We start from the raw sequence: 68,201 nt of genomic DNA on the forward strand, positions 1-68,201 counted from the left end.
CGGTAGACATCGATTGGATCAGTTTCAAACTACATCTGAGGAAGGCCATCGATCTCAATTAATCTGTTTGGGTAGCGAAGTAAGTCATATAAAAGCCATACATTTCCTAGTCCGAAATGCGTCTAAAATTCATCCAAAAACCGACAAAATCCTCTCACATTCCAAACTTTCCAGCTATTCTATTCAAATTTTTGAAAAAATATTCCACCCACCCACTCGATATCGATTGCATGCTGTTTGCCATAGAGTTCATATTTAGTATTGAATATACACATAACATTGAACATCGATATTCATATATTTGTATGGTATATGATGAATATGACACAACAATACACGAGATTATGAGAATAGTTTTTCAGATCAATTTGATTTTTGTAAAAAGTTCTCTTTTTTTTCTGGTCGTATCCTAACGAATTTCGACCACATAAATCAATTTTCTATTGGAAAAATATTTCGTATTATGTTTTTTTTGTTCATTTTTGAATGGCATGACCGCATGGTTCGTACTTCTCCTCCTCTTTTGTCTTTTCTGCTTTTCATAATTCTCTTATTTTCATTTATCGCAAAGGCACACAAGTTTTTTGGTTTTAAGAAATGAGAGGAATGCTGTTGACAGAAAACAGAAAATGAATAATTGAAAACTTTTTTTTTCTGTCGGTTCTTTTTTTCGAAAACTAGTAATGGAAGTAATGTGAAGGAGTTTTGGTGTTTGGACGCATTTCCTGCAGGATTGATGAGCTTGTTTAGTCAACAGGTGATTATGATTCAGTTTGAATGACATTTAAGAATTGCCCAAAGATTTAGTCATAATGAGTGTATGGTAGGACCCTACCTGAGTCATTAGTAAACGAGATAGGAGCAGCCACATGAACGCCATAAGGCAATGAACTGACTACCATTAATAATTTAGTTTAAAATCTCATATTCAGAATCTAAACTTCTATTAAACTCATTATGATATGCAAGATTATCATAAGATTATTATCACATTAGGAAGTCACAATTGACTCAATTGACTTAGACAACCGGACAGAATTCAGAAAATTTACAAAAATTTCAACACTTTCAGTACAAAACATTTTTTACAGGGAAATAAAACATTAAATAACCCCCAGAAATCAAACGAATAAATAAATCAAATTGAGTTGAAAATAATTTGACTCTTTTTTTTTAAGGGAAAAAAGCGATGAAATGTCAACTTTTTTATGTGTGTAGGACAAACTTCAACAAATAAAAGTTCTATCGATTTACAAAATTAAATTTTACTATTTTTTGGTAATATTTGTAACTGACCTACGGCACTAATAGTGTTTGTAATCCTTTTGTGATAGAGTTTCAAAGGGCTGAAATAGAAAATAACATTGAATTTTGATAGTATTGAAATTAATTATAAATTGTTAGAATTAAATATTTTTAATGATTTGTTCAATAATTCATAAATAGTTTTTAATTTATCAATTCAAAAATTCATTCGAATCTTTTTATAGAAACTCAATTACATTTAAATAAATTCAAAATTCATCTTAATTTCAATCAATTTTCAATTTTCTTTCTCATTTCAGAAAAAGCAAATAAATTTCCAAATAACCTCAAAATCTCTTATTTAACCTCAATTTATTACCAACCTATTCATCCTTACTTACAATTTACTGGTAAAAACAACAAACTCATTAACGTATGGAGCAAAAAAGAATCCATCCTCATTATTTTTCATCAAAAAAGAAAAAGTAAAATTCTGCGATTAATTATCATATGAGAAAAACATGAATACTTATTTGCACATGTTTTCTACGCCACCATTAAATTCAAATTATCTAGAAAAATCCTATTTATTGAGGAGTGAATTACTGCGAATTTACAAGCAAGGAAGCACATCTAACAAGGGTGTGCAGTGAATATAATGGTCTTAAAAATTGAATTTTGTTAATTAATAGACTTTAAATTTTAAAATTTGAAATTTTGAATTCTCAACTTTTTAACGAATGAATTCAAAGTTTAACTTTTTATGAATGAACTAAGAACTTCTAAAAATTCAAAATTTTCAAAATTTAATTTTTCAAACTCAAAATTATCGAAATTTAATTTTTAAAATTTTTAAAACTTGATATTTAAAATTTATAATTTTAATTTTTAGCATTTTCAAATGTTTTGACAATTTTTGAATTTGTAAACTTTTCATTTAATAACTTTTGAAACAACTGAAAGTCAATGTCAAAATCTTTTAAATTTAAAGTTTCAAAAATTTCAACCTTTTTGAAATTTAATTCTTAACCTGAATTTCATTAAGATTTGCGATATTTGTGTAAAGTTGTAAATTCCACATTTTTATATTATACAAAGTTGTAACTTTCCCTGTCAAATTCTTAATAATGGTATGCATGCAGCCCCCATTTCATGCTAGTCTGAAATTCATTCTTGTTCACTAATAAATTTAATTTGCAAAGCACGAAGATTAAGGTTCATCTTCTCAATAAACATTTCGCTTCTTTCTCACAATAAACAGGAATTGAGAATATTTTATTAATTCTGTTCCTGCTCATGTTGCTTATTCACTGTAATCTATTTATGGGATCGTGAATAAAGTGCCTCATATTTAATTCAATTTTACCTAATTTCATTCAGCAACATGATAATCTTTACATACGATCTTCATGGCTTGGGAAAAAAGGGTGTTTGATGCTACACACGAGGAAATATAGAGAAGGATGGATGTTGAAGTATATAAAATAAAAATGTATTCTACAATTTAACCTTTTTTTTCTTGCTGCTGATATTGCTTTCTCCAGAGAGGTCTCACTTTATTTATTTTTACCTTCCGTCCCTCCTTTTCGTTCCACTCGAATTTAAAAAGGAGAAAAAAAAAGAATTTCTAAAGACGAGTTATTTTCAGTGTCGAGGGAATTTTTCATTCCATTTTCTGCTTACTTTTTTAGCGTCAATTTTGAGTAGTTTGATTTGACAGATGCTGGCTGTGGTTGATGGGTCAGTGTTAGTCAGAGGAGAATAATTTGATCAAATGGGGTCACTTCAAAGGACTTTGTGCTGGAGTATGGTAAATTGCTTGCTTACTGCATGAGTGCTCCAAAGCAGAGCTATAGCCGCGGCAGGAGGTCTTCCATCAGACTTCGTTGCTGCTCAAAGTGGCATTTTGTTGCTAATCTTGTTTTAATTCTCAAGAAGCATTTTAATTTGTGGATTATAATCAAGAGTAGTAATAGAAACTTGGTAATAGAAAGAAGGTAGAAAAGGAATTGTAAGATGACCAAGGGCTATGCTTATTGAAAAGTCCGCCATATTTAAACCGATTTAAGCATCCAAACAGAGTAACGACTGATCGAATCGAATGTTTGATCGATTAAGCGACTTGAGCTACATTTTTGGGTTACTTAAGATTTTGTTCAACATCCAAAAATACCCAAAAAACATGCGTTCTCATGCATACAAATCCCAAAACCTTTCCCAACCAATTTAAACTTTCTTTCCTCTTTTTTTTTAAAGAGACCAAAATCAAATGATATTTTTTTCTTCGTACTCTATTGAATTTGAAAGTAGATAAGAATGAAAAAAAGGAAAAAAAATCTAAGAAAAAGAAATTTTAAAGTAAGAAAGTTAAAAGCTTTTTTTTTTTTCTTTTTTTTCTTGTTTGTTAAAAATCGATGAATCGGAAATATGTTTTTTATTTTATTTCATATCAGAGGCGTTATTGCGGTCAAGATGAGTGAGACATAAGGATTGGAGAGAAAGGAAACAGATGAGATAGAGTTGTGAATCAATAAAAATGCTGAATTTATGTATTTTTTGATGAAAATTTTGGAATTGAGGAGAGGATTTGAAGTTTATTGGAAGATTTGGACGAGAAATTGAATTGAATTGAATTGAAAGAAATTTAGAATTTTTCAGAGAAAACTAAAGTCAAAATTAAGACAAATCTTACCGCATTTTAAAGATTTTTTCAGAATTTAAAACGAGAATTTTCAAAAATAAATCAAATTTCAAATTTTTAAAAGCCGTTAAAATTTAAATTTTCTTAAAACTTTAATGTTCTATCTGAAAATATCAAAATATTCAAGATTTAAATTTATTTTAAATCTTAAATCTTGAAAACAATCGATTTTTCCATCAAAATAATTTTAATCCATTAATCATGAATCCATCACTCCAAAAAATCTCATATTTTATTAAAAATCAAGACTTTCATTGCCCTTAGACAAAGAAAATTTGTTAACATGAAAAATATCTTCCTTAATATGCCTGAAGCACCCTCAAAAGACACTTTAATCCTTTAATCCAGTCAAACATCTCATAAAAAATATTCTCTTTCCTTCCTTACTGAAGGATTTTCTTTCAATTTTTACATAAATGCATTCGATTCTCATTTTTCGAGCAGTTCAATTTTTCGGCCAGTTTTCATCTCTCGTAGAAATTCGTGAAAAATTTCCAAAATAAAATTTTCTCATTCTCATTTTCTCTCAAATTTTCTCGCATTTTCTTCTCGTCCAATAAAAATCGTCTATTTCTTCTTAAGAAATGTGAAAGACGTGGGAACAAAAAAAATGTTGAAGATGAGCGAGAAAAAAATGATAACAAATGATAATGAGGAGTAAGAAGAAGTCGGAATGGAAAATTAGAAACATTTTTGTGGATTTGAATTGGATTTTTTTAATGAATCGCTTGAAGTTTTGAAGAAATGAAATTGAATTTATGAAGTTGAGGTGATTTTCGGGGAGGTTAATAACTTAGATTTATGCTATTGTTGATTTTTAGACCAGTAAGAATTTTAGGAACGAATGTGATACTTTTAAAGAATTTTTTGAAATTTTGAATTTTTAAAATTGATTTTTTTTGATTTTGAAAAGATTTTTTTTTGAAGAATTTGAATTGAAAAACTGCAAAAAAAGAGTCGATTGCAATTTAAGCTTCTTTATAGACATGTTTACTACAAAAGTGTTTTAAATATTGAAAATTGCAAGAAAACAAGGATTAGACACTATCGTAAAAATCACAAAAATCTTGATTTTTCCTTTTTTACAAATCAAAAATTAAAAAATTGTGATTTTTTTAAATTTTCATGTTGAAAAAATTTGGAAAAAACGTAAAAGTTATGATTTTTACAATTCTTGATCCTTGCTTATGAAAAACTCAGTCAATTTAAATGATTGGAAACCATAATTTGCAATCAAAAATTCAAATTTTAATCACTTAATTACTCAAACATAATTCCAAACAATTAAAATACCACAAAATCTACAAAAATATCCAAAATATTCCACGTTAAATCACCAAAAAAACTATTTTTCATTAACAAGGTTCAACAAAAAAATATTTCATTCACAATCAATCGCGGCAGTGAAAATTCCTCTACATTGGATGAAAAAGAAAAAGTTATCGCAACCAACCCGAGAGAAAAATGAGCAAACGAGTCAAAGAGAGAGACGAAAAAAAGTGAAAGAGCATAAAAGGCACTCTCGCATAAACGAAAATTGCATTAAAATACATGCGGTCTATACAGAGGAGCGGACAAGAAATGAAGGAAAGAAGAAAAACTAGAGATAGTAAAATGTGCTTTGTCGTTAAAGAGGGAAAATATAAAATTGTTCAGAAGCACACAACACGATAGAAAACAAACATAAAAGGATAACGTTTGTGAACTCAGTCGCTATCGGCATTTAGTCGCGTATGCATTGAAATATTTTACGCTCGGTGTGTGACTCGGATTTGTGAGATCATTATTGGAGTGAACATATTAAGGAGTGATGGAAATTAAATAGAATAATTAGTGAAATAAATTAATTAAAAATTTATGGAAATTAAAAAACTTAAAAATCAAGGTGGAAAAATTTATAAAAAAATTTAATTTTCCATTTCAATAATTTGGTAGAAAAGCTCAAAAAAGACTAAACAAATTTTCTATGTGTGTAACTACAAAAATACTTTATATGATGAGTGTTTGCTCAAATGAAAAATATTTGACTGACCTTAATTTATTTACTATTCATATCTACATACTCTAGAAAGACTTTTTTAAGCAAAATTTCTGTTGTTGATGCTTGAAATTCAAGAGTAAAATGGGATTTAATTCTGCTTTGTTTTAATTTGTTTGATTATGTTGAATATTTTATGGGCTTTTGAAATCTTTTGTTGGGTAAATTCAATTTTGAATTTTTTACAATTTTTTGCAGTTTGAATTGCAATTTTTTGATATGAATTTTGTTGTAAGCCTGAGGAATTGAAAGGATTTTTCTGATAAATTTTGAGAATTTTTATAAAAATTAATGAGTCAATGCATAAAGAATATTTAGATACCTAATTTGTAGAAAAATCAGAGTTCAAAGTCAACTCAAATTTTGTATGGAAAAATTGAAACTCAAATTGAACAATTACAAATGATTTATAGTTGATTCATGGGGATTTCCGAAGAGATTTCATTGATGATTATTGGAAAATACGTCGTTTTGATTTATAAAGTGTTGTAAATTTTAATTGAGTTTTTATTTGAAATTTTGAAAGCTTTTACAAATAAATTAATAGTGGAAAAACCAAGTTTTTGTAATAAATCTACTAAATTTAGTGAACATTTCCTATAACTTCATTCAATCATGAATTAATTCCATTTAATTTTTATATATAAAATCAAAATAAATCCTAATAAATTACTTTCAACTTTGTGGGTTTGAAAATTAAAATCTTATTGAATTTTTGATTCAATTTCATTGGCAATATCAGAAAAATTGCAATTTTTGAAAATCAATCCACAAAAAATTTTAAAGCTTAAAAAAAATGATTTTTTGAAGATTTACAGATCGAAATTGCTAAAAGCATTTCCTAAAGGATATATTCCTAAACCAATTCTTGAAGCAAGTTGAGAGTTTAAATTCTAAAAATCCAAAAACCTTCACTGGAGTCCTGCCAACACTGCTCTCAACCTTTAACAAGAATCATGATAAAAAATAAATAATTAACATTAAAAATTCAAAAACATCAACAAATTCATTCTCTTTAAATCTCATTAAAATATTCTTTATTCTCAAAAAATTTCAATTAATAACTCGAAATATTTCAAAATTCTCCGAAAATAAATCATCCAACGTCATTTATCAAAAATTATAATAATCAGCTTAGTGCAACATTTAATTATTATCAAGAATTGCAATCTAATTATGCCAACAGTTGTGAATTATTTCTATTGATTCTGGCTCAAAATTGATTTATTTTTAATGAGTTCATGAACGTTTAATTAAAATTGTTTCTATAAATATTTTTCAGTCTGTGTTTTGCGAAAAAGTGACAGTTTTCGTGTAGAATTAAAAATTGATTTTTGAATGAATTTTGAAAGGTTTTTGTTGAAGTTTTGATTGTTTTTTTAAAGGTTTCTCTTTTGAATTTTTTGAATTTTTTCAATTTGATTTCTAAGATTTTTTAAAAAAAATTTATAGATTTTTGTTAAAACTTTTTAAATTGTTTAATTTTGATTTTTAAAAATTTTTTAAACAAATTTTGGAGATTTTTATCAAAACTTTTTTTAAATTCATAAATTTTATGTTTTAAAAAAAGGTTTAAATTTTGAAAATTGAAACATTTTTTGACAAACATAAGTGTTAATTTAGTGCTTGTGCTGATTTTCTTGTGTTTCTATAAATCTGATTTGGCTAAAAAGTTCATTTTTGAAATAAGAAAATAGAGCAACTTCAACGATTTCCCACAAAACAATTCAATAAATGTTCCACCAAACTTTCAACTTTTCATACAAAGAATCCTAAAAATTCCACAAAAACTTCTAATTTTATGTTCCTTTATTGTAAAAAAATTCCACATCCATAGCCTCAAACATTAATAACTAATATCATAAAATTGAGAAAAAAATTTACAAACACAAAAATCCTAGGAATAGAAAAAAAAGTCATTCATATAATAGAAAACCAATCCGAGTTGAAGTCTATTGATTTCCATTCAATTTTTTACTACTAGCAACCATATATCAAATGAGAATGATGATGTCTATTGGCCTCAAACCGTACTTTTTTTATTTTACATTTCAATATAATTTTTCCCAGTAGTTTCTATTTACTCTCCTCATGTTCAGTCAAATAAAAGGCAGCAATTGATATGGAAACAGAAGGAAAAAAAAGTGATGTTAGAGAGATTGCATCGCTTGGATTGAAAAGAATGGCTTGAAAAATAGCTTACAACATGTTTCATATTTTCTAACTAGATTTTTTAATTAAACAGATTTTATAAAGTGATTCAGTCGTGCATGAACATTTTTTTTTACATAGTTATGGATTAGTGAAATGATTTTTTTGTGGGTTTTATTAGAGGATTTTTGATGTTTTTGAAAAGTTTTTTGATTGTTTGGTGATTTTTTTGTGATTTTTGAATAATTTGAATGATTTTTTAGTAGAAAAGTTTGAAGTTTTGAATTTTGATGCCATTCATTTGTTTTTTAAAGGGAATTTTGAAGTTATATGAAGTTTATATTCAACTCTATGAAAGCAAGTGTGTAACCAGATTTTTTTTTTAGGAAGTGGATTTTTTGAAATGAAATTCAAAAAATTAGAGAGTTTTGGGATTTTGTCTTCAAGAACTTGAGTAAGTTGAAGAATCTCAGGCAAATCTTGAAATATATTTTAAAATTTTAAATCAGGACCTTCAACTCTTTCTAAGAAACAAAGGACATGATCAGTTAAATGAGTACACTCATGAGAATACTCAATGAGCAGACTTATTGCTAAGTATACTCATTTTTGTATACATAAATAGAAACTTTCAAGATCTTGGGATAATAATTAGGGATAATAATTACTCACATTTGAATACTTAGGTACGCTCATTTTTGTATACTAAAGCATACTTAAAGTTGAAACAATGAATGTTCTCATGAACACACAGGAGTACACTTAAGTACACTCATACAAAAATGAGCATCCTCATTGCCTGATAGAGCTCACATCTTTGTGGGAATTATTCTTGAATGAATTCTATTTTTGTAAGATTTAACTTAAATTGACAGAAAATTTGGTCTTTTTTTGAGCTTTTTTATGACAATCGAAGAATTATTACTAATAAATTGAATTAATTAGATGAACAGTAGGATTGTATGTCACTGAATATTCTTAAAACAGCACGAAATGTGCTTATAATCTCAACTTGCAATAACTCATCAAAATAATTCCATAATTTAAGGAGAAAAAAATATTTAGTGCATGAAAAAAAGCATAATTCCACCATATTAAATTCCTGCAAATGATATTTAAAATACAACAGAAACAATTGTGAAAATTTTAAAACAAGGAAAAAAAAACTCACGGATGGTGTAAAAATATTCTCAGTAAATCTACAATAAACAACAGCACAAAAGAGCATAGTGAGATAAAAAAAGGAATTTTCACAATAAGCATTATTCAAAAGCATAGTGAGACAATATAAATAATAAAAAGCAGCATCATTTCATGAGGAAAAAATGGGACTTTTAACATATGCATGTGCATTGTTTGCGCTGCAGCTAATTCAATTACCAGGTGAGAATATTTTACTATAGAAAAATATTTATTTTTTAACAGTCTAATTTATGGTTTTTGTGTGTGTGTTTTACACTAATTTTCTCGTATATTTTAATCGCTATGGTCAGGGTTTATTGTTGGGTTTTTCTGGAAGTCGAGTTGAATTTAGAGTTTTTGCTGCTGAATGTTTTTGAATTATTCTGATATTATTGACACGAATTCTTACTGTTATGACCAAGTAAGGGTGTCTAACAGGGATGGGCAACCTGTGGGCCGCAGCACACTAGTTTTATATGAGACAGTTTTAAATTCTTACTGTCATGTTGAAGAAATTGGGAATTTTGGAGTCGAAATGCACAAGAAGGTTCGTATTGCATCCATATGGCTGCCAAAAACAAGCGGCTTTCATTTGGTGCTCTTAAAAGAGGTTAAGCGGAGCCTTAAAAGCTCCGTGACGAGGTTTTTTCATTTGTGTCGCTCGAGTGCTGCTCTTTTCATATTCCTGACATTTTAAATCAACAAAATCCTCCAAAAAACCTCCAACAACCCAATATACCTCATCCGAATCCCAAGCATAACTCAAATATCATCCCCAAAAGTACACGACCAGACATAAAGTCTCAGTAAATGTATAAAAAAACACAAACTTTTAATCCTTCATGAATTTCATTTTATTTAACGTAAAAGCGAGAGTATAGCAAGTGGCTTTGTGGAATTATAAAGACAGTACATGGGGAAATAAAGTACTTTTTATACTGTGCTACATTGTTAACTTAAAGCAAAATGCAATTTTGGCACAAGAAAATTTTACAGTATAAACTCATTGCAGCAATAAAATAAAAATTTGAGTTGAATTCTTTCATAAAATATAATAAATAATTTATGATTCATAAATGGAGCTTTGAAGCAGCTCCTAGTGCTGTTTGTTTGTGTATTTATAAATACAATACTCAACGCTCAAGTGACACAATGAAGGAGGAACAAAAACATACAAAAAAGTTGTCTTTGTGGGTGGATTTTTTTTTAAAATTCAGAAACAGAATTTTGACAGGAAAAAGAAACAAAGAGACAGCTTTGTAGGACATAATAATTATAATTATAGGTTAGTGTTATGAAATTAAGTCCTTTGTTCTTTATAGTTATGAAATTTTTAAGAGAATTAATAGAAAAGTTGTGTAAAGGTTTTTGAGTGGATAACTATTGTCAAGTGTGTTAGTCTAAACACGTGCATCAGTAGGTCAGGATTTATTTGAAATTGTCCTTTAATTTGATTCAAAATCGATCGTGTGGTGCTGGATTTAAACCGAATTCAGCACCAATTCAGAGTCATGTCAGCTTGTATTTGAATTAATCGATTAACTAACTTTTTTTTTTCGGGGCTAGACGAAACTTAAAATCAAATAAACAGTTTGAGTATTTTCCAGAGCTCAAATCGACTTGAGTCGACTTTTTAATATGAAATTCTAGTCGACATTGAGGTCACTAGGCGCCGCTATGTTGCTTTGTAGACAGCAATAAATGAAGATGCCCTGACAGCAAAATGAAGTCTGTCCGGGATGAAATTCCAGGATGAATTTCCAGGATGAATTTCCTAAATAATATTTAAAGTCATTAGACTTAAAGCATTCTTAATGCTCTACTTGATTGTAAAGTGGATACAAGCACTAATTGCCAGAAATTCTCAATGTTGAGCCAACGACTCGAGACTCAGTCACACAGAGGCTCAAAAACTTCTGTTAAAAATACGAAAAAATTCAAAACATCAAATTTTAAGGATCAACAAACTTCTTCTCCTCAACCACCATCGATAAACAATGAACATAATAAAAATATTCTATTAGCATAATTCCTTTCAAAACCATTACGAGCACTTGAAGCTCATTTCTTTCTCTCCTCATCATTGAATGAAACATTAGGTCATTAAGCACGAAATATTAATCGCTCTAAGTATATATACAGTATTCAACAGAGGAAACAATGAGCTGACACGCAAAACGACATTTAAATTTTTTAACGCTTTCAACAATGCACAACATTAAGTTTTATTCATATCCGCTATATTACTCTACTCCGTCATACAAATTCTTACTTTCTTTCCACTCCGACTATATTTACTAAATTATGAATGAAACAAATTGCGAACAAATTTTTTTAAAGGTGTGAAACATGAGTGCAAAATTACCTATGTTTAAGTGCCTACATAAAACACGTGGAGGTTGTTCATTTTTTTTTAGGATTTTCACATCGACGTCTAAATGCTGCTGAAAAATGAAGAAATTTCGATGCCTCGTGTTCTTTTTTTGGTATTCACGATTCTGTTTTTTTATTTTTACGATTTTTTGATTGCAAGTGAATGAGCTTTGCGAGAAGAGTAGGAACGGTAATGGAATGATGATGCATGGTTGAGAAAATTTAAAAATAAATCTTCTTAAAAATCTGATTTTTATGTGAAATGTTGTTTTTTATGGATGGTAAAATATTGTTGCAAGTTGATGCAAGGATTTGGTACTTTTTGGGGGAAATTGGGCTGGATGTTTCTGGGGATTATGATAGTTTTGTCGATAATTCCAATCTTATGATCTGTTTGTTGAGTAATTTGAGTTTGTTGGTTTTGATTTAGCTTGTAAAACCTTAATAAGCGCTAACAGACAGTGAGAATCCTCACTTACTAATGAGCATGTTCCCTGTCTGTTCGAGAATATTAAGGACAAAAAATTCTAGTTACAATAGATTCTTACAAAAATCATAATTGAAATTTAATTTGAAAAATTCAAAACCTAATTAAAACCAAAAGGAAATTAATTTCCATCAATCCAGACTCAATTGCAATCCCATACCCATATCCATAATCTCATCTATAATAACAATTACTCAAGCATATCCCAATCTCATCATAATTTAATTTCTACTTAAAAGATTGCAGCAATCAAAAGTCTTCAATAAATTTTTTGATCATCTTATTCTCATTCCCAACATCCAATAGCATAAATGAAAGAGTAATCAATCAAGCAATAAGCATCAACAATATCCGTTTCAAACAAACATTTATAACTGCGAATTGTTGGAGGGGAAAAGATGAAGCTTTAGATAAATCAATTGAAGCATTAAAAGAAGATCCTGTTTGTGCAGTTTTACTGATGCTCTTCTAGAATTTCACTCGCTTGCATCCATTCGTTCCTATAGATAGATCTATTGTGAAAATCAATTGAACATAAAAGAATGAATGGAAAGAAAAGGAATGAATGAAATCAGTGTTTCTACTTGGCTTCTACTGTGTTTTTTTTCCTTTTATACTCTGCAAATAATCCAATATTGTTTTCGTCTCTCGTTCTTTTCTGCATTTTTGTGCTCGTGTGATTTTTTGTGCAATTGGCTTGCTGTCGATTTGTTTGCTGGCTGTCTGAAAGTTTTGGGGGAGAATTTAATCAGAAGTTTAGTTTGGTTTGAAAGTTTTATCGGTGATTTTTGGCTTAAATTGAGAGTTTAGGATTGAATGTTTGGTTGGAAATCCCGAGATGCTCATAATAACTGAGTTATTTACATTTTGATTCATGCATGTTTTGTAACGTTCATTCAAGATTTGAATAAAATTGGTTTTTCACAGTTGAAGACCCTTTGCTAACAAAACTTCAGTCTGTTTTTGAATTTTGAAGAATAAACATCATTTTGAATAAATAAATCAATTTGGAAGTCTATTGCAGTTTGTTTTAACTAAACTGCAATTACAAAATTGCAATAGTAAGCGCTAAGCTAGTCTTTGAATTCAAAATTGCCATAATCTTGCTTATTTAACTTTTTAACATCCGAAAGTTTTTATTCTCACATTAACAGGCAATTATGTCTAAGAATTGATGTCAGAGAATATGTTTTTCATGAACTCGCTTCCGTGGACTTAAGCTAAAGTAACTTTTATAGCCAAATTCCATACTTTAATATCTTCTACATTTCCGAAAAACATATTTTCTGTTGAAATTCACAATGAAATATCTGCAATAAAACTTCCAATAAATCCCTAATATTTCCATTCTACATCTGATTACTTCAAAGAACTCCTTACTTCTCTTGATTGCGAAACTAATAAAGAATCCGTTTGTTGTGTTTTTCATTTGAAATTTATAGCTTTATGTGAATTTTATTATTGTTTTTTCTCTTTCCTTAGCTTTCCTTTGGCAGGCATGAAGTGCATGTTATATCCTATGTGCAATTGTTTGTTTCTTTTCGAAATTAGAAAACAAAAATTTCATCATTGAACTCTTATAACCAGTTTTGGCTCATAATCTGTTATTGCTCTCGTCTGTTTTCACATTTCTATAATGCGGGACGCAGCTGCACTGCATAAAATTTGAAGAGCTATCAACATTTTTTTTTCTGGCGAAAAAATTGTTATTGAAAAATCCAATTTTCGTAAAAGAGTTTTCTGGTGCAGTAATGGATGTGCATGAATATTTTCTTCACAGAAAAAGTTTCATTTTAATGAAGTTCTTTGGATGGAAAGAAAGTTTTTTCATTTTTATGGCTGCACTAATGAGTTGTGGGTTAGTTGATCTCGTAAGGACCTTTAAGATGCTATGAAAATTAGAATTATAGCATAATTGTGTGTTAATTCTTATGATTATGAAGGTAAAAGTTTTTTTGGGGATGGTTGTGTGATGAAGGTTTTGATGTAGAGAAGGTGGAATTTAGGTGGAAAAATTTGGAATTGGAAAATTTGAAAGGAAAAATCTAAATTTAGGACTTTTCACACTTTTAAGTCTAGAGATTGAAATAGAATTAAATTTTGTATTAGGTCAGAAAGGCACAAGTTGTAAAAGCTGGAAAATAATGTCCAGTGAACAGCATGACTCTAGCAAGGTGATGTATTTTGCCGTATACTTAAGGTACAAGGACAGTATGACATTTGCCCATTAGGAATAAGTTTATTAATTGACTAACTTCCTTAAATGTCCAATATTTTCCATCTTCAATCAGCAATACCTTCCTTCCCAAAATTAATTCCAGTCCAGTCCAGCATAAAATTACAAAAAACTGTCCATACACACATTCCATTGTGATTTATATAAAGCAAACGTGACAATGTCTAGTTGCACTTAAAATATTACTCATATTCCTTCATCCATAATCAATTTGCTTTATATTATTCATATATGTTAACACTCTAAATTTATGACACATTCTTCATCAGAGTTGCATAAGCCATTCTTTTTTATAGCGCGCTTACCAATTTTTCATCTCAACCAATTTTAAATGAATTTTTCAACATCATACATACGGTGAAAAAAACTGTTCTCACTCCTCATCTCCGTATCTTCATTGTCTGGTTACTTGAAGCGTTAAATAAGCACATAAGCATTATCCAACAATCTCAGACAGTGTATCTCATTTCCAATATCATCTCGATGCTATTATTCTTAGATTCCAATTTTTTTTTATATAAAGAAAAATATACTATGAAGATGGATAGATATAGAAAGATATAGCTACACATGGTGAATGAGTGGATAAGATATAGAAAGAGTTTCATTCTGTTCGAGCAACTAATTGACCCGAATTCTTATAGATCCACTCCCTAGTAACAATAACCTCAACATTCAAGAGCTTTTTCATTTTCTTTTATTCTCTTTTTGGTTTTTAAAGGCTTTGTTTTATGGTCTAGGGGTGGATATAGAGTTGTTGTGTAGATATTGGTTAGAATTCTGATAGAAAATGTAAGAGTTTCCTTGGTTAGGGTTCGCTTTAGGCATTTCCTCGCATAGGGCATGCTCGAATAGCTAACAAAGCGGTTAATCGATCCAAAATCCGACACAAGACCAGCGCAACTCAATCATGGTGCTTAATTTAAGTCAAATAACTCAAAGTCAGACTTACTCCAGCCTAAAGTCGGGTTGTTGATTGATTAAGCGACTTGTGCTGCTCAGAAATGCTAATTTGGCTACTTGGCTATATTAAGGAATCTACTGTGTTTCTAGACACCTTTAGAGGCGCATCCATTGCAGTATGAACTCTAGTGGATGTACCTTAGTGAAATATTGAAATTGAGACTCCGAAAACCCTGCAAATTCTAAAGCAGTCACAATAAATCGACCATTTTTAGCACACTCAACCTCCAATAAAGTTTTCATCCCTAGCAGCCACCAATAAAATCGCAATCTTTAATGCTGAAATACTCAATCGATTTTAAATCGATTTCTTGCTTTACATATACCGAAAAATATGTACATGACCAGCATGACCACATAAGCCACAAGCTGAAAAAAAAATATATATTGTCGGTCAAATTATGAGTGTGAGAGAGGAATGTGTGAAAAGGGAAATTACTTTTTGGGGAAATTGTGAAATGGATGCGTATGTATAGGTTATTAATTTTCAATATTTTACACTACATCAAGCTGTGATGTCCACATTTCATTCATGAATGTTAAATGTTTCATGTTTATATAAAGAGCTTTAATATTTACTTAAAAGTATCTACATCAGCATCATGACGATGATTATTTTTATAACCTAAAAATTTAAATATTGGATACCCTCAAACTCTTCTCTATGTAAATAGTCCATAAAAAAAATATACATTCAATATTAAAAAGCACATCACAATGAATCGATTAATTTATGTGCATATAAATTTTATAGATTTCAATATGATCATAAATATTCATCATAAATGTCTGTTATCCTTATATTGACATGAAATTGAGATGAACAGGAAAACGAGTGGCAAAAATGGGAAATCAATTGAGTAAAGTGACGGAAGCTATCGTCAATATTATAAGGGATTTTCTTTTATTTTTGTTTCATGCACTGAATTTATAATTGAGATGCAGGAATGATAATTGTGTGCTATGGATGCTGGATGCGTTGTGGGATGAGATGGTCAATTTTCAAATTACTAAGGAGCTCAATAAGTTACCCTAACAGGCAATGAGATCGATTTTAGATGCCAAATTGGTCTTTCTATACCATTAAAGCATGCTATTTGCCTGTAAGTGTCAACTTTTGTTTGAATCCTTAACTAAAATCAATATTCAGCATGCTCATCATATTATCAAAATAAATCAATACTTCCAACTAAATTTTCCAATCTAATTTGACCTTTCAAGGCCAGACATCATTAACAAACAGCCAATTTGCCCCTATTGAACTTACACAACCCATTTAACTCTATTAATCCTCAATAAAATTCAATTCAATGCTGCAATTAAAGTTTTAAACAGTTTTTTATTTAAATATTAATCCAGATACATAATTAAGGAAATATATTCATGAGTTTATAGCTCCGATTCAATAAAAATCTCATATTAATGAGATGTGTTCACGTAAAATTTAATTATTGCTCATTTCTGGCTGATGACATTTGGTGTCGTCTTACTCGGGCACTGGAATTAAAGGAAATGAAAGTTTGGGTTATAGTCATCATCGATCAGTTCCTAATTCTAGATCCCATCCAACCCCAGTCCCACTTCCACCCATCCAACCCACCAAAACCAATCCAACTTACGCATTCTGTCTCGCTTCCTTAGCCGCCATACTAGCTTTATATGCCTCCTTCTTTGTATTAGTATAATCAACCTTTGCAGCCTTCAATTCCCTAATTAACTTCTCTACTCGATTCTTTGCTGCTTCAAGCAATTGAGTCTTTTCATTTAACTCTTGTTGTGAGCCTTGTGCTGCCTGTTCTGCATATCCAACTGTCGATTGTGCAACTTGAATCAATTCAGAGAGCATTTTCAAGAGTGCTTGCGCTTGCTGATAAGCTCGTAGAGCTGAAATATAAATAATTATTGGGATTGTTGATTTCTTTTGAAAGTTATTGAGGTGGAAGTAGGTGGATGGGGATTTAAGGATGGATTTTAAATTTTAAGGCACTGCTGATTCTGTTTTATTAAGTTGCAATGCAAAATATTCTCAAAAATACACTACGTGGCCTACCAGAATTAGCATTTGACTCCGATTGTTGAATACTCGAGCTTAAGTCCTGAACAACAATTTCAGCTTCCCTCAACTCTCTTTCCAGTTCCTCGAGAATCATTTTCTTAGCAGACAGAGCAGCTTGAGCAGCTTTTGCAGCTTGAATAGCTTTTTCAGCTAATTGAAACTTTGCTTGTTTCGAAGCTTCTTTTCCAGCCATTTCCTGTGCCTCTTCTGCAGCTTTAGCTTCTTGTGCGGCCTTTAATGCAATATTTGATGTCTTCCTGCTTGAATTCATATCCGAATACTCATTTTTCCGCTGTTGTTGGTCATTGCCATTTTCCTGTCGATTACAATTATTTGAATCATCGCAGTTCATGTCTTGTGAGTAGTAAGGATCATTAATGCTTCTCGAAAACTTCTGTGATGAATATTTGACTTCATTCTCCACTTCCTTTTTCTTCTCCTCACAGTCTGTCAATTCATTTACTTTTTCATAAGCAAATGGACGTTCAATTGGTGAATATTGACGAACTCGATTGCTGTTGAGTGTTAGCTTTGGAAATGTTGAACTTGCGGATGCTGTTGACGCAATAAATGCGATAAAAATTATAAAATATATTTTTGAGTTCATTTTTGCGATGAAAATTCTGCTTTGATGAGATTTTCAATGATTACTGAGATGTGGAAAGTTGATTTGTATATTTTGGGAATGTTTTATGAAATTGAAGATTGTGTCACAAAACATCCAACCGGAAAACTTCATAACAGCACCCAAATACAGCATTAAGAAGCTTAATCATGATTACAATACCTTTTTGCAGACGTTCAGCACTTTAAACCAGATTATCCATATTTTACTTCACAAATAATCCTTATATTATGTATAAAATTGTCTCATCCACATAAAAATACTCAAATCCCCTTGTTACTTCCATTTTATTCTGCATATGTCCCAGAACAGCACTTCAATCGCTTTAATACTTATCAAATTGCATCTATCTACCCAAAAAACATTCAAAAAGTCAAAACCTCTTAAAAATTTCCATAAAAATGTTTAATAACCAGTCAATGACAACTGAACATGCACTCGAATTACATCTCAGTATTTTTGATGTTTTTACGATGAATTTGATCAATAATAAATAATTTTTTTTTGGTTCAGTTATCGATATGGAAATAAAAATTCATGAATAAAAGAGATAACAATTTTTTAGACACATGTGCAGCTGATAGAAGAACATTCACAGCACGTATTGACAATTTAGATGGGGCAAAAAGGAGGCAAATTTTAATTGTGCCATTTTATTTTTCAATATATCGACGACACAGGCTGAACGTTGACGATGGAATGGAAAAAAAATCATTTTATTATTCAGCCAATTTTCAATTTTATTATTTTAAATATTTTAAGCATTTAAATCATCAATTTTAAAATAATAACAAAAATAATACATAAATAAATTCCATAAGCCCATCCACACATAATATTTTCACATGCAGGAACGAGAAAGCTTTCCCTAGCATTAAAAAGCTATTTATTGTTATGAATTTTATACAGACAAATTTTTAGTGTTTCGCTTGTGTTATGCTTGTGTAATCTCCGCTGTTTTGGGGACGTTTTTTTGTGTGTGGATTGCCAAGGTGTGATTGTTTGGGATTTTAATAAGTGGTTTGACACTTTGTCTGTCTTATATCCTTAGCGTGGGGTAGATGTTAATGATGTTTTGTGGAAGTCAGCTTAACTGAGTAGGTTTAATTGTTTTTGAGACGATTTTCAGGCAATTTCGTTAGATCTTCATTGATTTGTGCATGGAAAAGAGCTTCAATTCGACTAGGATTTTTTTATGGAAATTTCGACTAAAGTCGACTCTACTCCATATTAAATTTGAGTCAACTTTGTACTCTAGAATGAAATATTGAATTGTTGTCAGATTTTAGTCGATTCTAATTGAATCGCAGACGTCCAAGTGACATAAATGAAAAATATTCCAACATTAAACCATTGCTCTTGATGTAGACTAGAAGAAGTCGTGGTTGAGCTTCTCTTATTTGAGTCGCTAGGGACGACTTCATAGTCTTTCGACTTCATAGTCTTTCGACTTTGTAGCTATGAATTCTGACAATCGTTTCCTATCAGAAAATGAGAATGCAGAGTATTTTTCTAGTCTAACGAATTTTTGTGCATTCGGGAATTCTCACTTAGATGAGCGCGCTTATGAGTCAATATACTTGACCATACTTACCTGTTCAAGACATATTCATTTCTTATTGTCGTTTTGCTTCTAACGCTTCAAAGCGATTTCGCTGATAAAAATGTCGCTGTTCATCCTTCGAAGACTCTAAGTTGTTGAAAATTCATGCTTCAGTTGCATCATCGCTCATCTAGTTCGTGAGAACAACAAATCGTAGATTCTGGTGCATTTTCGTCTTCAACGGACTCTAATCTTCATTCTTGTTTGTGAATTCATGATTTAATTGGTATACCCTACTGGACATATCATAGACCTCATGATTCGAAAGCAGAAATTGGATGGATCTTAAAGTCATCTCTCCGAGATGTGCGTTATGACTTAACAAATCCAAAACAAATTTCAAACCTGTCTTTTATAATATAAAGCAATTTTTTCTCTTCCGCAATAATCCAAAAATACAAAAAAAATTAATATTTTAATTATTTTCACCTGAAAAGAATATTGTTTGGCTTCAACGATTTTCGCTGAATAAAATTTATTTTCCTTTATTTTTCCTGTCTCTTCATCTATTTATGTTCACATCCATATATTCACTCAGACATATTTTCATTATTAATTGGAAATTAATTTTCATAATCCACGGATGAGAGAGAGAGAGTGAGTGAGAGACATGTATAATATTATAAATATGCATGTGCATTGCAATTTGCTCATGTTGGATCGACCGGTGAGAGAGTCTCCGGGATCAATAATATTAAATTTTATATTCAAAATTTATAGCGTTGATGTGACATTATGTCAGCACTATTAAGCCGGAAGTTACAATAATGAGAAAATTTTTTGGTGCGATTTTTATTGCAATTATTTTTGGATATGCTAAATTGCTTAAAATTCGTCAATTTTAATGATTTTACAGAATTTTCTAACAAAAAGTCGACACATTAAAGCCATAAACACAAGGAAATTGCATTTAATGACCGAACAATGTGGAAATTTCCATGTATTTTGTTTTATTCATGCCAAGGTTCTACGTTATTCATTGTATTTATCAAAGAAATTAAATATCGAGGGCAATATTGAGTGAAAGGCAAGAAATTCATCTAACAAAGGTGTGTCAAACTAACAAGAATTGAGGAAAATGCCAACACACTGAAACAACAATGGGATACTAAAAATAATGATGATTCCTTAGGATGAAAGTGGGTAGAATTTTGGGATCTGGATATAATTTAGTTGAGGTTGGAATGTTAAGGGAATGTGCTTTGATAGCTCAGAAAGGAAGGTTTGCATCATCAAAGATGGTTCTAAATTTGAATTTCAAGGTTCAAATCCCACTGAATGGGATTTTGAGAATTTTTGATATTCCTGCTTCTAAAGAGCAGCAGTTTGATAGAGGTTATTAAGAATTAAACACCAAAAACGGTCAAAATGAGGTTCGTTCGAAATTGCATGTCTCCAGCCGTGGATGAACTATAAGGTACAGTCTAAAACTGTAGATCTGTGAATCCAAAATGCAGGAAATGCAGCCCTGCTCATCTAAAATGCACAAAATGCAGGCTGTCTTCAATTTTCTAGTATTTTGCCAATACTATTATAGCTGAAAATCCTGAACAGATCTGTCATCGACAGATATTCATACATCGTAAATAATTAAGATTAAAATTAAGTTTTATTTTTAACGTATTTTTGAGATTCAAATTTTAACGATTTTACAAAATTTAAATTGAGTTTCTGATTTTGTGTGTGTGAAAATGTTGAAAATTATTTAATTAATTTATTTAGTGGATTTAAGCTTGATTAAGCAAATGACATAATAGTATAAATGTAATGTTAAGCATTAGGAATCTATAGTGAACCGAAAATTAATGAGAACATTTATAGTTTTAGTGAATTTGATAATTTAAAAGTTTGTTTACAAAAAGTTTGGCGCAAATGCAAAGATCATAATTATACCTGGTATGAATTACATTTAAATTGTTAAAGGAAGTTGTAAATTGATTTGTGTATGTTATAGTAATCAAATAATCCGAAAGTAGTCGAAAAGCCACATCCAGTGAATTAATTTGAGGATTTACATATCAGTATTCTTGATCAATTGTAATCTAAGAGTTTAGTTTATGTCACAATAGTTCTCGACGGCTATACTGTTTGTAAGTGACAATTTGTTTATAATTAAGACCAAATTTATATTTTATATTTTCCATAGGAAATTTTATTCCCTTCAACATTATTGTCAATAAATGTACTGTTGTAATTAAGTCTGAGTCGCAGTTTTATTGGGGAATTAAAATACAGCTCAAGCCGCCGTGACAAGATCCCTAATTAGGCTTGTAAATCTACAAATTCACAAAAATTCTCAAATAAATTCAAATTGCACCTCCAATAATCCTGACAAAATAATCACAAAAACATGTCTAGGAAAAAAAACTTTTTTATTGTAATTTTTATTGCCGTTTTCTCGCTGATGTTGCGTTGGTTTAACGAAGAAAAGTTTGTGGCGACGCTTTACAGCATTAAGGTGTGGTACTGGACGCCGCTTATGTTCTCGAAGGGGAGATAGGATGAATGGAACGAGACAGTGAATTGAAATTGCATACACATTAACACATTTTTTGGGGTCGTTTTGTGGATTGATAATTGAGGCGAGTGATGTGCGTGGGGTTTTATTTTAGGAAATTTTGTTGGATGTGTGGATGGTTCAATGTACTTAGTTTGTAGAGTTTTTCAAAATATTGCTTAAGTGACTTGAAGAAAGCTCATTGTCTAATTGACTAGCTTCAAATTTGGTAATTATGAACTGAATCTGCAAGCTGTTTAATTTGGTGAATAATTCATGAGATTTGTGATTAAGGAGAATAATAATTAGCAAATTAGCAATTTATCCTAGTTTGTGAGCTGACAAGATAATCATAATGACAGCATTAATACTGAATTATACTGCAGAGGCTATACAGGCTTTGAGGTCGAATTACTCATAATTTCAGACTTTAAAGTCCATTTTAAATTGAAAAATCCATAAAAAATCTTTAAATTTTGAGATTCAATGTCACAGTGCCAACAGCAACCACTTTAAATCCACCCATTCAAAATAACCTCTCGCATGAATAGTTAGTTACTCATTTGGGAAAAAAGAACAACCCAAACAGCTGAAAATGTTTTAATTTTCTGTAATTTCTATTAAATTAACTCATCGACATGACAAACTGGGGCAATAATTTATGACACAAGTGACTGTATATTTTTTTTTTTTGGAAATTTAATCCTTTTTATTTACAATTTAATTATTTTTTTTGTCTTTTTTGTCTATTCGGGGAAATGACAAATTTTATTCCCGAGTGATTTTTGAAAATTGAAAAGGATTGTCAGCAGTGAGATTGTTAATTGACATGGAAATTTGATGATTTTATGGTTGTGGGGTGTTAGACTTTGGATGTTTGTAGGAACTGGGGATGCCAAAATTGATTGTTAAGGGGAGTCTTTGGACTGGATTGGTGGGTCTTGGTGTTGTAATGCTGAAAATCATCTTTTCAAGTCAAAAATCTTGGTGGTCAAAGAGCAAAATGGCCTAGATGAGCTTGTTGATGAGTTTACTTAGTTAATTTCACCGTTTAAATGGCTCGAGACGTTCTCTTGGTGGTATTGCACTCTCTAGGTGACTCTTTAGAAGTGGCAATGGACCCTCATGTGCCTCAGCCAAGGAATTAAGGATTAAATAGGCAATGCAACCTTGCTCATAGCCATGCTCTTTGAAAACTTAAAAAACCATTCAAAAATTACCAAAAAATAACAAAAATTCATCAGTGATGCTGCAAGTAGGTCAACATCCTTGCACCACCACTGCATAAACTTCCAAAATAATTCTTAAAAATATCAAAAAAATCTTTTTTTATTCAAAAAAATGAACACAAAAAAAACGTATTTTTCATAAATTTTACACAATCAAATGAATTACAAAAGCATTCAGACAGGGAAGAAAGACGTAAATTTATGCTGCAATAATTTTTACAAGATAAACGATGAGGAAAATTTTCACATAAAGTAAGGAAGAGAAGAAAAAAATTGACAAGCCATAAATTGCACATATGTGAATGTGTCAAATAAAAAACTATCATGAGGTATTTTTTATTTCATCTTCCTTCCTCCACTTTTTTGAACTTCCAATTTTTTGAAGTCGGAGCAGTAACGAGAGTGTAAAAAAAACTTATTTAATATAACTGAGTGCTTCTTCAACATCCAAGCGGCTGCCAAGATAAATTGGTGAGCGTTGATGTATGCCAGTTGGTACAATATCGAGTATTTCCAGATCTTTACCAGCACTTGCTTTACCGCCAGCTTTCTCAACGATAAATGCCATTGGATTACATTCATAAAGTAAACGAAGTTTTCCATTTTTCGCTGTTGTGGTTGCTGGATAGATGAAAATGCCGCCATATTTTATGGTTCGATGAACATCTGCAACCATTGAACCGACATAACGTGCTCCGTACGGCTTTCCCTTTGCTGGATCTTTTTTCGATTGCACATATTCTTGCGTTGCACTATCCCATTGCGAGAAATATCCTTCATTTATTGAATAAATATTACCACGTTCTGGTATTCTCATATTCATATCGGTAAGGACAAATTCACCAATACTTGGATCATATGTGAAGCCATTAACACCACCTGTCTGTAATGCGAGTACGAACATTGTTGCTGATCCATATAGTGTATAGCCAGCAGCAACAAGCTTTCTACCTGGTTGCAATGCATCATTTACATTTGGCTCATCATCAGTGACTTTCTTATAGATTGCAAAAATTGATCCAATCGATACGAGACAATCGATATTTGATGAACCGTCCAATGGATCAAAGCATACAATGTATTTGCCACGTTTATCATGATCAATCTCAATGACTGTTTCATTCTCTTCTGATACAAGAAGGCATGTGGTGTATGATGATTGAATCATGTTAATGAACATGTCATTTGAGAGAACATCGAGCTTCTTCACAACTTCACCTTGAACATTTGTGTCACCTGCAATACCATACCTAGAAGTGGGAATATAACAAGTTGTAATTATTTTAATTAATAATGACATTTTACATGTGTAATGTTGGAGTCGATTTAATGGATTGAAATGAGATAATGAGGTTTTGTATGGATGGCTATGAGGTTTTGTGATTGTTGGAGGCTGTATGCGTATTGCTTGACATTATGTTAATGGTATTGCTATTAAGTATCAAGTAGTTATAGTTTTATGTCTGCAAATGCGACTTCTGATAATTTCTCTATAGATTATGACTGGAATTGAATCTATATCACTCAAAAAATCATATCCACAAGTCCATCGACCATGAAAATTCAACTCTACTTTCCCACAACAATTTTGACATCCATTAACCTCCAAAAAACTAACATAAATAAACTAGAACTTATTCCAGCCCAAAATAGATTACATAATTCACCATATTGACCCCATAAAATCGTACGACGTTCTATAAAAAATAGGTGTGTTCATGATATTAACAAAAATCTACAAGATAATAATGAGTTAAGGGTATGTGTATCTTATCAAACAAACAATACTGTTTAATATGTATAAGCAAAAATGTTCGGAACTAAAAATAAATGCAATATCATCAAGACTTTTTTTGTTTTTTGTGTAATTTTGATAAGGTTGAACATTATTGAATGGATTAAAGGCTTGTTTGGTCTATTTGTGGACGATCTATATAATTCATTTAATATATGCATGGATGATATAGGGAATTGCTGTTGGGAAGGAGAGTATTGTGGTTGAAGGAATTGTGTTGGTAATTGACCAGTGATAGCTGGTGATGGAGATAGCATAGGGTACTAGCTATGAATCACTCTAAAAAGTAAGTTTCAATAAATGCACCTGAACCTTTGATCCCTAGTCTATTTAATCTCATTTGTGGGTCAATCCTCATTATTTTGTTCTCAAATTACTTGACAACAGCTGTTTTTGAGTGGACAAAAACCCGTCAAAACTAGTCATGAACTTGACTATACTTAATTATAACATATTTTTGTCTACTTATGTTCTTTGCAATTTTGCCATAACCACAGGAAATTAGCGGCATCCACCCGGCTTAAATATACAGCTCAATTCAAAAAATAAGTCAAAAACATCATAAAATTTTGACGTAAATGATTGTTAGCATAACAACACAGATAATAACAGTATCAGTAAACAATTCTACTGATAACAAGGAACACGTTTTGGAGTGAAAATAAGAACCGATGAACAACAATAAAAAACATCACATACTCAACAACAAAAACAGCTTGACTGAGGGGTCAATACACAATGACGAAATTATGAATAAAATTCTAACGACGCCTTCATGTGTACGTGGAGTATGCATGAATATGGTTAGGAAATGAAATTGATTTTTTTTGTCTTCTACTCACAAGCGAGCAATACCAGCTTTTCGGACTGCAGAACCAATGGCCTTGACAGCTGTTTGAACTGTTTGAAGAAGTTGGGTTAATTCACCTGTTGCATTCTGTGTAGTTGCGGACATTCCATTTAATTTTGATAACGCAGCATCATGAAAATTCAGAAATTTTGTGTATGACAATTATTGTGATTGGAAAATAATTTTTGTGACTACTCACTTTATGCTTCTTTTGTGCCTGTATGATGAATCTTGTCAGTGTCATACAGTTGGAATCGAAGGCTTCTCCTCTCTGCGACATATCTTCTCCTGTTGGTACGAATTTTTTGAAAAAATTTATATTTTAAGAAGTTTGAATTGACTTTTTTGAGTTAGTTTGAAGCAATGAATTGTTAGAAATGCTAGAAAATAAAACAAAATTTTTGAAGGAACGACCAAAAAATAATTTGGTAGTACAAACGACATTGAGGTGTATTTATTAATAATTAATTCAGTTTTAAAGTAAATTCAACGATAAGCCAAAAGTATATTTGCATCTACCTCAATTTTGTACTCGAATTATGTAATTTTTCATCTGAATTAATTACGAATTCTTCAATATAACCGTCATAAGTTGAAAAACATAACAAGAATAGTGTGTATTGTGAGATAAGAAATGAAAAATATTTACATGAAAGTCGAAAAATAGAAATTAAGTGACATAAAGAAGATACTTTGACAGAAGTATGAAAATAGGAATTAAATTTTGAATTAGGTTACAAAGAGGGACTCAAAGAGCGATATTGGAGAGTGCTATCGACTAGCATTTAAGGGCAGTTGCTATAATCTTATAGACCTGTTAATTGAATGTTAATACATCATTTATTTATTTAGATCAATTGATTGTAGGGTCATATGTACAGACCGACCAAATAATAAATTTGATATTGATTTGACTACGAAATTTTTGCACGGAAAGGAAAAAGCAAGGAATAAGGTTTGTTAAAATTTGCAGATTGATTATCAAAAACAAATTAACTAAGCTTAATATACAGCATCAAACATCTATGAAGTTACTCAGACTTCCCACACACAAATTAAACCGTAATTATTTGTTTCTACATAATAATAATATAATATAATCCTTTATTTACTTCAGTACATAGGTCGGAACAAAAAAGAGTCTAACTTGATATCAACCTCGTCGGTTTTAAATCAAATACATTAATGGAAAGTGATTCGTAATATGACATGATGTTTGCTTTGAGCAATTGAAATGTGGTCAAAAAAAAGTTTACAAAAAGACCAATTAGAAAAAAAAAAAGAATAAAAAATGTTATTTATATAAAAAACAGGTTAAATAAATTAAGGACGAGGTTTCGGCAGCTTGTGTTTTGCTCGAAAACTCAGTGAATCGTAGCTGTATTGGCCAAGTGATGATATTAACTCATTTGAATGGTGTGCAACTTTAGAATAAAAATTGTTGGTTAAGCGTGATATTCTACATAATAAGCGCATTCAAGTTATGCCAAAAAATAAATCCGCAAATATTCTTTTTGCCATTTTCTGGTTCTAAAGTTCTCTGTAACAGTTTTGATTTTATTAAATTAGGCACAAGGTCAAACAAGTTTTTTTGTTTGTAGAAAAGATCTGATGATTATCATATGATCATGTTCTGTAGTATTGGCGAATTGTTAGCGTAAAATTCAAGTTTGGTCTTTCGACAGTTTAATGTTCGTTGTGTTTTTTAAAAATTAACCCGAGTGACTCCTGTTCATAAGGGAGCCAATAATAGGCGGCTTCCATTTGGTGCTAATGATAAAGGTTTAGCGGAGCCCTGAAAGCTCATTGACGGAGCCTTCTTCATTTGTGTCGCTTGGGTAAGATTGATAAAGAATACAAGAACGAATAAAACTAAAGTTAGAATGCCGAAGCTCCATGATAGCCAAAATTTGTCTCAAATTAATTGCCAATACTACTCAAAATATAGCAAATCTTGAAATAAATTAAAACTAGTTCAAAACTAAATCAAAAACTAAGCGACAGAAGTCAATAGTCTGAATCTTTAAAGTTGGAAACCACAAATTGTTTGTAAATTTGTATAAATAGAATTTTTAAGTTCTATGAAGAAAGGAATCTATGACTGCACTTTTCGTTTGATTTCTGGATTGCTCCTCTTCCCAGTATAATGTGATTTAGAAGCTACTATTTAGCATCTCAATAAAACTCTGTGAAAAAGTTATATATACCGGCATTATAAATGTTAAAATTGTTAGTGTTATCAGCTGTTTTGACAGTTTTATTCAGCTGTTTAGACAATGAGATCCAAGTGACATCTCACTTAACCTTTCCTCCCTTAGTTCATAGTGAGATCTAGACCACTGTCATCCTTTTTTAGTCACCCATAATGTCCAAAATATTCAATAATCAACACGAGTCCAAAAATTCAATTAAGTAAATTGATATCAACAATAACTGAGGATAAGATCAATAGCTCTTCAAAATTCATCATTTGATAAGCCCTGAAGTGCACTAGTAATGATACAGACAAAATTTATCACACTTGACATTCAAAAAATAGCAAAAGTCAACAACAGTAAAAAAGAAAAATAAAAATATTTTCAGCAACAAAGATGTTTGCATACATTACGATAAAGTGTGTGGTTTTTCTTTAAATGTGTGTGAGATAGAATAAAGTGTAACAGCATAGACACATGCACGTGTAAGCTATTAATAGATATCAATACACACAGAATTAAATAACAATCCAATTTTATATATTTTTTACCATCTTTTTCCGATTGCATTTTTGACTTTATTTTCAGTACGAAAATAAATGAAATTTAAAATTCTTTAATTAATAAATTTTGAATATGAAAAAATAAATTTAATTAATCACTGCTAACCTTTAAAATTTAATCAGCTAGACACCACACAAAATAATTAACCGCAACTGCTCCTCACGAGAATTAAATTTCGACTGTGAACTTGATTATAAAATTTAGAGACACACAGCAATATTTGGAAGTAAAACTTGTTTTTGTTATGCCATCCACAATCATATTTGTGTGTGAATAAATACTATTATCAGCTTTTTTAAAATTCATGTGGATGTGCCGGGTGGAAGTGTGCGTGCAGTCTGTGTTTTTGTTTTCTTTTTCTCTTGCGTTTCGTTTTTTTTTGACTCGATGAATATGAATGAAGATTTAAACTCTGATTGTCGCTGAGAGCTGAATTTATGCTTTTCTGTTTTGAGAGACTACATGATTTTTTGAGAGTATGTTTGGGTATTTTACATGCATGATGTAGAGAAAGTCAAAATCTTACAGTTTGTTTGACATTCAAGAGTCATTGATGATTAAGGTTCGCTTTTTGAATTCTTGAGATTTTTTTATCAATTGTTGCTACATGAATGTGTTTGTAAAGCAAAGAATGCAATGTTTGTGATGCATTATTTTAGAGCTGGAGGTTTAAACAGATAAGAATTATGATTTTTGTAGACTTATCTTTGGAGTGGCACAGCAAAGTCTTTAAAGGCAATTTTAACTGTTCCAAAATTCAGCAAAAGACCGATTTGATTCTAGCATGGCAACAAGTCAGTGTCACGTCGGCCTGGGCCGGATATCAGTTTAATTTAAACCCTCCATCTCAAATCACAATTCAGGAAGTTCATAAATCCTAAAATGTGAATTTACAATCCATAATTATCATTCATTTCCGTTCACAAACCACATAAGTTGATTTTCGACCAAATTAGAATCAATGACATTATAATTGATATCAGTTCCGACAAGAATTTTTTTTTGTTAGATGTGTAAGACAATAAGAAAAAAAGCTAATTTTACAGAGTCGAGAGTTTATGGAAGGAAATAATATAAAGTTATTTATGGTAGCTAATTTTAGTGCCAATTTTCATCGCGAAATGAAATTGAAATTGGTGGATAAAGCACAGCACAAAGAGAGTGAGAGAGGAAGCACACCATACAGAAAATGTAGAATGTGCATGAACAATAAATCCTTCAATGCATTGTAAAATTTCATTAGATTTATGGCTTAATTGCTTCCTGTTCAAACAAAGAGAGTGAAAAAGCTCTATTATATGCTATACTTCGACCGTACTGTCTATCTGTAATGTTAAGTACTTTATTCACTCACCTCCAAAAAAGCGTGAAATCTCAACAACCCGACAGACTACTTTGATGATTATAATATTCTTTTTTTTCCTTCACCCAAGCTACTTCCACTAAAAATGTAAATTTTTCTTCCTCTTCCTTTCTGTTTTTTTTCGTGTGGCTCTACGTGAATCAAATGAGGATAAATTTTAATTGAAGCAGATTAGATGGTCTCTTGAGCATAAATTTCATGCTTTTGCATTTTAATTAAACTTTTCATTTCAACATTAAAATATCATCAAACTGAGGAGAAAATGTGAAAAAAAATTGAGAATGGAAATTAATTTTGTTTTAAATAGTTCTAATTTGTGTGAGATTTTGATTTGGGGGTTTTGAAGATTTTTGGTTGATGTGTTAAGTGACCAAATATAACAAATTGGTTAACTGATACAAACTCCGGCGACAGGGCAGATCATTCATCAATTAACCGATAAATTGGCATATTTTTGTTAGTTCTGAGAATCAGAGAATCTTAATGACCTAGTAACATGGATACTTTACAGAGTTAACCTCCAAATTATCGACAAGTGGTTGTCTGTATTAGAGTCAATGTCAAACGGTTATGAATTTTAGGACCGCAATTCGATTAAATTGTACCTGTAGGTTCAATTTCAAGCAGTCAGGTACAAGAAGCTGACTATTTACTCTAAAATATAATTTACATTTTATTTAATTTTCCACAAAATTTTAATCAAATATTTTATTTTTTCTCATTACAGGTTTTCTTGGTGTAAGTTGGGATTCATGGTGGACTTATGATGGAATTTCAGGTAAGCAGATATATTAAGTATTAGTGATTCAGATGATTTTTGAATTTTATGCTAGATTATACTTCGTAATCCTTTATAAGCAACTCAATTATCCAAAAAAGAGGAAGGAATTCCCAAATTTGACAAAAATTCGCGATGAAAACTGAACAAAAATCCTTAAAAATTGCGTGCAGACCAAAAACGCTGACCAGCATTCTTGTTAGAATTATAAGGAACTTCAGTCCTTCGCATCTAAAGTGTAGGAAACTCAGACCTGCAGTTCTGGTCCGAACCATATTTAATTGCTAATTAAATATCACTAGTAATGCAAAGTCTACACACCTGACTCAGATTTTCACTTTCAACCTCCCCAATTCTCAAAACAAATTGTCATTCCAATAAACTTCCTCCTTTAGTCTTTAAAACTTTCTCTTGAAATTGATTTTCATCTCCCTTTAAGCGAGACATCCAGTAACCATGAAAACATGCCACAGCCATGAGAACGATCGATGAATAGCGAAAATTTCAAAAATGCCTTAAATCATTTGATTAGTTCCGAGTTATTTAACATTTCATCTTCAATAATAAATCAAAATGAATATAACCGAAGTATAAATTCCAATCTATAGACACACACAATGAGTATTTAGTTTCGTTTTTATTGTTGTCTTGCCATTGTTCCATTTCGCACACAGGAAATATTATTATTTTTTTGTTTCAGATACTGTGTTGAGGACTAGATACTGAATGAAGTGAATTGAGTTTGGTGAGGATTGTTTGGAGTTTGAGTAGATTTGAGCGCATTTTTGAATTCAAATTCTTTCAAATTCTTTTAAATTCTTTCAAAATATTTCAAATTCTTTCAAATTCTTTTATATTCTTTCAAATTCTTTCAAATTCTTTCAAATTCTTTCAAATTCTTTCAAATTCTTTCAAATTCTTTCAAATTCTTTCAAATTCTTTCAAATTCTTTCAAATTCTTTCAAATTCTTTCAAATTCTTTCAAATTCTTTCAAATTCTTTCAAATTCTTTCAAATTCTTTCAAATTCTTTCAAATTCTTTCAAATTCTTTCAAATTCTTTCAAATTCTTTCAAATTCTTTCAAATTCTTTCAAATTCTTTCAAATTCTTTCAAATTCTTTCAAATTCTTTCAAATTCTTTCAAATTCTTTCAAATTCTTTCAAATTCTTTCAAATTCTTTCAAATTCTTTCAAATTCTTTCAAATTCTTTCAAATTCTTTCAAATTCTTTCAAATTCTTTCAAATTCTTTCAAATTCTTTCAAATTCTTTCAAATTCTTTCAAATTCTTTCAAATTCTTTCAAATTCTTTCAAATTCTTTCAAATTCTTTCAAATTCTTTCAAATTCTTTCAAATTCTTTCAAATTCTTTCAAATTCTTTCAAATTCTTTCAAATTCTTTCAAATTCTTTCAAATTCTTTCAAATTCTTTCAAATTCTTTCAAATTCTTTCAAATTCTTTCAAATTCTTTCAAATTCTTTCAAATTCTTTCAAATTCTTTCAAATTCTTTCAAATTCTTTCAAATACTTTCAAATTCTTTCAAATTCTTTCAAATTCTTTCAAATTCAAATTCTTTCAAATTCTTTCAAATTCTTTCAAATTCTTTCAAATTCTTTCAAATTCTTCCAAATTCTTTCAAATTCTTTCAAATTTTGACCTACAGACAAAGCAGAACCAGCCCAAAATACTAGTATAATCCAGAGTCAACAAACTTTTATTTCATTTTCACTCGTAAATTCATTCTAGATTTCGCATACACAAAAAAAGAATAATAATTTAGTGAAGCGTTGAGGAAATTGACACGACATGAACAATAATGGAAAATGTATCATGCAATTCCAATGAATAAATTCCCATTTTTACCATTCGCATTCGCAGATATTATTTGTTTATGTTGATGTTAAATGAAATAAAAACTGTAATAAAATAATATGTTATAGTAATTGAGTATTGGATTAATTGGTCTTGGGGAGAAGTAGTGGAAATGGATAGGAAATTTAATGGACAAATTGTTTATGGATTTCTGGGAATGAGGAGATTTAAATTGAGTTTTTCAAATATTTTCAAGCTTCACAAAGTTGGAAAAGTCAGTCTGGATCCTGCTTACCATGAAATTAAAGCTAAACTTAGTCTAAATTGCCACTCTCAAGTCTACAGCCTTAAAAACCAAATTCACAATCCACAATCAATAACAATGAATTTATCAATTTCTAAACAATACTCACAAGCCAGACAATCAATCCAAAATCAATAAAAAGCATCAAATTAGATCAAATCATGGTCAAACTCCTTCCAATGTCCATCACAAGCTGCACAGAAAAATCTCATGAAAATTCAATCAGATCATGAATAATAATTCAATATTTATTATGACAAAAGTCCTTTATTCTCAAGGAAAATCAAAATTTATGTCTTATTTCACTTACTTCCAAAACTTACCGCAAAATTTATATACAATCGAATATTTCATCACTTGGTTATTGCATTAAAAGGAGAGATATTTTATGGTATTGAATGGTAAAAAAGTACTTGTATTATTAAAAAGGCAAGAAGAATAGAAAGAAATTCATGCACTAAAAGCAGACGAAGACGAAAAAAAAGGCACTGAAATATTTATTGTTATCATTATTCTATTTTCCAATCTTTTTCTTCTTTTTTTTTTGGAGATATTGTTGAATTTCTTCAACACTCGTGCTTCGTTCTGTTTTTGTATTTTCATTTGATTCAATATTGGGACTGAATTAGCTTGGATGGGGATTGCTGTGAGTTGAATTATGTTTCTGAATGCTTTTTAGGATTGGTTCCTGGATCGTTTGCTGTCTTATTCTGATACTTACCTGTACTGCACAAGTTTGTCAAGGTAGACAAATGTTGGCCGGCTGGCATATTGATGATTTTTGTGGCAATTAACATAAAAATTGCCACTTGGACATTTGGACGCCTTGTGACAACCAATTGGCTTACATCTAGTGATAACGTAGCTTGGCTACTCAGGAACTAGATTAGGGTTAAGATAATGCCAAATATGCCATTTGTGTCTAATTTGAGTTATTGAACCCATTTTCCCTCTTTTCAAAATCCAAAAAATATTAAGGAGCTTAAGGTCTTTTTTCTCAAACCTAACCTAAAAATCAAGTCTAACCTTTAAATTGCCTTCATATATTCCCTCTCATTCCCACTCAAACTTCTCCCCATCCCTAAAATCTCGATTCATTCCTTCTTCTCGTTCATTGTTGATAGAAAGATTATTTTACGGACATAGGAAAATATTCCTTAAATTATAATGCAAATGTAAGAAACCTTTCCTTTCGATGTGCAACCGACCGGAAAGATTCCAAAATACACACACATTCATGCATGTCGACACTTAGAATAATTTGTGTGTGTGTCAAAAAATAAATAGAAAATTGTATTAAAAATTTTTTTTTTTTCATTCTATTAAAATTCATGTTGGAACTTCCATCGGATCCTGAATATTTTTTTAAAGAAAACGATAAATAAATAAAGTTTAAAAATGGAAGCAAAACTGATGCTGTGAATCAGTTTAGTAAAATTTATTATTTTTCTTGGATGTTAAAGCACCTCCAACCATGCACAGTTCCACATTGAATCTTTCCTTCTTCTGTTGAATTGAGAAGTAAAATATGAGCAATTTAGGGATGAGAAAACTAATCGATTTAATGTTATTTATTTGAGAATAAAGTTTCTGTGTGTAGGAGGTTGGGGAAGTAAGAAAATGTGAATTTAAACGTGAGAAATTTACACAATTTATGGCTTGGAATCTGAAATTAACAATTTTTTAATTCAAGTGAATTGGTATTCTATTAAGAAAGGGTTTATACAGCTTGTCGGTTACTCTATTAGCACTTTTAGTAAAATAGTAGTTCTAACGGTCATTTGAGATTTAAATAATAAATATTAACATAGTTGCAAACCCCTTTGTAAACAAAAGTTCAGTCTGACATTGAATTTCGAAGAATAAACAAAACTTTAGCTGCAAAACACTTCAAAGACTTCATTATGTCAAGTATTATGAAAGGTTTGAACTTACTAAAGATTCATAATCATGGCCATGACATTAAGAAAACACAGAAAGCATTCAATTTAGTTATTTTAGGATGCGTCTGCTTTTTGTTGCTCTTTAAAAAATATTTCAGTTTCTAGACCATTATTTTGTTGCAAGTTATTTATAGCATCTCTGAATATTCACGGTTCAATATTGAATTTTTCTGACCGAATTTATGGCCAATCTGATAAAATTCAGAGTATTGTCCTTTAACAGCACGTGCCATCAAGGACTGAGAGCATTTTGGTCAAATCCATTGTGTTGTCTCGACAAAAAAACTCTTTGTGTAGGCATCAAAATATTTTTTGAACGCAAAATGTTGATTTATAGAGTTTGGTACTGAAATACTTTAATTTGATCACATATTGGGATGTCAGGAATTTCATTCAGAGTGGGTTTGACTGATGAATATTATGGCTAAATTTAATATACAAATTACTTTGACATTTGACCCTTTTAGTCGTAATCAATGAGTTGCTACTCAAAAGAAAGCTTATGAATGAATGTTGCCTAATTTTTGGTATTTTTTATAGAAAATTCTGAGAAGTTTTTGTAGATTTTGAATGTTGTAAGTCATTTTTAGAGAATATCACGTCAGTAGCTTATTGTTTGGGATACTTGTTGGTATTATCCAACTATTTGTACTCAAAATGCTATCAATGTCCAGATGCAAATGCAACCCCTCTTGCATTGAGACGATTAACTTCACAAAGCACTTCACCCTTTAAAGGAAATATCAACAAAAATCTAGCAAATCTTTAAAAATCAAACAACATCCCTTAATCTTCAACCATTCCAGCCATCCCACCATCAACATTAATCCACAAAACCAGTAACGAATTCCATTAGAAACCACAAACTCCCTCCAAAAAAGTCTATTCCATCTTAAAGAAAACATAAAGCTCAAATAGACTCAAAGCTGATTTTCCCTCACATAATATCTAATGCACTGTAAAAATTACAACATAACCATTATCATTGTCATGATGATCAAATGAGGCGAATGGCAATTGAAGTTTACACGCACAAAAATGGCACAATAAATAATCCAGCACGCGCATCTAGCAAGTAAAAAAATAAAAATCATAATAAAATTTATTTTTATAGACAAAATATTAAGGCACTTCCAATGGAATCACGAAAATCGAATGATTTTGAGATTGAAATTGGTTTGGCACTTGTTGCATAAAGAAATAAGGAAAAAAGGCAAGCTATTGGGTGCCAGGAATGTTATTTATATACATGCTTACTTATTGTATGGATGCCTTTTTTACTGTATGGTGGGTAAACCCACATCATCATCATCATCATCCACATATTTCATATTATTATTTTTATTGTGGTTTACTGTGTCTATGTAAAGGGAAGGAAGATGCTGTGTGGTGTGTTTTGATGTGCAAAGAAGTCAAAAGTGTCTGAAAAATTTCAAGGATTTTTTTGCTGTCGACTCTGTTTTGAGATTCTTTAAAGTTATGGATAAATTGAGGTTTTTAGGATTTAAGGCGATTTTTTGACTGCCGGGTGAGACTAACGAGGCAGCGAAGAAGTAGCAAGTGGCATAGTGGTCAGAGCGTCCTCCAATTGACCAGAGATCAATCCCCGTTGAGTTTGGGTGCTGTTCCGCTGTTCTAGCCACATCAACTCGATTTCTGCAAGTTGCGCTTCATAAATTCTGGTTAGGTACATTGTATTGATATATCTTGGGTCATGCAACTGTGCAGAGTTGTGAATCGTCTTGTGACTCTAACGGACATTGTCATGATACGTTGCTCGGGAATTTCTCCCATTATTCCTTTTATTGCTACCATATGAATAAGTATCCACTCAACCCTTAAAAAACTTCAATCACACTAACTAAATTACCACCCATTCCAAGCTTTACAATCAACCATAATAGCATAATACACAGACATCATGAAATCATGACATTATTGAGTTAAAATGTGGGGTTGCAAAAAAAAGAAAGTGAATGAATGAGAATGTCATTTAAAATGAAAAATTGAAACATATCTCCTTATAGAATATCTCTAACATATAACATTACATTACGCTTATTATGTTGTCAAACATGAACTTGAGATGAACTTCAAACTTCTCATCCCCAAATGTACACATTTTTTTCTCCTTCTTATTGCCTTATTTTCTCCTTTCCTTTCGTTTAGTTATTTTTATGTGTCGACAGTTGATTTATGCTTCATTCCTGTGCAATGAGATAGAAAATGTACATTTAGTTTAGAAATTCATGCTTTCAGGGGATTTTTTATGCTTCTTTTTTTTGGGTAAAGTTTGTGTGTTTTGTGGCTTTTTGGTGATGAAAATTGATAATTTAAAGGCATTGTTCGGTTGAAAAATTAAAGTGGTGAATTAATTTTGGAATTTTGAGGGTTTATCAAGGGTCACAATTGTCGATTTAGATTTATTGGACACCTCTATATTGCTGTATTAACAGTAAGACGTTCAGCTCAAGTTCATCTACATTGACATGTGACGGCTGATTTCGATTCAATTGGCCAAAAATTTTCTTTGCTGCATTAAGTCGTTTGAAGGCAAATCTTGTATTTTGATAGAAAAAGTCGATGAGGATCGAGTTAGTAAAACTTTGTCGACAAAATGCTATTTTGTAAGCATGCCAGAATAATTTGAAGTGATAAGGCCAAGCTGCTTGAGCTACCAAACGGTATACTTCCTTATTATAGGGATAAACTCGATGAATAAGGTTGGCATACCTCAGTGGTATCTCTGAGCATAAATATATCTCGCTTTAATGGTCTCTTACTTCGATGGCCGTACAGATCAACGGTGATCCATGGCCTTCCTCAGATGTCGCCTGAACCAGATAAGAATACGATGAATATGATCATGTAGTGTATACAAAGCCACAGATAGCAGGCCAAGAAATGTAATTGCTGATGGGCATAACTTGCCTATAACTCAAAAATATAAATGTTCAGCACAATAATAAGCATCAACCAGCAGCTCTCATTAAAGCATCACTAAATAATCCACTTCTTATTCGCCCTTGACGCTTTCAAACTTTTACTACAAAGCTAATTTTATCAATCAGTTCATTTATATCCTTCCATTTTTAACTCCCACAACATCCCTCAACAGCAATGCCAAAAGAAAGAGAAATCCATTGAATATAAAAGATTTTTTTTTTTAAATATACACAGTAGATATTTTCATCTCATTCATCACAAATTGAAAGGATTGATTTTCATTCCTTTTATTTCATTCTCTATTCTCAGAAGTTCAATTTCAATCATTCATGATATTTATTTATGTATGCTCGTATAAGAGACAATATGTAAGCGATACAGACATGGAGACATTCAATTTTGCGGGGTAAAGTTTGCAACATTTTCTCGCCTTTATTTCTATTTTTTCTGCTTTTTTCCTCTCCATGCCATCCGGTTCGAACCCAAACTTCTCTCCATCCACAACCACAATGCTTTCTTCCTTCACCTCAATTTGACAATGATTCATTTGGCTTTTATCGTAAGGAAGAAAATATTCTCTCAATTTTATTCCACTACTATTGGTGCTGATTTATGTATTGGTAGATGTTGTGTATTATACGAGGACGATGAATTGAATAAATAAAAAGAGATTCAAATGGCAACATGTTGTATATGCGAAAATGAACATGCTATAGATGACAATGACAATTCAATTCATAATAAAGAGAGAGAAAGGAAGATAATATGGATAGATAGGTAGACTGTATAGTGAGTTGTGCTGAGTTTTTTGGACAGAAGACTTTAAGTTTGGTCATTTTGGGGTGTAGCAGATGGTGTAGGATGTGAAAATGTGTCAATATAGTCAACTTTGGACAATAAGATGAAGTAGCTTTTGGGATGCAGTCATTAAGTTTTTGGGATTGAATAATTAAGGTATTGATGGAGTTTGAATAAGTCAGTAGGTCTTGGCCTCAACTATAACTGCCAAATAGCTGGTAAAAGCATCAAGCATCAACAGAAAACTGCGCTTCTGTCCAGATCCACTCTCATTACTCTCATCACATCCGACAAAAATTGAATCATCTCCATCCACTAAACACTATCATTGTCCATGTCTCAATCTATTTTACTCACTGATGAAAGTGAAAAGTATGTGTTTATTTTACTGATTTCCATTATGTCGAATGATAGATTGATGTCGATATATCAGTGTTTGAATTGGAATCTGATGTTCATCATTGTATCTCTGTTTATGTTCTTCAATTTTTTTACATTCTTTTCATTTTCAATTGCAATTGAATGTTCCGTGCAGTTCATGTATCAATTGCAATATCCAATTTGAAAACTGAAAAAGCAATTTGTGTCATTCAACCTTTTGCAAGTTATAGAAGATTATTTTTTGGATGGGAAATGGTCATAGGTTGAGATTTATTGATCGATTATTATTTGGCAATTATTGTGTCTATATGGACATAAGTAAACTGTTTTGGATGAGATGATGTAAATTTTGGGGTATTTATGGATGGATTGATTGGTCTATAATTAAAATTTTTATTGAATTTTGGGTATTGTTCTGAAATTAAGCATTTGAGTTCTATAATAACATTCTTACCAACTACTGAAGACATGACGATTTAATGATCTAAATACACGATAATATGCTGTAGACCAATCTCTCCAGAACATTAAAGCGTGATAAATCAATGTTCATCAAAAGAAAATACTTCAGACATCTGAAAAATGCATTGACATGAACCGCAAAATCAGCAAAAAATTGATTTAGCTCTCGATCAATACAGAATGATTAAGAATATACATTGTCACATGCATGTTAAGAGCGATGCACTTTCAACTGATATCAATCAGATGTTGTTCTTGATAATGAATGATTTTGTAGTTTGAAAATTGAAGAATTAAGAGGGAAATTGATGCATTGTATCACATTTTGTCATCTAGATATTAATTTATTGTTGTGAATTGCTGGAGTTGAAAGGTTTTGTCTTGATGAATGGATTTGAGTTGTTTTATGATTGTGAATCATAGGTTGAAGTTGACACGAATTTTAAATGGAGTTGAGTTGACTAGAGTCGGTGTTGGTACACAACAGAGCTCAAAGTCTACTCGCATTTTGTCGAAATATTCGATCCTAGTCTACTGGACTGGATGTAAAATTTGAGTAGACTCCAAGCTCCGCGGTGAACCAACAGAAAGTTTGATGAAGGAATTGCTCCAAAATTGTCAAAATTAAGGATTGCGGAATGATCATTGAGGTATCAACGCTGTTAAATGAGCGAATTGACCAAAGGAATGTGATTTAGGCTAGAAATTGGACTAATTATCAATTCTAGATCAAGATCCTTGCCTAGAGTTTGTATCTAAATTTGTAATGAATTTGTAAATGAGCTTTAGTTCCAATACTACCGTAACTCAAGCCAAAAGTATAAGAACCCAATTTTAAAGTCATCTTAAAGCAAAACAAGCTCATATTTCTTAGTCAAAAACCTCATTTTACAGTCAAAAAAATTAAAACAAAGCTGAAATAAATTTTATTAAGACATAATTTCCAATCATCAAACAACTCACTAGAAACCTTTAAAAATTATCTTTAAAAATATTCTTCAACTACTCCGAAATGGCTTAATAAAAACTGTATCACATCTTGAATGTCAAAATGTTCAAACATAAAAAAATACACGCCATTCAGAATATCAACTAAAATATTTCGTTTTATCTCCTTTAATGTTGAATTTCGAGAGTAGAATGGGAAATATATCGCTTGTATCTATAAAGAACATAAAAGAAATTATCTTTCTATCTATGTAGCTCCACACAAAAAAATAAATAAATAAAGAAAATGTGTGTTAAGAAACTTTTTTTTCCTTTCATTCCTGCGAAGAACAAAAAAAAAAATGAAATTGAAGGAATTCATGAACATCGTTCGGTGGAGCCATAAAAAATTGTCAGGTGGTTTGCGTTTTAACTTCTACGTTTGGCATTTTTTTTTTCTTTCTTTCGTGATAGTAAATCGAAGATGAAAGAAGGAATGTTAAAGAACATAAAAAAGTGCTTTAAAAGGGAGAGAAATTGGTTGTACATGAAATTATGAGGAGGTCGAGTGTCCTTGAGGATGATTTTGTCAGGAATTCAATTTTAAAGAGCTGAAATTTGATGCAGAAGATCAGAAACTGTAAACAAAACACCAAATCAACCAAATAAGAGCAATTCACTCTGTCAGTGACTTAACACATCTCCCTTCTATGTATGCACTTAGTGAATGACCTCAAAACGTCAATTTGATTAGCCCAGATACTAAATCTCCAAGATTCCTCATCATTCCCTAACAAAATCACCATAAGAATCGAAGTAAAACATGAAACATTATGTGCAATAAAAGAAAATTGACAAAAGAACAGAAGAAACTTTAAGAAAAATGGAATAAATTTTTTGAGGAGTATTAAGTGCCAAAAGTCGTAAAAAAAATTTCATCCACAACGATACAAAAAATGAAATTCTTATGCTGCTCTTTTTAATCTTTTCACTTACTTTAAATGGAATTCTTGTAGCATCTTCTGTTGATTAGCAGTTCCTTTAAAAAACTTTTTATATCTCACCATCATCATTTACATCCATTGAAAATCTGCTTTAGAAGGACGTCAAGTTGTTTGGATTGAATGAAATTAGGAAGAAGAAAAAATTTTCATTCATGCGGCTTGTGTAATTGCGTTAGAATTAAGTGTCTAATAGACATGACATTCATGACTACCCTTTTTTGAGCCATTTCATTCAACCACCGGAAAGAATGTAATTGCTGTGCTTTGAATGGATGAGCTTTAATTTACGTTGAACATGAACATTTTTGTGCGTGTCGTGGAGGTGAATTATCATCTGGTGCTGTATATTGTTGTTGTTGTTTGTGATGAAGAGTTTTTTGATGAGATTTAGATTTTTTGAGGTGCTTTTGTGGCTGTTAAGGGAGTTTTGATGATGGGATTCTAAGAATTGATGGTTTGAATGTGTTTGTGTGCTTAGTATTATATAAGAGTGTTTTTCAAAGCTGCAGCTTTAAGTATTAAGCTACATGAGTCACACAATCCAATATTCTGACCAAATTCTTGATTTAGAAAGAATAAGCCTTGCTTTACCTCAAACAAATCGAAGTTATTGATAGTTTCTTGATATTTTGAATATCACATTACATTTCCCCAGCAACAGCATCAACAGCGAATCCAAAAGCATACTTTCAAGGATCACAAATCATAAAATTCTTTAATATCCCTCAAACTACTGCCAATCTTCCATCAATCCTCCTCAAAATTCACCATAAGCAATAAACAAATTAGTCTCACATAAAATTCCATCCATCTATGCCTTTATGTCTATAATGTGTCTAGCAGACATCCAAAAACATAATCTAGCATATTTTCAATTAACGTCAATCTAAATTAAGTCAGACATAATAAAAACGAATTTTATTCCTCATTTTCAGGTCCAGCATTTTGGGGCTTAATCAATCCCGAATGGTCATTGTGCAATAAAGGTCGACGACAATCACCTGTAAATTTAGAGCCTCAACGATTACTGTTTGATCCAAATTTGAGGCCTTTGCATATTGATAAGCATAGAGTAAGTTAATGGATATGACATGAAAATGTTTGGATGTAACAAGATTTTAATTGTGAATATGCAAATTGCTACAAAATGTTTTGAGTCTGTATTGCTGTATGCTGTTGTGAATGCAGATTTAATGGCAGATATTCAATGCAGTTTGTTGACATTGCAGATAATTGAGTCAAGGGATGGAAACTTGGAATTTTTGAGATTTCATTAGAAAATTCAAATTTTCTAAATTGAGGAAAATTCAGGAAAATTCAGGAAAATTGAAGAGAATTCCATAAAATCACATCCAAGTGTCCATCCCTTGACATCATATGCATATCAAAATATTTCACACTAAAATTACATTTACCTCAATATTCCTCCTATTCAATGTATTTTTCTATCCATTTACAGATTAGTGGAACAATAGCAAATACAGGACATAGTGTAATATTTACAGTTGACAATGATACAATATATAATTCATATGGGAACATCAATAGTATGAGCAGTAGTAGCCTAAACAACATGCAAATTAGTAATCAGATACCTGTCAATTTGACCGGCGGTCCACTATCGTATCGTTATCGATTTCATGAAATTCACATACATTATGGACTACATGATCAATTTGGCAGTGAGCATAGTGTGGAGGGTTATACATTTCCAGCTGAGGTGAGAGTTATTTTTATGCTGAATTATCGTCATTTGATGCGACTGGTGGGATTTGATTTGTTGGGAAAATTTGAGACTTTTTGTGGCTATATCCAAAAAAATTCAATTGAATTTAGGAAGTTCCTATAGTCTATTGATACAATATCCGATATTACATCCAATTTTCTACAATAAATTAAAAATTTAAATCCTCTTTCAATTTAAAGTTCTTGTTAAAAATATTCCAATAATCCTCAACAAATTTATACTAAACTGCTCAATAAAAATTCTTTATTCATCCCTTCCTGTAATAAAATTTCAATTTTAATCAAATGAAAATATTTTTAATCAAGATGAGCTTAGTAAAAACTTGTTCTTTGCATCTATAAAAAACATGCACATTAAAATAAACAAGCCCGAGCAGCACAATGAGGGGAATTGCATTTTTCTGCTGTAAAACTGTGACGCAACCAGCCATCATGCTGCCAACGATGTCTATGGAATAGATGGTTCCCTTCCAAACACGCTGTGCTGCTCGGGATGAGAATAATTTCTCCCAACAACTTTAAGCTTCGAAAAACTGCAAAGAAAAAAATTTATTTTATGCAACAAACAGCAAAAAGAAGCTGTTTACTTAAAGTTAATAATTTTGTCGTGAATATAAGCTGTAGTTATGACTAAAGGCACCATGGGAGTTGAGGAAATATTGTGTACGAACAAATAGCAAAGCAAAAAAGCATAAATTTTCATTTCTTCCTCATTTTCTCACTCCCTTTCCTCATTTAAGACTATTTGCTTCCTTTTCGAGACTTTCTCATTCCATCAGCCAAGAATATGAGTTCGTTATGTCCAGTTGCTTTTCTTATTTGTAAGTAAAAGTATAAGGATAGTAATTCATCGTCATGATCATAATAATAAGTAAATGAAAAGAGGGAAACTATACTTTTTTTGTGTTTGGAGATTGAGGAAAGGTTTGTGACTTGTTCTTGGGGTTTGTGACTTAAGGATGATTTAAGGAAGTTGCCTAAGTGTTTTTAATGATTAAGTCAACTTCATGAGATATTTAAGTGAGGTTTTGGATCACAATTGATCTAGAAGGAAAGCAAAGTATGAAAGAAAGTTAAAGTCAGCTTCAAGCTTAGTGTGGCTGATATTCTGATTTGGTATAGGCTTGCAGATCATCTGTGACTACAGACATTGATTGATTTTATCAAATTTTCTAAAAATCCCCACAAAAATGTTTGTCCAAGTGACTTAGTATGCTGCCTTTCTCTTACGAATCTTTTTGAGTTTGATACAGCGTCTTGCAGACTGTGTGGCTGCGTAAGAGAACTGTTAGCAAGCCATAGCATCTATTGAATTGGGATCAAGCAGATTTGATTCATATTGGATGCGTAGGAATCCACTAAGTCGGTACTCACTGTCCTTGCGTCATAATTTAGGAATTATTGCAGCTTGTGTAATTTGAAGATAACAAGAGGATTCAACATTCACCTGATAGTAATCCATCCGACAAACTTCCAAAATCCATCCTAATTCCATCCCTTGACACCTAAAAGTATAAACCAAAACACAAAGAATAAGAAGAAATAAGGAAGATAAATAAATAAACTGGTATTTATAGTTGTGTGAAAATTTATTAAAAGCTCGAAAAGCATAAGCAGAAGCAGCAAAGTAGCAAACAATATTGTTGCTATTACTATTATTATCCCTATCCTTTTTTTTAACTTCTTACATTGTAAGCGAGAAGAAGAGAAATTCACGCTTATTGTTTGTGTGCCATTTACTTGCTATCATTTTCTTCGTGCTTATTCATTTCATTATTCACATTGTTATTATTATAACTATTTTCATATTTTCGCTTTCTTTTATTCAGCTTAGTTTTTTTTTGTAAAGATGATAGGAATTTATTAGTGGAAACGAGAATAAAAGGTTCCTTATTTTCTAATGCTATCTTTTTATTTTCTTACAAATTTCTTTTTTGTGACATAATGCGGGATAGTTCATGTACATTATTATGCGAGGGTATCTGGACTAGATTAAATCTGGCTTTGGTATTAATTGACGACTTTTTAAAGCTAAGCTTCAAAGCGATGAGCTTTAAAGTTTTTAGTTTGACTTATAAAATTGATGATTCGTTATGATGCGGCGACTTTTTTTAAGGTTTGGCTTCAAATTGTGAACTATCGACGCCTAGCTTCAAAGCAATGTTTTTTTAGACTTAGATTTAAAGCAACGATTCTATCAAAATTTCAAAATTAAAAGTCTTTAAAATTCAGTTTTAAAGTAATGACTCTTTTAAAGCTTGAATATAAAGCAACGACTTTTTAAAACTCAGCTTAAAGTTAAGCTTCAAAGTAACGAGTTCTTAGAATCAAAGCTTTGAAATTAAGACATAAACGACGAGAATTTCAAAGCTGAGATTCTAAAAAATCGATGATTTGTAATTTAACTTGAAGCTGAGGATTAAAAAGTCGTTGCTTTAAAAGAATTTTAACTTATTAAAGCTAAACTCTAAAGTTGGATCTCTTCTTAAAGCCAGGCTTTGAAGCAACAACTTCAAATGCTTAATATCAGATTAATAAACATCAAAGCTCTTAAATCATTACTCTTTCCAACAAAATCAATGAATCATCGCTTAATCTAACCTAATTATTCTCCAATTTAATTGATTCAGTTTATTTACCTGCCACAATCAAATTAATTTACTCTTTAAATAAGCCAAATTGATAATTCATCGACTGATTCAAAATTCATGACATGTTCGAAATTAGAAGTTCAAACACCGTACTTAAACTCTAACATTCACCGTAAGCTCAATCAATACAATAAAGTTGGTCCAAATAAATTTTTTGTTCTGAATTTCATTAGCAGAAGGGATTTTAGCTTCATCAAATATTGATATCAAACAATTTAACCTTGATTAAGAGAAAATTAAGAGAACATTCAACTTAAAGTCCATAAAATAACCACAACTAAAATCAATAAAGTTTTGCCTTTCTTCGGTTTATTTAACCTCATTGAATTATTGCATTGCATCACGACATCGAGATAATCGTAAAACCATTCTCATATACTGCAGTTTGAGGGGAGTAAAGGTTAAAAAATATATATTTTCATTACCAAAAAGAGTGTTGGACGTAGAAAAAAACAAGGAGAATGAAAGGGTCATGAAATGGCTTTAAAAAATTACTTTCAGGAAAATGAATAAACAGTAATGAAGCAAATAAGTTAGAAATGCAAGTTGTTGTGGATATTGAGAAGATTTTGCATGCTCTTTTGTTGTTTTTGACAATTCTTGGGTATGCTTTAAATCGACGACTATTTTGGGACTTCTAGCATCAAAGCGTTACTTTGTTATAAGATCTTGATTTAAAACGATGACTTTTTGTAAGTTTATGCTTCAAATCGACGACTTTTTATAAGGTTAAGCCTCAAATAGACAACAATTTAGAAAGTAAAGCTTCAAAGCGATGATTTTTAAAGGTTAAGCTTTAAAGCAATGATTTATTTTTGGAAGTGAAGCTTCAAAATGTCAATTATTTGATTATTCAAGCTTCAAAGTGCCGACTTTTACCAAATTAAAGCTTCAAACCAAATCAACGACTAGACAGTCAGTCAAACTGAAAACAACCCCAACTCAACTCCATTCAATGCTAAATGTTGTAGTCAAGCAGATATAGCAAAAGTGTTGATTATTTAAGTAAATAAAGTAAAGTAGAGAAGAAAAAAAAAGTTTACTTAAAGTTTTTGCCAGGATGAAAAAACATAAAGACAAGATTTATTGGTATTTACTGTTTATCTAGGAACTATGTTAGTTCAATGCTTAGTTAAAGGCATTAAACACGGGTCGAGACAGAGATTCCAAAAAGGAGAAAATTTGTTGCAAACATAACAAAAAAAAAGATTTTAAATTGCATAGAATGAAAATCGATGTTGCCGAACTGAATTTTTGTTGGGTTTGAGTTCCATTCCACAGACATAGAAAAAAGGAGGAAATTGCTTATTTCAGCAAATAATAATTACAAAAGTCAATATTTATTCTAAGCTTTTATCTTTTTTGATCTTTAAACTGGAAAAAGGAAGCTTCTTATGTTGGTTATTCGCATTTAGTTCCATGTGTTGTAGGTGGTTGAAAATTATGAAAACTATTTTGAGATAAAATTATCTTTTGTACTATTTTGGGATGTAATTTTAAAAGCAATTACTTGAATATTTTTTTAGATTTATTACAGCATTCAGTGGAGAAGTTTGGAGATGGGTTAACTTATTTATGTTCACTTTCTGTTTTTATTCTTATTTATTGGAGATTTTTTGTGCATAGGAAAAAGTTTTGTCTAGCTAAAGTTTATAGTTTCTGTGGAAAGAATGTAGACAAAAGTGTGTGGGTGAATATATAGGAAATGTTTATTGAATTGAGAGATTTAACATTGGTTTTACCTGTACTTACTTATTTTTAGTTGAAGAATGCTTGTGGTTTGGGAATTTTGGATGTTAGAAATACTTTGTGTGCTGAACAAAGCATGAGATCAACGAAGATTTTGTATGGCAAAATCGATTTGATTTTGTTTAAGTTTTAGAGTTGAGTTTGAGTTCTGTTGTTGAGTATGGCCTTATATGGATAGTTTTACAGTGTTAGAATCGGGATTTTTCATCTTTACCTCCTATTTGGATTCAATTTAAGATGAAAACTGCATAATACAAGGTCGTGCAGTTTAGTTTCCTCAAGATCTACCAAAAAGTCATCTAATTTTGAATTTAGGACCGAAAGGGAAGATGAAGTGAGTTGGTAGGTGGTGATTTCCACCTACAGCAACTAAACAGCCCCAAATCTACCCTTGATTACTTCAAAAACATCCACAATTTATTAAAAATTCCTAAAATTTTGATTCAATTTTCCATATAATCCGTCCATTCACTTCTTTTTTCCAAAAAAGAACTTATCCCATAAAATATTTTTCAATTCTATTCTTCTCCAAAAAAAAAAAAATCATAAAGCCATTTATTTTATTTCCATTGCATAAAGCATACAAAAAAAAAGTAGTCTTCATAAATCCAAATGATGATTTGCAAATATTGTAAAAAGAATAAAGATGAGAAAAATATTCATGACTACAAATTTTTGTGCAATAAATCTTTTTGAAAAAAGTTGTTAGTCATCTTTTCATAAGTTTTTAGCATTGGGGATGGGATGAATGTTTTGTGGATGGGCTGTTTGTCTGTGGATTATCATGGAGGATGAGCTGTTGTGTGATTTATATTGAATTTTGGGTAATTTTGGATGAAATTATAATGAAATTTGGAAGTAATATACCTGAGCGTTACAATTGAAGAAAGCATAACCGCATAGAGCATGTGAAGGCCAAATTGTTGCCATTTATAGACTGTCTCCATTTGCTGTTAATAAAAGAGATTTAGAAAAAGCATTAAAACCTCCGTGGCAAAGCTTTCTTTACTTATGTCGCTCGGATTAAGAATGCTTGGCCATCCAAGTGCCATAGTGGCTATAGTAGCTAATATTGATTGCGCACAGGTAATATTCACAAAATTTTGAATCAATTGTGTTTGCTTGCCATACAGTCTTCACATTTACTTCTCTAAATTCCCTTAAAATCTGATCCAGTCAACCACAATCTGCGTCTCAAACTCCAAAACCTCTACAGCACATCTCAAACCAACAATTTTCTTTTATAAACTACAAATATTCTTTTATCAACAAGTCGTAGTTTCAACTTTCTTCATGGAGACTTTTTCTTGACTATTCTCAAAAAACTAACGAGAATCCAACAAGATTATTTTTATTTCATTCTTTCTATATAAGCATCTACTTCCACTGATTGCTTTCCTATGAAAATGAAATAAAAAAGAAGAAGAAGTTAAGGGAAGAATCAAGATGAGCGTTAAAGTGTCTCAACTTTCTTTTTCGAGTTTAATGAACCGTCTCTGTTTGCTTCAGTGCTGGAAAATTTCTATAACATCCTTCAAAGAGCATTTCCTTGTTTATTTTACCACCTTTTTGGAAGAAATACGTAAAAGGAAATGCTGCTGAAGTATGAAATGAGAAAATCAAAAAAATAAAATTACCTTATTTAATTATGCTGATTATGATGATTATGATGACGATGGTTGGGGACACGTTGAATAATATGCTGAGAAATTTGGAATTTTTACTCAAAATTGTCATTTTTTGGTGATTTTTTGAATTTTTTGGGTCATTGAAGAAGAAACTAGTCGCTGGGGCAGTTCTATGTGCTCTATAGCTTTCCTTGAGAGTTAAAATCGAAGAACCTTGAATCCCAAATCTAAATCACACCAATATGTCGCAGCATCAACACATACCTAACATCCAACAACCATCTATCAATAAAACTAACAAATATCCCTTAAATCTCATCCAGATACAAATATTCGGCTATAATTCTCAACTTTATACAAATTATTCCGATGCTGTTTATCGAGCACAAGGTATAGTTGCAGTTTCCGTGCTCTTACAGGTAATTACACATCCTGCCTCACCCATAGCTTCCATACAATGTTGCAAACATTTTTTATATTAAATTGAATTAATTTTTTTTATTTCCAGCTCGGTGACCTTTCAAACCCAGAGCTTCGCATGCTAACCGATCAATTAGATAAAATTCGATTTGGTGGCGATGAGACGCCCGTAAAGCGTTTATCCGTTCGTGGCCTACTTCCCGACACGGAACATTATATGACTTATGAGGGATCTACAACGTCACCATCATGTCATGAGACAGTTACGTGGATAGTTTTAAATAAACCAATTTACATAACGAAACAACAGGTGAGTGTGAACAGCAACAACAACAACAATAATATAAGGAAAGACGAGAAAATTATGTTCTAGCATGACATGGCACAAATATTGTTGCATGAATAATTCAACTACTGACTAAACGGAAGAGAAGAAGTTAAAAAAATATAACAGCACATGATGATGGTTATCGTTTGATATAAAAATTAAGAATTAAATGAGAGACTAGCATGAGCTGATGAAGAAGGAATTAAAAATTGAGATTTTTTTTGTTTTTTCGGTTGTGAAGAGAATTTTAATTGGATTTTTATCGGAGTTCTGACATGTTTTTCAACTTAATTAAAGCAATAAAAAAGAGTTTTGTGAATCAAGTTCAGTGATGACATGTCTGTTAGGTAGGATGAGTTGTAGAGCTAAGGTTGTTGTTATTTGGTGGTAAAGTGGAGGAATTAATAGTCTTGTATACATTAGGTGCTTGAGTATCATCTCTGAACTTCCTTTCTGAAGTTCTGACTTATGCGATCGATCATGTTTCAGTTGATTATGGCTGTTTATGGGTCAGTCCTAATAACCATACATGATTAAGCACACAGTATTATTAGAATCAAGCGCTTGCTGAGTTATTAAGTGACAATCAATTGATAACACTGTCAAAGACAGGAATTACAGCACACCATCCATAATAAACCCGATCAGCTTAAAGAATAGACCATTTGAGCCAGAATTGTTCAATTTTTAACAATTAGTTAACTCCAAAATTTGTGAATCCTTTACAATTTTCTGATGAGTATCTGACGCAAGGGACACATAACGTCATGTCATCGACGCCTTAATGGAATCATGATTTGTCACTCATATCCCAGTCTCACCTACTAGAAGCTATTTGAAAACGACCACTCCATTCTATATTGCATATTCCATCAACCATACCCATCACATCACATGAACAATGTCAATTTTCCTCTAATTATCATTCTCTCCAATCCCCCTTACAAAATAATAATTAACTGCAATTCGATCACCTCCTCCTTTTTCCTCCATCAAAATTGAATGAAAAATTCTTCAAATTGTGACCGTTCCATTCAAGTACTAATGAACACAAACGAGAAATTATTGAGATGCCAGACAGTAAACAGAAAATAAAAATAGACGAAAGGAATAGAGTTGGAGGGAGGTGGGGGTGGACGAGATAGAGAGTAACTGGACATGAGGCTATAATTTTCTAATTAGTTTGATTAATGGTCGATGTTACAACATTTTGAACTTGATTAATAGCCTTTTACTGCTTACTTGCTAGCTTTTTCCCTCTTTTATCAAGATTTTTTCACCCCCTTTTTTCACTACATTGTATGCAGCTTTCCTCAAGCTTTCCTGTCCTGCTTTTTATGTATTTTATGTGAGGACTTTTCATCACATCATTTTCAATAGAAGGAAATTTGTCAAATGAACTTTTTTTCATCCTCCGTCCTTTTTGGGAGCACAAAAGTTTGAGTTGCTTTGAGACAAATTGACATGCAATGACAGAGGTCAAATGGAACATTATGAGGACTATAATGTGCTATTTAATGTGACTTTATATATGACATTCCTAACCCTTGTGTCATATCATCGTCATCAGCATCAGGATGGGAATTGTGATTATCTTTTTAAAGGGGATGTGGAATGTGTGAATAAGGATGAATATTGTTAATTGAAAAGTGATGAAGTTTTCAGTATTAAAGCTAGGTTGGAATGGTTTTTAGAAATTTCAAGAGTGTTTTCCGTTCGGTTGACGGCCTTGCTGCAATTTAGAACGAATATTGCCTTATTTATAATACTTACGGCTACTTACACTACTTGCTTCGCTAGCCGTACAGATTTGGTACAGATCAATTGTCATTTTTGGCCTCCCTCAGATACCGCCTGAAACTTGTTCTATTACTGGCTTCCGCTACGCTATATTAAGGCAAGACAAGACTTGTTTTATGATTCATTCTAGAAAAAATCATTCCGGAATGCTAAACGGTGGTCAATGGAGGTTATTGCAGTGTTCATGAGTGCAGTTTAGTTAGAACAAGCAACAATCGCTTGGATCATGTCCAATAAGTGGTAATAAATCGTTCAGCACTTAATATTTAGTATACTATATGCTTGATCGCTTTTAGAACTACATTCTAATGTAATCCACTCAGAAATATTATTCAAAGAGGTCAATTAGAAATATTACTAGATTTTAAAGAGTGTATAGACAGTCAGTGACATTCAAAAGCATTTTAGCCTTTACAATTAACTACAAGCTAGTCCAAACTACAAATTCTTCCAAACTTAACCATTAAATTTACACAAAAATTAAAATCCTCTTAAATAGTCAAACAATCAAGCCATAAAATCATTATAAAATCAAATTTAAAGCACAACCAACCAAAAAAGTAAAAAGTTTCAGTTTACCAAATGAATTGTATACAATTTAACTGCATCAGTAATAGGAAAATTGTGGCAACGTTCATAGCAGCAATTTTCATAAAATTCAATTGCGATGCGCGAGCGGGAAAAGTAAAAAAAAATCAATTGAAATACAAATAATGTGGGAAATGATAGGATTTTAACGACCGAAATTTACTGTATTTACTCATTGTCTCTTTCTATTTTTTTGTCTGCAGCACCCCCACTCTCGTCATGTCGTATTATTTGCACTACACTGTATGGCTATATAGCTACAAAAAAAAAGAGTTTTTATTGTTTCAATTTTTACATGCAACAGCATGCAAGTGCAATGCAAATTTGACATCGAAAAATTAATTTCATTATTTGCATCGACGACGATAAAAGTCAGTTAAATTGAAAAATGGGGAGGAAATACTCTTTTTTTTGTGCTGCTCGTGTGTGCTCATGTCGCTTTGTATTTTTGTTTGGGGTTAATGTTTACCTTTCCACTTGTGACGAGTGGATTTAAAAAAATGAGAATTGAATATTTTTTAGGATGGACAATGGTCATGCTTACATTATGAATTGAGCGATGGAAAGTCAATGACTTTGTAATCTGATGCTAGAATTTTTATTGTGGAATTTATGAATTATTTAGGAAGTGCATTTATGCTTCAAAATGGATGTATTTTTTGGAAATTTGATTTTACTTCCAATTGATATTCCCAACAGATAATCAATCAGGCAATATCATTAAAAATAAATCTGTCAATCAATTATCAGTAAAAGCTTATTGTCTCATTCATGACATAATGTCCAATTTTTTTGCTCATTAAATTAACATAAAATTGAAGCTACATACAGCCATTTCAATTCTCATTGACTGTGTAAAAACTAATTAAACGTGAAAATAATAAAAATAATTTTCAATAATTCATTGATTGCACATTAAATAAAGCAGTGCCAATGAAAAAAAAAGTAATTAATTAAAATTTATTTCCATCTCATAAAATCGATTTATTTTGTATCAATAATCAACGATTCATGAAATAATTAATGAGTGAAAGGCATATAAAGTTGTGGATGATGAATCTCGTGTGAATATGGTCAGAAATTAGTGGCTCATTGAATTTTTACTTAATCAACTCCGTGCCTGTGTCTACTCTCAATTTAAATATTTATTTTATTAATTTCCATTATTTTACAGCTTCATGCCTTAAGGCGGTTAATGCAAGGTGCACCAGATCATCCGAAGGCACCGCTCGGAAATAATTTCCGACCACCACAGCCATTATTGCATCGACCAGTGAGAACAAATATTGACTTCAGGAATAAACAGCCAAATGGAAAGGCTTGTCCTACAATGTATAAGGAAGTGCATTATAAAGGTTAGTATGGGGATGACTGTTGCTTATTTATGGGAGGGATTGGATGTTGGTCATATTTATCAGTTTAAATGTTTATTCATTTGCAATAATTCACTATGAATGTACCCGATCAGCACATATTCAAGTGTTGTCATCACGGCAATGAGACTGCAGTGCAATTAGAGCCATGTGGCACCCAGTTGACGTCCTTAGTGTACTGAAGTCTCATCTCTGTGATGGCCAGACTTCAATGTGCTTGGCCACCCCAATTCCCATTCAATGTATGCCAACCAATATGAATTATTGGCTCAATCCCTTCACCACTTACTTCCATACCAATTTCTCTTGATTAAAATTACTTAATTAAACACATCTCCTTCCTTTATCCCACAGCAAACACATGGAAACAACATTGAAATTTATGAATGAATTTTCACATCAATTAAATCTTCCAGAACGAGAGTGCGACACAGACAGAGTCAATAGCAAAAACCATCAAGCAACGGCTGTGTTAAAAGTCATGGCAATCAGCCCATTCGCTCTCCTCTCCCCCCACCAAATCCATAAAATATCAATTTATTCGATTTTATGTAAATAATGCCAATCATTAATAGTAATAAAAATAATTATTATAACTCATGGTAAGTGACTACGCGATGTAATGCAATAATAATCCTCATATCCGCTAGAATAATAAAAATAAAAAAAATTTCAGTTACATTTTAATGAGGCTTATTTACAATTCCGTATGATATTTACCGAATGAGTAAAAAAATGTGGAAAAATTTCTCAATTTTCCCAAATAACCAAAGATCAATTCCTGTTAAATTTGTTGTGTAATGTAAATACAGAGTAAAAAAAATGAATATTGAATTTAATTAATTAATTAATTTTTAGTGTGAAAAAAATTAAATGAAGTCATCCAGGAATGAAAATTCATTCATGAGGCGTTAAAATTGAAAATAATTGGTGAAAAAAGGAAAATTATTTTTCGGAAAAATGTTTTAGTGTTGAGAGCTAAAAACAAAAATTGTAGTTGAAAATGAAATTAAATACTGTTTTTTGAGGTTATGTGTTTATGGCCAGAGTAATTAGATAGTTGAGGTAGAAATGTGGACAAAATTTTAATGAATTTGATTCGTCAAAAACTGTTGGAAATTGTATGAAAAATTTTGAAAATTGAAATTTCTTTGAATTATTTTTGAAAAAATGTTGATTAATTTTGGTTAATTTTAGTAGAATTTATTGAATTTCTTCCTATAACTATTGACTTTGAAATTGAGGAATTTTGGATAATTTTAGATGCAAAAATCAATTGAAAATCATCATGGCAGCAAAAATGCAGTACTCGCCAAGAACTCGAATTTTGTATGAAAATGTATGACTCGATTCAATTTAAAATTCGAGTCGACTTCGAGCTCTTGTGTTCCTCAACCGAATCTTAATCGATTCCAGAGAAAGTATTGTCGGATTCAGGTGCTCTTTTGCTGTTTCTAATCATACTAAATCGGTTTGTGCATTTGCAACGCACAATTTGTGGTTAGATACATTTCATGGCTCATAACCTGAGCAGAGTTGTGCAGAGTTGCAAAAGCAAAATTCAAAGCTACAGACCAAGTCTCAAGTATTCCGGGAGATAGTGATTTGGAGGTCAAACCGAACCCCTTTTTGGTATAAACTCTTCAATTTGCAAAGGTTTTTGAGACAAAATTGAGACCCAAACCGAATTTTGAGCTCGGAGTTTGCTCGAAGTCGACTCGATTTTGTATGACTTCATATGAAATTTGGATCGATTTCGAGCTCTGGTGCTAGAGGTCTCTTGAAACCAAAGTAAATTCTAGCCAATTTAAGTTAATTCTTAGCTAACGGCTCTAATTGAATTTAAAAGAGTTTAAAAGATTTTCATTCCATTTTTCCGACTCAATGTCTTTCCCCTGAGTGCATTAAAGTTTAAAAATCCTAACATAATGCAGAAAACTTCTTAAGAATTTCAAATAAATTCTAAAGTACTTCAAAACTTGTTCTCAAATCCATCATCGCTACCCTTGAGCTTAAAAATCCAAAACAACAAAACAAAACAAAAAAATCGAAAAAAATCTTTTATTTCACATAGTTCCAGCACTTCATAAGCACGCACATGAAAAATTGCATATAAAAATGTAAAACAATTCACAAATCGTATCAACAGAAACAAAATCGCTGTAAAATTTACAAGAATAAAAAGAAATTCAAAAAAAAAGAAGTATGAAGGAACAAGAAAGGTAGAAACTACTTTAAATGCATAATAGTTAGTTAATGGAAAAATTATAATGGAAAACTTCGTGAAAGATTTTCTCATGCAAAAGAAGTGAAATGAAAAGTTTTCGTTTTGCAAGCAAATAAATAAGTTTCTTATAAACTCATGGTGAATTTGTAAAGGAACTGGAACTAAAATTTATTTCGTTATTTTTTGTTCCTATTTTTGGTATTTTAAAGTGGAATTCAAGATTTTTGCATCGAAAATTATTCAAAATTTATCAAAAAATTGTCAAATTCAATTTCATACCCCATAGACCCCCCTTCACCCCCCCCCCCCCCCAAATTTCTCAAAATTTATTTTCATCATAGATAGAAAAATTTTCCATTTCACATAAGAGTAAAAACTGAAAATGATATAGTAAAATTTCGAGTTGCTGCTTGACAAATGACACAAAAAAACAAGAGTAAAATTAAAATAAAAAGTAATAAAAATGTAGAATAAAAAAAAGGTTCATTCAGAGTAAGTACATACAACTTATGCAACAAATAACATATAAAATATTGTAAATATATGCAAACTACATTCTGTCTCTCTCTTTTCTCATTCATATTGAGGGGGTGGCGACTCTTTGAATTTTGAGGGGATTTTTAGGGATTTTTTTGGAAATTTTGTAAAACTTTTAAATTTGAAAATGTTGAAGATTTGAACTTAATTTTTATAAATTAATGAAACTAAATTTTAAGTTTAAAATTTGAATTTAAATTTCTTAAAAAGTTGAAAGTTTTAACAAAATTTAAATTTCTCAAAATGTTTAAAATTTTAATAAAATTTAAAAACTTTCGAAGTGGAAAACTTCTTTAAAATTGAAAATTTAAGTAAATTTTAATATTCTTAAAAAGGTGAAAATTTTAGTAAAATTAAAATGTTGAAAATTTTAAGAAATTTAAATTTCTATAAAATTTGAAAATTTTAATAAATTCAAATTTTAAAATTTTGAAATTTTTAGTAAAATTTGAATTTCTTAAAAATTTTAAATTTTAAAAAAGTTTAAATTTGTTAAAAAGCTTGGAATTTTAAGAAATTTAAGTTTCTTAAAATTTTGAAATTTTTAGTAAAATGAAAATTTTTTAAAAAGTTGAATATTTTAATTTAATTTAAATTTTTTAAAATGTTGAAAATTTTAGTTTCAATTTTAAAAATCTAAAATTTCAAAAATTCATCTAATACCTCAAAAATCAAAGAGCACCCACCCCTAATTCCCATAAAAAGTAATAAAAAATAGTCAATATTTTATACGAAAAAAAAACATGAATGAAAATATATTGTGAATAAAAACTGCATTTCACAGTTGTTGTCAATAACTCACATTAATATGAAAATGGTCAGTAAAAAAAAATTGAGTACATATCCCGAATTAAGCATAAAGCATAAAATGAATAAAAAATTGTATTTAAAATAAAAAAAAAAAACAGTTATTATTGAAATTATTATTATTATTATTATTGTGAATATACGAAAAATTAATAATAATGAAAAATTGTTAAATTATATGAAAAACTGGTGAAAAACTGCATTAAAAAATAAAGACGAATTAACAAAAAAATAATAAATATAAGAGTTGTGAATTGAGTAAAAATTAATTAATGAAATATGCTGAATGTGCATGTCGTTGAGGAGGAAAGAATTCATCCAATTATTGCTATTCATTTACTTCTTTTCATGCATTAATGAAGTTGATTATCCGTGATGATCCCACATATGGTAAAGGTACACATTTCAGGAGTTGAATTGATTGCTTTTCAGAACTATATTTTCAGCTTCTGTTAACAGACAATCGTTGACTGTATTTTATTCTCAAGTGCAGTGCTGTCGAACCTTTTTTGTGTCATGGCACTCCTTGGTGGCAATCCACTATATCTCACAGCATGGGTATTTTATGGAATTTTCAGAAATTTTTGATTACTCACTAGCGTGTCGCGGCACAGAGGTAGGACAACACTGCTCTAAAATCTGTGTAAAAATCGTCATATCTCGTCTTCGTGGAAGTCGACTAGGAGTTGACAGTGATGAAAAGTTCAAATCAAGTTCGACGTGTCATTCAAGCTAGTCACCACTGGTTTAACTCATTAACATCACTAGAACACGATCTAGAGGTACTCAGAAGATTCCAACTTAGACTAACTCAAGCGATCGGTACTCTATCAATGGATGATCGCTTGAGTCGATCATCGTTTGAACATATTATGTTGTAGCCCATAGACCATGCATAAGACTACATGCTTGAGTTGAAAACCTGATTTAATATTCATTTAATAACTAGTCAGTTACTGTAGATTGATGATATATTTTATGAAACGTTCCAGGGTCGGCTACTTAGTCGACCGTTGGTCTAAATATTCACTAGACATCACTTTGAGTTTTCGATCATGTTGTAGCAAATTAGTGGAATTAATTGTGAATTTTTTAGGTTTAATGTTAATTGTCCTTGGATTCCTGTTCGCTAATGTGCCGTTCAAAGCTGCATGTAATAAAAATCTGAAGTCGACTAGAATTGCCCCTAAAAATTCCCAACTATCCACCCCCTGACATCAATTTTTTAATTATTTAAATACCCCTTTCAAAAGGTATTTCGCATAAAAGCATACAATAAGCTCGAGGGAAGCGCGATGACATCAATTAAATTTTTTTATTGTCTCTACATTTGCAACTTTATTGCATCCTTTCCTTTGTATGACTTTTTTTTGTGTGTGTTCATTCTGTCGCTATTGTTTGATTAAAAATGAGGATTAAAAAAAATTGAACTAAAAATTAATTAATTTTTATTGTGTGGAAATTGATTGATTCAATGGATGAACTTTTATCGTTGATTAAAATCTAGGGGACATTTGATTTGCATTTCCTGGAAGGCGATTGAAAGGATTCCTTTTTATGAAATTGATGGATTTTCGATAGGGATAGATCAGTGGTGGGCAACCTGTGTGCCGCAATAAATACTTGGAAAATTCATCGGTAATGCGCCGTCCGCGATTTGAATCCAGGCTTATCACCAAAATGTATCATGAAAAATGAAAGGTTGTGCAGCACTGGGACAGATATAGTCAATCATTCTGCATGTTATGTACAAGATCAGTTCAGAATGTTCTATTGCTGCATCTCGAATCTCATCAATTTTTTAATTCCTCAATCCAAAATAATTGCATTTTTTTTCAAAAGGCAAAAAGCACTGCAATCATGTTATGTACGTCCTCATTATAAACTGTAATTGCATTTCCCTTCCATCTTCAACTTAATCATAATCTCCTCAATAAGGCAATAAACAAATAATTTTAAACATGAAAAGAAGAAGCAAAAAATCCCCACAAAGTCTTTCCAAATGGGAATTTTTTCCAATTAAATCAAGAAGTTCCTTCTTATTTTTCAATCCTCATACCTTTTTCTTTAGATATTTCTTTTAAATAGGTATTTTTTGAACTGATGATTTTTTTCTCATAGTTTTTTTTTTACACCACTGTAGATTGAGATTGGAATAAAGTTGAAATGAGCAGTGGAGAATGATTTTTTTAGCTTGATTTTAGAGGAAAATGTGGATTGGGAGTGATCGGTGATTGAATGGCTTCTGGGTACTTCCTTATTTACTGGAATCATGTGATACTTAATGGATCTTTGTTCTGACTTGGAGCTAAGGTTATTGCAAAAGGATTTCTATCTGACTATATTGCTGGCTAAATGACAAAGCTTGTACAAATTGAATGGGCTTAGTGTTGATAGAAAATTAGTGACTTTTGATCCAATTTGAATTGTGAGACGTCAATAGAGAGATTGAATTGGTTTCTATTGCTGGATGAAACGGTTATTTTGCTGGTTTCTTATTTGAGTTTGTCCTGTCTTCTTTTGTCCCGAGCGCGAATTGAAATCAGTCATTATGTTGGAGCAATGACATCTGCGTATCTTGCCGTAAAATCGACATTGAAATGATGTCCTAGCGACAATTCTGTGCTGCACAATGAATTGGTTCTATGTGAAGGCTTCCCGAGTAAACCACTTGACATAATGTCTAATTATAAATTAAAATTTTGGTCGACAAATGAGATTTCCTTCGGGATGTTCCGTTAAATATGACATTAGTCGAACGTAGCTCAGTTATTATCAAGAAGATATGTCAAGTTGTCCACTCGGGTTTACGTTGACGTAGATGATTGTAACCAACCTTCAAATTAGGTTCATCAATCAACAAAAGGCCATAGATCACAATTGATCTATTTGACTTACCAGTAGAGTAAGAAAGAAGTAATCATCAAAACATCTTTCCAAAAGACGCATCAAGCTCCTTCAACCTCAACACTTATCCCCAACTCATCACACCCCCTCCTTAAAACGAAATGAAAACAACACAAACCATATTATTTACTTTTTTATTTCCTAGATCATGATTATTAGCTCTTTTGAAATTTTTTTTTCTCATCTCCTCAATCTCCTGTTTGTTTTTTCCTCGTGGTAGAATTATATTTTGAAGAAAGGAGGGCAACAAGAAAGAAAGAAAAGCAGCAGTAATAACAAGGAAATTGTGCGGGCAAACAAGAAATAAAACTAATGAAACTTTATATTTTTCTCATTTCGCGAACTTTTTTTTACTCTCTTTTCATTTAATATGCAAATGGATGAAAATGGTAATGTCTAGACTCGAGAGCGTATAAAGTATATGGAAGTGGATGAGAATGAAAAGGCATAAAGTGGCCAAAAGATTTTTTAATTGACTTTTACTGCTTCGAACTTTTTTGTTCAATGAAAATCTTCTCAGGTGTTGAAAATTGCGGTAATTTTGGGTGATGTTAATTAAAACGTAATTTTGGATTTAAATGATAGCGGAAATGGCAGGAGATGGATTTGAAATTTAAATTAAATATTTTAATTTATTTAAAAGTTGAATTTAAATTTAAATTGTTTTTTAAAGTAAAGTTTAAGCTGAATTTAAATATTTTTAATTTTTTTTGATTAAGGATGAACAGGTTGTGGATTTTTCTGGCAGGGACATGACTCCAAGGCAGTGTTATGCAGCCTGTGTGTCGCAGTCCAATAGTGTGCCGTCAAAAATAGTTGTAAATGCCTTAAACCGAGTGTCGTGTGCGGTTCCGTTAGAAACTTTCTACCAAGGTGTGCCACGAAAAATAAAAGGTTGTGCACCACTGCTCAAATGGGTCAAAAATTATGCAGAACTATGAAATGATCTAAGAAGCAACCAAGAACTCACAAAAATGACAAAAACCAAAACATTATCCAGCACAAAATCCACATCACTACAAATTCTCCATTTCCATCCGCAAAATATTCGCAGCTTGACACATTCAAAAGCTAGAAATAAAAATTCTCGACATTTTGAGGTTAAGTTATATTTGCATTCTCTTGGAATTCTCATTCACTCAGTACACGAGTGAGACAGAACAGGAAATTTCCCGACAACCACAAGGTGCTGTTCGCCACCACCGCATTCAACACTAAAAAACAGCCAAAGTAGAAAGTTGAAAAATTTATGACAGTTAAAAGTGTACAGCAGGAAAATGAAGAAAAATTAAATTCATATTAGTGAAATGGTTTTTGTAAGTAAATTTATTCGATGATGGCAGTGCTTGTGGGAGAAGTTTTGCAGTTTTGGTTGGTGCTTGGCTGGTTGGTGTACTTTTGTGGAGTTAGTACTCTTAGATCGCATTGAACAATAGCTTTGAATAGCATAAGAAGGTTAATTGATCCAAAATCCGGCATCAGGCTATTGTGACTGTGGCATAGCAATGGATTCAGCATCAAATCAGAGTCACACAAGTCTGGTCCCTGATTTTTGATCGGTTGAGCACCAAATCTGATCGATTTGTTCCAAAAATTTCAAAATAATTCTTCCAAAAGCTTCAAGTTCCTTTAATATTCCAGAATACTACAACTTCAACATCCAGCCAACTCCACAATAATCGCTGCCGTTTCGCAATATTACAAAATGAAATGAAAAAGCATAAAAGGAAGAAAATGCACACAGTGAATAACAGCAGCATGAGTACTTTTTATTAAATTCCTTTCCACAACTACATCCATGACTATAAATTAACCTAAAAGGTAGCAATTTCAACGAAACACATTTTGTCCATTTCCATTTCACTTCATTCCCTTATGTTCTTCTCATTTATGTCAAAAACTCAAATGCAATAGAAATGGACTAAACAACGGGGGCACAGCAAAAACATCAAACGAATGTCATCATAATGAATAAATATAAAAAGTTTATGTGATGACTTTTTTTTTTCTGTGCCAAAAAGCAAACAAACATTTATAGTTGGACATGTTAGAGTAGAAAAATTTTATATATGAGAGATGCCTTGACACTAAGGAAAAGTTAAGTGCGATAAAAATGAAAATGTAAGGAAGGAAATAGATGTGATAAAATTATTTGTATACAGAATTCCATTTTCAACAGGAATTATGAGACTTTATGATATGAGTTGATGCTTGTCAGTGGAGGTAATTTTTGTAAATGGACATTATAGTCTTAATTTAGAACAACTTTTTTTTATGGTCTATTCGTGAATGTTGTTTGAAAATAGTTGGATATTAGTTTAGTTTTAGTGTTGTTGATGGGAAATGGCAGTTAGTGCCTTTCCTTCGCTGGCCAATTGTGGTCCATGGCCTTTCTTGGATGTCGCATGAAACTGGCCATGTCGTTGGGTTCAGCTTGTCAATTTCCAATACAAATGCAATACAATTTCGGTCAGTGTCTTTAAAAAATTGAAAAGCATGTCAATTGTGATATTTTGGCTCCATTTAACTCCATTTAATTGATCATTGTCTAGTTGAAGACTAGTTCTAGCATATTTCTGTCCACTCAGGTGTACACTGATCCATACAACCTCCAAACTCCATTTAACTGTGGATTCATGTCAATTTTACAAACTATCATTGTATTTCTCAGAATTTACATGCCAAAGCTTCAAAGCTACACTTCAGTCAATCTAAAATTTCCATTCAACTCCATAAAAAGTTCAATTTTAAATCACAATCCTCATCTAATTTCACGCTTTTGCATTCCTATAAATAACATTCATTGAAAAAATATGATATCCTTTTAGAAAAATAACAAGGTAAGTTGCAATTTACACCATTTCCATTTCCAATTCAAACTAGATGCTTGTGTAACTCAAAGCTGAATAATAAAAATAAAAATGATGAACATTAAAGTTACGATCGCGATGGCATTACAAATAATTGTCATCATAAAGTAAGCGAAGAGCAAAAAAAAAATTATTTTTTTGTCATTTATTTGTTACAGCAGCATGACTTTATGCAAGTTTTTTTGTGCTGAATGTGAAGGAGGATGAGTTTGAAGCTCTGGGAATGCTGACAGTCTTGTTGGAGGTTTGGAATCTAGTTAAAGATGCTTGATGGGTTAAGGATAGGTTATATGACCCTACAGTCAATAGAATTGCAGTTCCACCGAATTATCAAGTCCCCAGAAGCTGTATACAGAGGGTAACATAAGCCATGTTGTCTAACAATGGAATCCTTCAAACAATCATATGTGTTCCATCAACAAGTTCAACCTTCAAATCTGCTCACTAATTCCAATTTAAAACTCCCCAAACCCCCAAAACTGCGTCATTTCCTTCAAATGTCCACAAACAGCTCATCAACCTCCTCGTTTTCCATTCTCGCTGAGTTCAACATGATGTTTTTTAAAGTTATGTTTATGTGTATCTCGCTGTCTGTACATTTGATGGATGCTATGACTCCCGGGAACATTTATTTGCCCATAAAAAATAATTAATGATATTCTTTGTTCCTCACTGACTATTGTGCAAATCACGAAAATAATAGAATTTATATATGTGTGTTATCTATGATGGTAGGAAGTATGAGGAATAAAAAAAGTGCTCCTCTATCTCTTATTTTTATACTTATGAATGCATGAAGCATCATTCAATTTGTATATGGCTGGTAATTTAATCTGGACTGCGGCTATAAAAACAATTACTGCTATTTGATATCATCGTGCGCACACATAAAGTAGCATGGCATTCGTGGAAAAAATTGCTATGATTTTTATGCGGTTGAATATATGAGAATGATGATGATGATGATGAGAAATAATGGATGAAAAACGTGTGAATTTCGTCATTTGGTTAGTGGATATGTTCACATGTGGATGTAGTCATGCTCCACGTTTGGTCATATTTTTTAGTCAAAATTTATATATTTTTTTGCTGCTCGTTTCTTTGTTGAGGTTAAGCAGCTATTAATGAAGATCTATTGAAATTATTTCACATGAAAAAAAAAGGATGGGAAAATTTTGTGTTTTTGAATGTGGAAAATTAGGAAGATTATCGTGTGATGTGGTCTGGTGTTTGTAGCATTAATTGGATGGAGTATGGGATTCATTGGATGTTTTTTATAATTATTATATCCTTGGAATTTGCTATTAGAGCGGTATAGATGGATGTTCTGAGCAAGTTCAGAGTTCAAAATAAGAAGTATGTCAGTCAATACTGCAGCTTGAAATAAGCACATTATTCCAACTCTATAGATTGTCATTAAGCAGTTAGGTCTTAATGAAACCTAACCAAAAGCTACTTAGCACTTTTCCAAAGTCACTAATCTAAATATATAGAAATTCAGGCCAAAAAATCATCAACAGTTTTCAATTTCCGCATGACAACATGTTGATGTCGACACAAAAGCACAATTACAGCATCAAATTTACGATATCAATTTCTAGCCTTATGTCGTTCAATAATTCCCATCTTCATTCTAGCATTATCGTCATCATCATTAAAGTTTACTTAAAGATGAAAAGAATATTAGCGAGGATGATAATGCTTGTGACATGAGAATGTTGTTCTTATCTTATGAAGCTTGATGACTTTACGCACTTTGTGGATGCTTTTTGATGTTTGAGTAAATTGTTTTTTAAACTGAAGATTAAAGCTAGATAAGGATGATGTGGAATTAGTTGTTAAATTGAATAAAGTTTTGGGAAGCTAGCATAAATGCCGAAATTCGTAATTTTGAGGTTTGGATCGAATTTATAGACTTTTTAGATTCAGTTTGACTCCAAAGATATGAACAGAAGCTGAATTTTGAAATATTTGACTCGCAGTCAGAGCCAAACTGGTTTAGAGATACAATTTTCCGACTTATTTACTCAAAATCAACTAGAACTGCTTAATAGTACCATATACTGTTCGAAAAATACATAATCTGTTGTCTTGTGACTACTTACATCCTCAGAATCCCATAATCCCTAAAATCCAAAACCACTCAACTTCTTCCATCTCAAATCACTCGATTTCATTCCAATCCAACCACAGAATTATCGAAAATCACTTTAAATACCAAATCTACCAGATGAAAAAGGTTAAAGAACTGCCATCATCTCAAAATCATTCTCAGTTTCACTCGAATTTAATGACTCACGTTCACACAAAAGGAGAATCAAGAACCTTCACGCAATTTTTTAATTCTGCACGTTCTACCTTCTTATTCTCTATTTTTTGGAAACAAAAGCAAAAATAAAAGTCTGTAGAAGTGGAAATAGTGCTTGCGTCTTCTTGAGATTAAAAAACGTGTCGTCTTGATTGTTTCAGCTCCTCTCGACCGAATTGGATCAAAAAGAAAGTTTTATTCTTACATTGACAAACTTGTCGTTTTCTTTTGTGTCTATTACAATGATAATGGCAAGAAGGTGAAATTTATGTGACAAAAAGCCTTGAAATAACGATAAGTTAGAGTGATTTTGGTGGATATGGATGGGATTAGGCGAATAATGAACGAGATTGTGGCTGTAAATTGAGGATTTTTGGATATTGTTGGAGAATCAAATGAAAAAAACTGCATTGGATCTAAATGAAGATGGAGATGAAGAAAAGATGATGCAGTTGACATAAATCACTGAAAAGATGACCATCGATGCCATTAAGGACGGTACTAGTCGGTTCGAGGATAATACAGTCTGTTCCTGTTTCCATATGCCAAAATTCCTTAATTTATAACTCGTTCTAACAGAAACAGTAGCAAACTGTAAGTATCAATCTTACACAGGATCTCAAATCTATGCCCCAAAATATACCATATAACTACATCAAGCAACAAAAATCAAAACTCATCAATCCACAAGACAAACTTTAAAAAAATCAGGATAAAATGATGTAATCGCCACATTTATCACCCAAAATCGGCTATAAAACAGAAATTCCTTTATTGCCATCGACACATACAGTGAACGATGATGCTATTGAGAAGATTCATCGTCATGGCAATAAAAACATTTTTTTTTCTAATCAAGAACAATAGCTTCACACTTTTTTTTTCTGTCGATTTCAACGGTGTGACAAAAAGAAAAAAAGTGTCAGTGGAATATGAAGGTAGCAGAAACCTTTGTCACTTCTACTCCGCCCATCGATGAATGTAATTTCTATTGTAATTCTCAAGTCATGAAAGACACTGGAAAGGAATGTCTGTCATGGGACACATTTTAAAATAAAATATTTCTTTCACCTTTCAACTTTTTTTTTCTGGGAACTTAAGCTTGATTTTGATGTTGAGGATGATTTTGATCGATTTTTTTTTGGATGGGATTTGGGGTGGGATGATTATAGTCACTTAGGTGTAGGTGCAGATAAGGAGGAGAAACGAGATTAGGTAGAATAAGTGAGTAATTCCGGCACCAAACCGATTAAAAGCAGGATTGGCATGAAAAATTTTAATCCTTGTTTTTTGAATTTTTGACATCTTTTGCTATCCAGTCAATATTTTTGTAACGTAAATTATGTGCTACATTAGTATTGTAGACTGTCATTGAACATTTTCGTTCGGTGAAGAAGAGATTGACCACTACGAACTCAAACCGAATGGTATGAAATGAGCAAATTTTGAGCAAAATTCACACTAAAATTTCATGCCAAATTTGGTGTTTTCGACGTTATGGACCTCAACAAGAAATGACAAATTTAATTTAATTTCCATGTCACTTTTTCCCAATTTCTCCTTAACTTCAAACCTCAAAGAGCTCACCTAAAAATAGCCAAAAATATCATCCATACCACATCTCAAACGAATTCTCATTCCATTCCTTAATTCAGTCAAACATCCAGTCAAAAAAAAATTTCATTTCATATTTGCAAAACCTAAACTAGTTGCTTTGTAAACACGGCATTTGTGAATTGGAAAGAATACCAAATACACAAAAAAAAACTATGTTGATTCTTTTCATCATGCCAACAATTCAGCATGAACGTATGTATGCTGCAACATAAAAAAAAACCTACAGAGAAAGCGGTAAAAGAGAAATAAATAAAGTGCAGTGTCTACAAACTTATGTTCAACATTTCGTTCCTCTTTTTTTTTCATGCACAAAAAAATTCTTCCATTAACAATTCTGTGGCGTATGGTCATCAACAAAAGAGAGATAGAGGAAAGAATGCATTGAAATGGATGAACAAGAAAGGAAGAAAAAAAATTAATAAAGTGAATTCTTTTGTTGATTTTTCTGCTTTTTGTGCTGTGGAAAACTTTTGTCTTTTTTTTGGGATTTTTTTACTGCTTTCTGGAATGGAAGTTGGGGGAAGGATATGCAATTTTTTTCATATGTTCAATGCAGTTTTGGGCTCATAAATTTGATTTGTTTGTGAGGAATTTAATATTTGAGCTGGATATTGGACTTGTAAGAATGCAATTGATTGATATTTGTTGTTAGAACAGTCTACAATAGACTAGAATAGACATTAATAACTTTCATAGTTCAAGTGAATGTTGCTTTTATTTAGAAGCCGGGCAGACATGGAGCATGCTGACAATATTGAGTATGGTCTGTTATATTGAATTAGAATACTCATCAGCTGTGAAAGAATTTCAGCTAAATGTGAGGACAGACAATTTGTACAAACTAGATGACAGAGACAGCAACAGAGTCAAATGGAAAGCTTTCTTTTGTAACCTAAGCTCCACATAGGAACATGGATGCAGTAAGCGATAAGTAAGTAGTCATCAGTTTCCTCATTAAGGTAAGAATCCTCATTGTCTGTTAAAGGAATCGTAGTCAAAGTGATTTAAATCTTTGTTACGGGTCTCTAGGCTCCAGTAGTCTTGATCGATGCAATTCAAAGGTTTCTTGATGAAATTGACAGATTGTAAAAGACTAATTGAGTGTTGACAGAAGGATAAATACTTGACGAACAAC

At 31.3% G+C, this 68,201-nt stretch overlaps 3 protein-coding genes across 5 annotated transcripts; 1 reads left to right on the forward strand and 2 right to left on the reverse strand.

Moving 5' to 3' along the window:
* Positions 1 to 5,689: 5,689 nt before the first annotated feature.
* On the forward strand, positions 5,690 to 55,471 carry CARPB (Carbonic anhydrase-related protein B). The gene is made up of 9 exons (XM_070646200.1): positions 5,690 to 5,831; positions 9,081 to 9,518; positions 30,881 to 30,931; positions 42,446 to 42,582; positions 42,970 to 43,230; positions 49,608 to 49,703; positions 49,793 to 50,014; positions 53,595 to 53,775; positions 54,148 to 55,471. Exons 2-9 carry the CDS (start codon positions 9,461 to 9,463, stop codon positions 54,168 to 54,170), a joined length of 1,029 nt encoding a protein of 342 aa, XP_070502301.1. The 5' UTR covers positions 5,690 to 5,831; positions 9,081 to 9,460; the 3' UTR covers positions 54,171 to 55,471.
* LOC139094856 (tol-Pal system protein TolA-like) lies at positions 16,772 to 18,039 on the reverse strand. The gene is made up of 3 exons (XM_070646063.1): positions 17,427 to 18,039; positions 16,996 to 17,260; positions 16,772 to 16,873 (listed from the first exon to the last, which is right to left on the reverse strand). Exons 1-3 carry the CDS (start codon positions 18,037 to 18,039, stop codon positions 16,825 to 16,827), a joined length of 927 nt encoding a protein of 308 aa, XP_070502164.1. The 3' UTR covers positions 16,772 to 16,824.
* On the reverse strand, positions 23,459 to 29,048 carry fbp (fructose-1,6-bisphosphatase). Of its 3 annotated transcripts, none has more exons than XM_070646001.1 (5): positions 28,896 to 29,021; positions 28,778 to 28,802; positions 26,231 to 26,319; positions 26,024 to 26,118; positions 23,459 to 24,636 (listed from the first exon to the last, which is right to left on the reverse strand). In XM_070646001.1, exons 2-5 carry the CDS (start codon positions 28,794 to 28,796, stop codon positions 23,802 to 23,804), a joined length of 1,038 nt encoding a protein of 345 aa, XP_070502102.1. In that variant the 5' UTR covers positions 28,797 to 28,802; positions 28,896 to 29,021; the 3' UTR covers positions 23,459 to 23,801. The 3 variants fall into 3 exon arrangements, with proteins under 3 accessions (XP_070502102.1, XP_070502104.1, XP_070502105.1); XM_070646003.1 differs by having other exon boundaries at positions 28,778 to 28,840; positions 28,896 to 28,957; XM_070646004.1 differs by lacking the exon at positions 28,778 to 28,802 and having other exon boundaries at positions 28,896 to 29,048.
* Positions 55,472 to 68,201: the final 12,730 nt, after the last annotated feature.

This window comes from Chironomus tepperi, unplaced genomic scaffold (genome assembly GCF_022539635.2).
Source record: "Chironomus tepperi strain 1889 unplaced genomic scaffold, CSIRO-AGI_Ctep_v1 contig_359, whole genome shotgun sequence".
Lineage (NCBI taxonomy): Eukaryota > Metazoa > Arthropoda > Insecta > Diptera > Chironomidae > Chironomus > Chironomus tepperi.

What these genes read in the sequence shown, in the direction of transcription:
- CARPB (XM_070646200.1), top strand. Translation starts at nt 9,461, where the DNA reads ATGGGACTTTTAACATATGCATGTGCATTGTTTGCGCTGCAGCTAATT. An exon ending in GACTTATGATGGAATTTCAG is followed by an intron (nt 30,932 to 42,445) that starts GTAAGCAGATAT and finishes CCTCATTTTCAG; the next exon opens with GTCCAGCATTTTGGGGCTTA. An exon ending in TGCATATTGATAAGCATAGA is followed by an intron (nt 42,583 to 42,969) that starts GTAAGTTAATGG and finishes ATCCATTTACAG; the next exon opens with ATTAGTGGAACAATAGCAAA.
- LOC139094856 (XM_070646063.1), bottom strand. Translation starts at nt 18,039, where the DNA reads ATGAACTCAAAAATATATTTTATAATTTTTATCGCATTTATTGCGTCA. An exon ending in GGAGTCAAATGCTAATTCTG is followed by an intron (nt 17,261 to 17,426) that starts GTAGGCCACGTA and finishes TTTATATTTCAG; the next exon opens with CTCTACGAGCTTATCAGCAA. An exon ending in AAGGAAGCGAGACAGAATGC is followed by an intron (nt 16,874 to 16,995) that starts GTAAGTTGGATT and finishes CTTTAATTCCAG; the next exon opens with TGCCCGAGTAAGACGACACC.
- fbp (XM_070646001.1), bottom strand. An exon ending in AGGCACAAAAGAAGCATAAA is followed by an intron (nt 26,119 to 26,230) that starts GTGAGTAGTCAC and finishes GCAACTACACAG; the next exon opens with AATGCAACAGGTGAATTAAC. An exon ending in AAAGCTGGTATTGCTCGCTT is followed by an intron (nt 24,637 to 26,023) that starts GTGAGTAGAAGA and finishes TCCCACTTCTAG; the next exon opens with GTATGGTATTGCAGGTGACA.